Below are 61748 nucleotides of genomic sequence, written 5' to 3'. Positions count from 1 at the left end.
AAGTTATGCAAAAAACAAAAGTCATGCGATGACGTCATTATGGCGTCGCAGCTCGTCAAAATTTGTGTCGTCACTATGGTGCCACCATGATGGTACCATGACGTCCCATTATGACGTAATCACGTGTCGTTGCCGATTGGTCAAAGGTAGGCCGATACCGGAGGCAGTGCAAAACCACGTTAGGTGCAGAAGCCTTGCAAGCCTTCTGCACCTTAAAGGGACACTAAAGAGCAAAACGATTTTTCTCATATTAGTAAAGTACTCTTTCACGATACCAAAAACACCACGCTTGCTGCGAGAAGACGCTTAGTAAGCGAGAAAACACTCAAAAACAAAATGTGGGTGGCGACGCCACCTTCAAGCTTCCGCACCATTCGCCGTGACGTCACATATTTTGACGGCGCCTACTAGGGCCTACGTAGTTCCTAATCGGTAAAAATGAAGTACACTCTGAAGGGGCCATAGACTTAACATACCAAGTTTGGGGTAATTTTGTTGAGCCAACGGCGCCAAAATACGATAAATACACTTTGAAATCGGTGAGGTCAAGCGGGAAGATTTCGGCGCGAAATTGAAAAATGAAACTTCGAACTTGATTTTCTCCTCTATTAATAAACCTATGATGGCGAAATTAACGACATCAGAGTTCTCAGAGCACAATTTATCGATATAAACCAATTCATTGTTTCTCTTTAGTGTCCCTTTAAGGCCTGACCCCACGCGTTGCAGCGCGTCAGTGCGTGTCGTCTAAAGGCCTGAACACACGTACGCGTTGCAGCGTGTCAGCCCTATGAAGAGAGAGGGCGCGCAGGTTTGCGTAGCCGCGCGCCCTCTCTCTCCATAGGGAGAGGGCGCGGCGCCGCATCTAGACGCCACGCGCTGACGCGCTGCAACGCGTACGTGGGGTCAGGCCTTAACGGACCGTGTGACTTTTACCGTGCTCTTCGCTTAAGCTATACTTAGAGTCGCTGTATCAAATTCGTCATGCTTTGTTCGAATTTCGTTACTGGGAACTAGGCGAGTTCACGAGAGTAAAAGCTGTTCACGAGAGAGCTTCTTTTCAACACCGATTATGCCGGCGTCGTAAACACAACAGCCTTTTTTTTTGTAGGGCAGCAGAGTCGTCCGTAGTGATTCGTATCTTGCAAGCCGTTAAAATGTTGACGTGATCTATGTCTCTGTGAGCAAATAACGCACGCTGACGTCGCCGACCGCACTTGTTTTGTCGCTCAAATAATGACGGATGACGTCATTCGCTGGTGAAAGGTGATGTGAGAAGGAGAACTTCGCTCTGTTGGAGTTATATTAGTTCACGCTTTGTGGAAATGTCGTCAAGCTGACGAGAACGAAAAGAATACAACTCCTCAGGTCAAACGAGTGGAATGTCATTGCTGACGGCTTACGTATAGGTTTCAGGGACGCAAGGTGTCGAGGTAGGATAAGAAAAAAAACAAAAACACGCAGAGTCCCTTATGCATTCGCCTATGAAGCTTGACTCGAAGGCGAAAGCCATTTTCTTTAGCAGAATGCAACGTTGGGCGAGTTGGTGCATATAGCTTAAAGAAATATTTGCGGCGATACTGAGACGAAGAAGAAAAAAACTGGGGGACGCTTAAGCTTCGCCTTTAAGAGTTGAACACGATAGCGATATCCGGCCCCATCCTCATCGTGCTCTGTTTCGCTTGTCATTATGTTCAGTCGCCCGGTCTCTCTCTCTCTCTCACACACACACACACACACACACACACACACACACACACACACACACACACACACACACACACACACACACACACACACACACACACACACACACACACACACACACACACACACACACACACACACACACACACACTCGACATACCTATAGTAAAGATGAAGGTTTCCGCCCTCTTCAACCGCACTTTTATGACAACAGTGTACCCACTACGTGGGTGTAAGAGAAGGCGTTCACTAATGTGCATGCCCTTTGTAATGGGTGGCATGCTTTAAACCGGCAGCAATTACGTGCGTGATACTTTTTCGAAGTTGCGATGCGCCCACTACGTGTTCGTGAGGGCATACGCGCAGTAATGTGTGTGCCTTTTGTAATGGGTGGCCGGCTTTATACCACCTTCTCGTTATGCAGTTCACATGGTGTGATGCCCGATGGCAATAAACGCTTGTACCCCGTTTTACTGCGCTATTACATCTCGTACTGTGACACCTGTACAGAGGACGCGTATGTTTGTGAAGCATTAAAGTTAATTTCAGTGCAGTTCCAAAGCAATGAAGTGATTCTGTGTGATCGAGTAGACCAATGTGGTTTTTATACCTATGTATTGCTTAATTTCTGAATAAAAAGGTTATTAAAAAAAAAAAGAAGTGGCTCTGTGGTAGAACGCCTGATTTCCACGCAGACGGCCTCGGTTCGATTCTCACTCGAACCTAAGAATTTGTGTACTATTTATTTTATACAAGATGATGATTTTTTCTCTGAGGGACTGGCGCCCTATCCTGTCTTCTCTCGTTTTTTTTTTCTACCTTGTCTCAGTTGCGTCACAAATATTTCGTTAAGCCATTTTATTTCTTTTTCTTCTCAGTCGATGCAGTGATCCTCCCACTCCACCCCCTTCCCGAAATCTTTCTGCACCTAACGTGGATTTTCACTGCCACCGGGATCGGCCCACCTTTGACCATGCGATGATTTAGTGTGATGACGTCATTGTGTGGCGTCAGAGTGATGTTACGTTGGCGTCATAATGACGTCACATGATGACGTCGTCAAGGCACAGTCTCTGATCACGTGACTTTTTGCATCGTTTGTGTTGACGCCGACGACGGTCACTTCTCGCGTTTCACGAGACCTTAAATGCTATCAACTTAATAAAATTCTTGAATTTTGTGTGCCATAAACCACGATTCAATTATGAGCCACGCCATAATGGGATAGTCCGGATGGTTTTTGACCACCTGGGTTTCCTTAGCGTGCACCTGTATCCAAGTAAACGGGTGTTATTTGCGTTTCACCTCCATCGAAATGCAGGTGCCGTGGACGTGACTCGAACCCACGACCTAAGCTTAGCGGCGCAAGAGATAATAATAAAGAGCGAGGATTAACTAAGCCAGATGTTGCTTTGAACAGCACTAAGTGCTGCTGAACCACGCCGCACTACTTGAGCCGAAGACCGCCACTTCTTCAAGTAGCGGTCTTCGGTTTGGTAAACACGTTTATCGTATCGGCATGAGCTTTCTTCCATTACCAAATACATTCCGGTTCCTTTAAAAAAGAGCATGCTGTTACAAAATATTTTTACAAACAACAGCGCATGCGGTAGACATTAAGCGGATAAAATAACTGCTTCACTGCTATAGTATTCAGCTAGTTGCCGCCACTTATACTGCGCAGCATCCGCAAAAGAAAATTTACGTTATATATGATAAGTTTAAAGCCGTATTAACACAAATAACGACGATGTTTCACCTTTCTAAAAAGTCTAATAGATTGGTGTTCCGTTCGCAGCGCTGACGACGCAGACTTAAAGCTCGGCGCTTAAATGTTTCCGCTATCATCAGCGGTGAGTCACTTTGAAGACGGTGCGCTTCAACGTGAATGTCGCGTCGGCGACTGCGAACTTCTTCAATTCTAACCACAACGTCATACACAATCAATCGAAACTTCAGAGCATTTTTTTGTACGCCTATTCGTTTTGACAGTTAGGATTCACTTTTTCGCGGTTTATTATCATAATTAATGCGAATCATTTTATACGGAAAGTAAACAGGTATTTCAAGAGCAGTTTTTCTTTGTTCACCTAAAAAAACTGCATTTCTAGGTCTAAAATTGAGAAAATAAAAAGCAAGTGACTTAGACTAGGAAACAAAAATTGTCCCACAAAGCTATAACCGAGGGTAATTGTAGAAGATAGACTAATTTTGGACCAAGGCATCATCAGAAAGCCTTTACTATGTGAGAGAATGAGAGGCCCTTGTAGGCATAGTACCAGCATCGCTAATTTTTGCTGGCATTCGCTAATGATGGCTAACTGGCGGCTACATTTGTGTTCACTGTAGAGACAAGCGTCGTTCACACTGGCGACTAGCAGCCGTCGCGCGACTAAGTTAGTCGCAAAGCGACTGGTCGCAAACGGTCGCAAATGGCCGTTTTGGTCGCAAAGCGACTGCTGTGGCTCAGCCGCTCGCTGCTAGATTTTTCAGTTGCGCGACTGCAGTCGCAAGGCTCTGAGCCCATCACATTCGCAGAAACAGGACGTCACATTATTTTACGGGGCAATGGCAATGCGAGCTATATACGAGCAGACGTGAATTCTATGTGGCGACATATATAGGTCGCACGCAGGTGTGAACATCGGTCGCTTTGAGTCGCTTTTTGACTTGCAGTCGCAAGTGGTCGCGCGACCGGTGCTAGTTGCACGTGTGAATGAGCCATCAGTGTCACTGCACGGCATGGACAGCTAATTCCTACACACGCACGAAAGTTTGCCGAAAGAAAGTTCACCTGAATTTTTTTTAGAGTGATGACATGGTGTATATTTGTTTGGCGAGCTCCTAAACTGTGCCGTTAGTCTACCGACCTTTATAATAATATCTGGGGTTTAATGGCCCAAAACTTAGCCTGCCGAACTCAACCAAGACGTTGAAGAGCAGCGATACAACCATAACGTATCTTATTTCGACGTGTACTGCAACGCGAAGCAAATTGAAAACTCGCCACGTTGGTCTAGTAGTTATGGTGCTCCACTGCGGACCGGAAGGTCGCGGGATCGAATCGCGGCCGCATTTCGATGCAGGCGAAATGATAGAGGCCCGTGTACTTAGATTCAGGTGCACATTAACAAACACCAGGTGGTCAAATTTCTGGAGCTCTCCACTACGGTGTTCCTCACAATCGTATTGTGGTTTTGGGACGTTAAACCCCAACAATTATTGTTACTGAAGCGAACTGAGTTCATTTCTATAGAATCATCTCTATGCGACGCGGCGAAGCTGCGCGGTCAAAAGTGTGGACACTATACCTATTTGTGTATTTATATTTATATATCACTTCGTGTATTTCAGAACGCTTGCCGATTTTTCTGGCCAGATTCTACTTCTGCGCGCCTTCATTCGAATTTTGGCACTTCCCTGTCACGTTTCGTCCCGGTGTTCCGCCGCACTTTGTGCGCGCCGGGCGTGATCAGATTCGATTTCGCCCTTGAAATTCGATTATGAATATCTCGAACTACGTTCAACTTTCGTGATTTTTAAAAAAAAATGGGTGTGCCATAAATTGGCACGCACTACAGCTTTCTAATATAAACACCTGCCCTCAAGTCAGTAATTAAAAAGTTAATTAACGAGTTTTGTTAATTAGTGGCCACAGTGCCATTTTAAGTGCGGCAAAGTTTTTCCGCCTCGACATAGAGTTCATGTGCGAAAACGGCAAGAGGCTTACTATCATAGGATTTCTATAAAAAATGTGTATTGTCTAAAAAAAAAGAACCTCTATAGTACTCGCTCGCTTTGTTGTACCGCTTTAGACTCGACCTTTCTAGGCTACCCACATAGGCTTCCGAAGCAACGTCGAGCGGCCCCACTGCTCTTATCGCAACTGGGGGCATTCACGGCCACAACACTGCCGCCCCCGCTTCCGCGCACGCGCAGACCTCTCGGATTGCATCTGTCGTGCGTCACAGTGTAACTATTGCTGACTAGCAGTGCTCGGGCCGAATGAGGAGCGCATGCGCACACGTGTTCTTGCCGCCGCCGCTGGCAAATCCGGCGACAAACCGCCTTCGCGGGCAGTGTCTGCCCCCAGTAACGCATAACTAAGGGTCCTGCCGTATGTACTAAATAAATAACTCAGCCGCGCGAGCGTCGCGCCCAAACTTGAGCTTGGGTTCCCTATACAATGTGCGAAAGACAGCGGCCGCACGCGACGAGAAGCTACAGCGAGCTTCAACTCAGCACGTCCACGTCATGCAAGCACTCGCTAAAACGCGCTTCCGGAGAAAAAAAGAACAAAGAGCAGCGCGGCTGCGCAGCAAACACCCTTTTAACGTTTCAACACGTACGCTGTGCTTTCTTTTTCTTTCTTTTTTTCTGCCACAGCGCAAATGTCCACTTCACTTGCACAGCTGCGCACACGTTCTGCGCGCCGGCAAACGCATGTGCGGCGTGTCATGGCCTCGCTCTCACTGTGTTTTTGCCGACTTTACAAAAATGCTACATCCAGTAGTTGTAGCTATATGTGGCAGTCTGTCTAAAGAGATTTTGCGACTGCCGAGACGGCATGAACAAGTTGCCTTGCTTTTTGACACCTCACAAGAGAGAGGGAAAAGGCAAAGAAAAGGAGAGGAGGTTGTTCACATTAAAAGTCATGTGCAGCGCTAAATAAGGCGTGGCCTAAGAAAGACGAAAACGCACTGCGCTGGCTAAAACATTATAGGACTTTCTGGGAAGCTAGAAACAGACAAAAGAAAACGGCAGTTCTTTGGGGCCAGTTGGTGATACATGTCGAAGGCCTGTCATCGTTTGACAACGGGTCTATTGTACTAGAAGTGAGGCTTACGAGGGTGGGCTATTTTTTTTTTTTCGTCTCTTTCTTCGTCCTCAGCGAGTGCTACTGTTTACGTCAGCGCAGTGCGTGTCGTTTTTCTTGGTCTTCGTGCTTAGAGCTGTGCGTGATTTTAAGCGGCCTTAACCGCCATGAGGAGGTGGTGTTGCGGAGACATCGTGTGGGGGCGGCACTTACACCATCGGTCACATATACCTGGCCACAACATCTACATGGACCATTTGTGCATACTTGTCATTTTGTACAGCTAAAGCGTTTGCGACTATAGTACTTATTGTGGACATGCCCTGGCTTGAACCAGATACGACGGGGCTGCCTGAAAACAGTGGGCCTTCATCCAACGAGACCACCGGACTATGATTCGTGGCTTTTTGGGCGCAACCTACAGTACTGTTGATGTGTATCGCGGAAAGCGGCCTCCTTTTTCATATTTAATTGTGTATGCCGCCCAGCAAACTTTCGAAGTTAAAAAAATAATTAGGGATAACCAACTAGACCAAGCCGCTACCCTCACAGGGAGGTTATGGAGGTTGCAGCTTGTTTGCTACACCACCTGTTTGTCTGTTTGACGTCACAGATTTCAATGCATTGGTTTGTATTTTGTTGGCTGTGATGGAAGCAATACACCCCAAACTTGGTGACTGAATTGTTTGGTTTCCTTGGTGTAAAATGTCTGTCATCTAGATTAATGGGGAAAAAAAATTACCGTCAAACTCTGTGACGTCATGGCTAGCTAGTGCAAGAATTTCAATGCGGAGTCGCCACCTGTCTTATCGCTGTTGCACTTTCACTGGCTTATCAAGCCCGACCTTACAATAAGGTGGTGTTATTACTTGGCATATTCGTTGTACAATTGTATTATAGCAACAAAGTTCAAATTATTATTAGTCTTCCTGTATCGTTAAGGTCCGCTTTTAAAGCTCTTAATTTTTTTTCCCCGCTAGGCTGTTGCGGGGCTTTTCCTGCGGTCATAAATGTCATCGCCGCATTTGTCTATATGCGCTGCATGCTCTGTTCAAAATTAATAATATTATTCTTTCAATAAAATAACTATTTTTTCATGGCTTACAAGCTCTTTTTCTCGTTGTTCCCGCGCGTCCTCCTCCACTAATCTGGCAGATTCGAGAAAACCGGAGTTTAAACCCTGAAATAAGGCGCGTTAACAAGAAAGTTTGTTGGTCCGAGACAATTCAAGGAAACAAAAATAAACAAATACACACTACGTCTGCAAATGTCATTTCGAGACATCTTTTCCCGTTCAGAGCGCGTCTGTCGAGTACTTTTCCTATCTAGCAACAAAATATTTTTTTTCTGTTTATCTATAGGATTTTAACTGATCCTTCTTTTTTTTATTTTAACTTTTACAATGTTGTTCTTCTCTTTCCAATTTCGTTAACAGCGGCTCGCTTTGTACTTTCTGAGACGCAGTTGCTATTTATTTATTTATTTATTTATTTATTTATTTATAAAATCGCTCCCATCGGGAATCATAAGCCGCAGTACATGTACACAGTTTACAATATAAAAGCACTGCTTAGACAACATAAATTACAAGGAAATCAGCAAAGGCATATCATTGTCAGGCATAAGTAATGAAGTAAAACATCAAAATAATGTTACAAAACAAAAAAAAAGCAACTGAAAAATTAGAGATAATCAGAAAGGAACGCATAAGAGACTGCAACAAATGTGACAACTGCGGAGAGGTAATAAAATAAGCTGAGAAATTAGCAATAAGGAAACGATCCATTAATAAAATGAGAAAAACAAAGTTGCTGCGGCAGCACTATAGCGATAGCCGCTGTGTCTGTTCATTGCTGTCATGCAACGCGGCGAGGGAAGCATATCGTTTGTACGCGGAACGTCAGGCCGCACTGCTATCACGGCGCGCAAGCAGGCATGTCACGTGGCATTTTTTTTTTTTCGATTCGCAGGCATCTGCAGTAAAACACTAATACTTCGTAGACAGAGAGTTAGAAACTGTCAAATCGGTCGTTTTGCAAACTGATGTACAACTTTCTAATAATAATTTTTTTTTTGCCTAGCTTCGTTGCTTTAGAAGTTAGTTATATAATGAGGGTTCTACGCCCAAAAACCGCGATATGATTGATACGAAATGACTGGTTCCCCAGACGTGAAAGAGAGACGTCCGTTCAATGGCAATACTAAAGGCGAACAGCTGCACCGGCCACGTGCACGCGCCCTCGATGCCGCCTCGGTTTTCTCGTCTTCGACAGAGTCTGGCACGCTCCAAGTTGCGCCGTTCCGCACTATTTTGCAACAATGATTATGAGGGACGCCGTAGTGGAGGGCTCCGGAAATTTGCATCACCTGGGGTTCGTTAACGTGCACCTAAACTTAAGTACACGGGCCTCTAGCATTTAGCCTCCGTCGAAATGAGGGCGGGATTCGATCCCGCGACCTTCGGGTCAGCAGTCGAGCACCGTATCCACTAGACCACCGTGGCGCGTTAGAAATTGGGTAATTAATCTTGCCGCAATTAGGCAGAACACAGAAGATACTGTGACTTACTCCACGTAATAGTCAGCAACGTGCACTGAGTCGCGTCGTTATAAAATGCGTCGGCATATTCTTAAACTCTGGCTGAAGTTAGCTGAGGCACCCCGTATATTTTCAGGCACTGTAGGGCATGATACTTCCAATTTCAAAATGTTTTTTCTATTGTATTAGTAATATTAGCTAAAAAGGCGCAGCAGTAACCAATATAGGAGAATAAATATATTTCTTTTTTTATATTCATTAAAGAAGCTCCCCGTTCATGATGAGCTAAATGGGGTAAAGAAATGTTCCTCCTTAAATGTATATGAGCAATATTTGTTAAATGCCGCTGAGACAACTGACATCCTGAGCACGACAAAAAGTCTGGAAATTTTCAAAATTATACTGCAATTCGCGGAGATCTCTCAAAGCAATTATCGGCGAACGAACTGGCGCGTCTGTCGAGCCCGATGACCGCCCTTAACCCGTCATGCTCTCTCTCGGGAAGCAAGTTCTCTCACCGCGTATGCCATGCCTACAAAGGGCAAAGACCGAGAAACTCATTTCCTCAGCCACGCTTCCCTTTTACCATGTAGTAGAGATTTCAATGCTGAGATGATGTGGCGACCGCCTAGACCAGAGGTCTCAAACACACGGCTCGCGGCTAGAGTTACTAACTCTACAATGAAGGAAGTCAGGAAGGGGGGGGGGGGTTTACACTAATATAGGGAGCCAGCAACAACAGTTGTTGCGGTATTTTCCATACAAATCCGTTGTTTCTTTAAAGGGACCCTGAAACGGTTTTTTGAAGTTTTGTCAGCGTTTAGGCAGGAGCATCCCCAAATCATTCGCACCAGAAATTAAGCGATGCACTGTGTACCAAGGCCGCTACGGAATTTATACCCTCCTCCTCACCACTGCCTTGCACCCTCAACTCACAGACACCCTGACATCGCCGGCGATCGCAGCGCTCTCATGAGCGCACTCGACGGTTTGAGCTTCGCGACGGGTTGCGCGTAATCTCGGAGGCCCAACAAAGACGAAGCTCGCGGAGTGGTATATATCTGCTCCGACAGGTGCCGCCACACTACCAGCAGATCTTATTTTATTCTCCTGTACGGCGACAATCTGCAACAGCATGCGGACAAACAAAAATAATTCGAGAACGATCACCGACAAGCGTAAACTCGGGCAATGTGGTTGTGTCTTCAGGGGTGAAGTTACAGCCACAAAAACGTGGATCGTGGCGTTGAACGGATAGCGAGAGCGCGACGCTCATTGCAGCGACGAGCTTGTGGTGCACGCTAGCAGCGCGCCACGCGCTGCCGCTCTGGATGTGTGTTTAGATTACGTGGCCGCGCCCCGTCGGGCGCCGCGGTAACCGGAGCCTGCCCGCTCGCAGGCATCCTTCTCCTCTGGCCCATCGGCGCTCCGGCATCCCTCTCTCAGGAGTGTACTGTACTCTCTCTCCGAGAGAAGAAAAAATAAAAGTCAGTTATCGTTTGGGATTCACGGCTTTCGGGTGAATCAATCCTCGCCTGCGCTAGCATCCCACAGTGGTGACCCAACATGAACACGCAAAGTGACACCGACGTGCCTGCCGTTTCTGTTGTCGACTTGAAGCTTCCCCCATTTTGGCCCACAGACCCCGAGGTATGGTTTATACAAGTTGAGGCTCAATTCTCCGCCCGACGCATCACAGCCGACCTCTCGCGCTACCACCACGTCATAAGCTGCTTGCCCCCAGGAACCGCCAGCGAGGTCCGCGATCTGCTGCTCGCCCCACCTGCGGAGAATGCTTACAAGACTCTAAAGGACACACTCATTCGGCGCCTCACCCCATCGGAACCCGAACGGATGCGGCAACTTCTGAGCGACACAGTCCTTGGCGACCGCACACCGACCCAGTTGCTGCGGCACATGCAGAGACTTGTGGGAAGTGGTACAAGCCTCGACGGTACAATTTTGCGCGAGATATTTCTTCAGCACCTCCCCAACAATGTTCTCGTGGCTCTTGCTACGGTGGACGAAAAGGACCTCGGCAAGATGGCTGCCATCGCTGACACAATCATGGCGGCGGCACCCCCGTCCCTGGCGACCGTGCAACTGGAGAACACCTCCGCCTCCTCCCCCAACCACTTGCTCGAGCTCCGCGAAGAAATCGCGCGCCTCACCGACACAGTGGCGGCCTTGCAGGCAAGCACCTCGCGCCCTTCGAAGGAACATATTTGACTCGGCTGGTGACAGCTCAGCAAGCAGATCATGAACTGAGCCACTTGCTCTGAACGAAAACCGCGCTAAAGTTGCAATGGCTGCCTTTACCTGACTCGAACGATCACTTGTCTTGTGACGTGTCAACTGCCAATCCTCGCCCTTTCGTTCCCTCGGGCCTCCGTCGTGACGTCTTCCAGTCACTGCACAAGCTGGCACACCCAGGTGTTAGAGCCACGCAAAAGCTGGTAACGGCGAGATACGTCTGGCCGGGTATAAACCGAGACGTCCGACAGTGGACGCGAGAGTGCATCACCTGCCAACGTTCCAAAGTTCAGCGCCACACCATGACGCCATTGGCAAGGTTCCCAGCACCAGACGCGCGATTTGATCACGTGCACTTGGACATTGTGGGACCCCTGCCACCTTGCAATGGCCAATCATATTTGCTCACTTGCGTGGACAGATTTACACGCTGGGTTGAAGCTGTGCCCATCGCAGACATCACTGCTGACACAATCGCTCATGCGTTCCTGTACAACTGGGTCGCTCGCTTTGGCGCACCGTCCACAGTTACAACTGACCGAGGAAGGCAATTTGAGTCTGCTCTTTTTGCTAGCATAACACGGCTGATAGGCACCTCTCGCATTAGAACGACTGCCTATCATCCTCAGAGCAACGGCATGGTGGAACGTTTTCACCGCCAACTGAAAGCAGCTCTCATGGCAACTCAGGGACACAGCTGGACAGAAGCGCTACCGCTCGTCCTTCTTGGCATCAGAACAGCAGTGAAATCCGATATTGGCTGCAGTTCCGCAGAGCTGGTCTACGGGACAACGCTTCGCCTGCCGGGCGAATTTTTCACACGTTGTGAAGATGAAAGACCTATTTCTGCCGGAGACTACGCCAGCCGCTTACGCGACATTATGAGCAAGCTTCGTGCCACGCCGCCTCGTCAACCGACGCCGCGACCGACCTATATGCACCCGGAACTGTGGTCATGCTCCCATGTGTTTGTGCGGCGCGACGCGGTGACGCGCCCTCTCCAGCCACCGTACGATGGGCCCTTCAAAGTGCTCACCCGCTCCAGCAAGCAATTTACGGTGGACATCCGCGGTCGACGCGAGGTGATATCTACAGACCGCGTGAAACCGGCCCATATTGAGAACTCAGAACAGGCGTTTCCGGGTGTCATGGCACCTCCCACCAGAGCAACATCAGAAACTGCTACTGCACCACGAACAACGCGCAGTGGGAGGCGCATCACGGTGCCCGTTCGCCTTGACCTTTAAAACTCACGTTCGGCAACTCACTGGGGAGGGAGTGATGTGGTGCACGCTAGCAGCGCGCCACGCGCTGCCGCTCTGGATGTGTGTTTAGATTACGTGGCCGCGCCCCGTCGGGCGCCGCGGTAACCGGAGCCTGCCCGCTCGCAGGCATCCTTCTCCTCTGGCCCATCGGCGCTCCGGCATCCCTCTCTCAGGAGTGTACTGTACTCTCTCTCCGAGAGAAGAGAAAATAAAAGTCAGTTATCGTTTGGGATTCACGGCTTTCGGGTGAATCAATCCTCGCCTGCGCTAGCATCCCACAAGCTGAAGAGATTCCGCTCGCCAGATGCCTCACGAACATTGCACGATGTCGCAGCTTTACAAGTCACCAATTGCTAGAAATTGCTAGATACGTGGTACACAACAAGACTGGAGCAATTAATTAAGTCCAAGAAAAGAAACCTCAAGATAAACACTCTCGCTCAGCTCACGTCAACACGGAGTACGTTGTAACACAGGCAGACGACGCTCGCTGCCCACAGGAGGTTCAGTGACGTGTACTGGACATATCCAATCAGATCAGCCGCCTGCGTGACGTCGCGCTTCCAATACGACGCGCACTGGAAGTGGGCGGTTTGAAAACGCGTTTGGCTGAGACGCTGTGATCGGTGGCGATTAGCAGCTTTAAAGCCTTGTAATAAATTACACAGTTTTTGCACAGAGCTTAAATCGGTCTGTAAATGATCCTTAGGACTTGTTCTACCCGCTGTTATGATCGCCCCCTTCTCCCCTTCTCTGCGGGGCGCCGGGACAGAGTAAAGGAGGCAGCCCCGTTTTGCACCGAGAAGAAAAGCGAGAGGACGCGCTCTGCAGCTTCGCACGAGGGGTTCAGCTCGGCTCGCTGTCACACCATTATCGCCGGAGTCGAAATGCGACCCCTCGCGCCTAAGTGTCCCAGGAAGAGCCACGGCGCTGAGTTCCCCGGAATGCGGGCAAGTGCGCTGCAGCGCCATGTATCTCCCGGTGACGTCTGTGCTCGGGTCCGCGCCAGCTGCCGAGACCCATGCTCTGGGGCGAGGGGGAAGCCTGGCCTGCGGCCGCCGTTCGACACCGCGGGTGGTCAGCGAGGAGCGAGACGATGGACTCGCCGCATCCCGTCTGACGGAGACCTGTCTTCCGCGAAGACAAGAACTTTACGCGTGCGTGTGTGTGCGCGCGTGGTGGGGGGCGGTGCCCGCGAGGTGACCAGCAAAGATTGTGGCCTGATTGGCAGGAAACTTTGTCCCCTATTTCCCTAGTTCGAACATCTGGGGACTGCGGGGTGGGGAAAAGGTGCCATCGAAGGCAGGAGAGAGAGATCGGGAACCAACGTTGAAACTGTACAGTTGAAAATAAATCTCTGGGACTCTTCATCGGCTTCATGTACGGTTCCTACAACAGCAGCGCCTTTCGAGGACGAGGTCTTCGACCGCCTGCCTGGACGCGACGGAGCCAGCGCAGTCGAGAGGGCCTCTAAAACCCCAACACTGGTGGCAGCGGTGGGATGGACCTGGTGACATGGCACTGCATTTGCGGGTGAGCGTTCGGTTTTTGCATTGAGATTTGCCAGGCTTCAGATTCTGGGTTAATAGTTTGAATTCCTGGGAATCGACAATTGTTGGGTGCAAAGTGCGTTTGTTTAAGCACCAGTGAGAGGGCAAAGCCAGCGCTTAAAAGCAGTGACCATGGACCTGAGGAAGTTGCGAAAGGGAGAATTGTTGCTGTTGTGCGAGGAGTTGGAACTGGAATATGAGGAAGCCATGAAAAAGTGTGACCTATTGAAAAGAATCGACGAAAGCGGTAATGGTGCGGAGAACATTCTGATTGCTTGGGAACTGGTTCAGAAAACTCTGAAAGAGGAGGAAATGAAGAGAGCATACGAAAAAGAGAAAGAGGAAACGGAGTTACGGAGGTTACAGCTCGAAATTGAGCTGCAGCGTTTAACAGTTCATGGAGGAGTAAGCCGCATTCCTGAAAAAGCAAGAGAGCATGAACGGGAAAAGTACGAGCATAAGAGAGAGGGAAATGAGAGTGAGGTACAGGTAGAATCGCCTCTTGAATCAAAAGAGCGACAGGACGCGAGTTGTGAGATCCTGTTAGAGAAAGTTGCGTGCCTCTACGAATGGGTTAATGTACAGAACGTACAGGACGAGGCCATCGGTGGCCTAGAGCCAGGGACGTATCAGAGAGGTGTTCCTTGCGGGGCCGAGGCTTGCTTCAGCAGCTCTGAAAGGGTTAATGAGGAGCTCGAGACATTCCTCGTGCCTGAGCACGTAAATGATCGCCCGACAACGCAGTGGAAAGGCAAAGCTATCCTAGAGCTTAACAAGGACTCTACGCTTCCAGAGTTGATCAGTACCGTCGAGGAGCGCCTAGTTTTAGATGTCACCAGTGACAGGGCAGATGAAGGGGCCCGACCGTACAACGAAGCGTCGATAGTCGAGAAGGTATTGCTGTTGGCTGGGGGTTCGCTTAGTTTTGAGGGGCTTTTGCGAGTGGACAGAGATTCATTAAGTGGTGAGCAAAAGAAAGACCCCGGACTGGCGTGTGTGCACATCCCAACCAAGGAAGAAGTCGTGAGACGTAACGTCACTGTGCGGGAAAAGGTCCCAAAGACAAACCCAGAGAGCGCTCCTTGAGGAGACGAGGCTGTTTCCAGCAGCGATAAAGAGGTCAGCGGCGAGGCGGAGGTGCCTCAGAAATTGAGCGACTCTCTGGTATTCCCAAAAGAAGCAAAGGTGAAGGCGGTCGAGCGCGATGGGTCCGCGGTTATCGATAGATTCGAGGGTACGATCGCGACACGCATAACAAAGAAGAATGGTTGTAGAAATCGCCGGAAAAGAAGGAGGCTGAAGCAGTCCGCACAGCAAACACTCGCGAAGGATTTCACACTGCAGCCAATACGACCACACAGTAGGACAGCGCGTAGCTCGAGAGAACGTCCATTGACGCGTATGGTCAGGCGCAAGCGGCGGAAGGGGCGCAGTGCCGAAAAACAAACCGCATCTCTGCGACAAAGGGCAACAGTAGTGGGGTGCCGCGCGGGGACAAGTACAAAGGAAGGGGGAAGACTCATTCTTTCCCCACGTTTGTGGGTTTCCTTTCACCGAACTGAAGGAAAGCGGCCGAACAGCCGTATGAAGCGTGGCCGCAAAGGGCGAGTAAGGGCGGGTGCCCTCTGTAGCCTCGGGCGAACTCGAAAGTCGGCAGGACTGAGACGCCATCGAGTGCGATTCAAATGAATTCACAAATTGGGAAACGGGGCATGGTCCAGCAGGGTGTTTTGCACGCGTGTGTAATGGAAGTTTCAAATGATTAGTTTGTTTGAGCTCGACTCCAGAAGTTTTATTTCGTATTTTGTAAGACGCGGTGCGAAGTTTTAGGAATAATAGCCGCATGGTACTGAAGTCTGACGAGAGTATTGTAGTCGCGCTAATCAGTAGGATTAGTTTCCGATTAAGGTTTCATAGCGCAAACCCTGTGTATTTTTTGTGGTGCCTTAATGTCTTAGTGAAATATGGTAGGCTGTCATTGACGTGTCAATGGGCAGTAAAAGAGAATTGAAAGGAAGGTTTTAGCGTAAAACCAAATTGTTTAGCGAAGTGCTTAAGTTTGGTGCCGATTAGTGCAGTTTTCGTTCCGCGCGCTTGGGAGTGTCCAGCATGTGAGGCTAGGTTCACAGTACCCAAACGAAATTTATGCCGTGTACTTTCAATGTGTGTGGTACTTAGGCACAGGGCCAGTGTGCGCTGTTCGTCGTAACGTTTCGTTGCCGACGCACGTTTAGACAAACCTTGTTTGGAACAATTGGGCGTGCCGCCAATCGTGTGTTTCAAGCAGTGCGGCGCTCCATGAATGAGAGTAGCCTAGGGTTAAAGCGCTCCGAGGAGCGTGGTGCGTTTTATATTAGAGGCGCTGGCATCGGTAGGTGAGCTTAACCAGAAGGGCTTGTTCGTAGGCAGGTTAAACCCCTTTGTTTTGTGTCGATGCTTGAAAATCAGGTGATCGCATAAGCCGAGAAATGAGACAAGTGTAGGTCCAGAGAGGCAGAGTTGCGTACGGATCACGTTACCGGGAGAGGACGTAAGCTTCCTCAGGAATCTGTAAACTGTCGTCCAGACCAAGAGAGTCTGATTCAGCGGAAGTGTAGTGATCAAAAAAAGAAAAAAAAAAAGGAACCCTGCTCCGATGGAGTCTTGTTCTCCAAGATTACAACTCTTTCCTCCGGCATAAGAAAGGGTTAAAGGAACAGAAATGCCGACGAACGTAGTAGCCGAGATTGAAATGTAATGTCGGAGCATACAATTATAACCTTTTGCTTGATGGGTGTCTTGTAATTGTTTACTGAATAGTTCCCAAGTGGAGTCCACCTATCATCCATGATAACGATTTCTGTCTTGCGTGAAACTTCAAGAGGGAAGATGGTCACTTGCTTTATCTTAAAATGCCTCTCATGTTCAAAATTTTAATTTGTCTTTTGAACACTGTTTCTTGAGCCTGGTAGGTTGAAAGCAGAATCCGAATGCTTGTGCGCGGTGTGGCGTTGTGGCGCCGGGATCGTTCTTTCTGCTGTTTCCCTTTGTGGGTGGTTCTTCTAGCTGCGTGTCTGCAGTCATCGTCGACTCCAAGCCACTCTTCATGGCCAGCAATTGGGATCCTGGCCATTCGAGAGTTTCCTGGCCCCGGAGGAGCTGTTATGATCGCCCCCTTCTCCCCTTCTCTGCGGGGCGCCGGGACAGAGTAAAGGAGGCAGCCCCGTTTTGCACCGAGAAGAAAAGCGAGAGGACGCGCTCTGCAGCTTCGCACGAGGGGTTCAGCTCGGCTCGCTGTCACACCATTATCGCCGGAGTCGAAATGCGACCCCTCGCGCCTAAGTGTCCCAGGAAGAGCCACGGCGCTGAGTTCCCCGGAATGCGGGCAAGTGCGCTGCAGCGCCATGTATCTCCCGGTGACGTCTGTGCTCGGGTCCGCGCCAGCTGCCGAGACCCATGCTCTGGGGCGAGGGGGAAGCCTGGCCTGCGGCCGCCGTTCGACACCGCGGGTGGTCAGCGAGGAGCGAGACGATGGACTCGCCGCATCCCGTCTGACGGAGGCCTGTCTTCCGCGAAGACAAGAACTTTACGCGTGCGTGTGTGTGCGCGCGTGGTGGGGGGCGGTGCCCGCGAGGTGACCAGCAAAGATTGTGGCCTGATTGGCAGGAAACTTTGTCCCCTATTTCCCTAGTTCGAACATCTGGGGACTGCGGGGTGGGGAAAAGGTGCCATCGAAGGCAGGAGAGAGAGATCGGGAACCAACGTTGAAACTGTACAGTTGAAAATAAATCTCTGGGACTCTTCATCGGCTTCATGTACGGTTCCTACAACAGCAGCGCCTTTCGAGGACGAGGTCTTCGACCGCCTGCCTGGACGCGACGGAGCCAGCGCAGTCGAGAGGGCCTCTAAAACCCCAGCACCGCTCAATGTGTTCGTACATAATCGTCAAAACCGTTTCAGGGCCCCTTTAATGTTGCAGCCTCTTGAAGTGGTACTTGAGCTACAGCTACGTGCAGTTCGGAACACTTCCTCTTCCTGGGGAATGTACACGTAAAAGTTGTCGCACTTCACGCGGAAGTTCAGCTAGAGTAGCTAAAGTCCCTCGCAGCCACCGCTAGCCACCGCAACGTTGCTTCGTGCCCGCGATTCGTGCGAACTTCGTGTTCCGTAGCGTGACGCGCGTTGTTGGGCGTGCGTTGGATCACATAAAAATTTTTAACTGGTCGGTCCGGAACAAATCCGGGACATATAGATGTCCCGACAGGGACGGCGCTGAAATCGGGACGCTGTATGAAAAGTCGGGACAGTCCCTCGAAATCTGGGACGGCTGGTAACCCTACCCGCGGCCCACACGTGACAGTTTTCGTCCCATATTTTCTTATATGACTTGGCGACTGTTTGTAACATTGCCAAATGCCGCTCGCATTATTTTCTCGCCTATCGTGATTAATAACGCTTTGTTCGGGTAAGCTACGCAGACTTGACTGGTCTTAAGCATATTTTTTTTCGTGAAGCACCCCACCTTGCGTAGGAACATAACCACGGAACAAAAACTCTATACTTCGGTCCAGGTTTTAGTCATTGCGAAGATTGGTATCGACGTGTTTCTCGAATTCTGACGTCAAATGTCCTTCACAAATGACCCATATATGAGATGGCCTCCTTTCAAATCGCAACGCTAATCGACATTTTGTCCTAACTCCCCCCCCCCCCCCCCCCGCATCCAACTTTTCACTGCCCCGTCCCTTTGCGGGACTAAATTTCGTGACTGCGGCCTGGTAGCTGATATGAATTTGAGACCCCTGGCCTAGACGAAAAGTTAAGAACGAAATCGACACTCCTCCGTTACAGGAATTTAACGACAGGCCCTGTCAGTAGACTTCGGTACTTTATCATTCATAATGGCGGCAAGTTTGCTGGACTACTTCGACTTTCCGTATTTTTTATTTATAATAATTAGTATCTTAATGGGTTTAATACCTCTTCAATTATTTTTGATCGTCTTAAAAGTGCTATACGTTAAGTGGTGTGGCTTTTGCTCACTTTTTTGAAGCTTAGGTTGATTATAAACCCTCAAAAATGTGCCGCGATTAAACAGATAACGCTCAACAACGATTTTCTTTCGAAATTTCCAGGTCAAGCACCAGTTACAGCAACAGTTGAAGAACACATGTAAAATTAATAACGCTGGTCGGGGTATTAAAAAAAAAGCGCAACCGCAATAGACAATGACGAGGAGACAACACGGAGAAGCGCGAAATTTCAACTTTCAGCAAAGTTCGCGCTTGTCCGTGTCGTCTCTCCGTCTTTGCCCATTGTTGCGCTTTTTTGTGCTATATTATGAACCATCTCGCCCAACAACAAGTTTTATTGAACTATACGGTCAGGGCACACTTGGAATCGCATACGTTTAGCGTATGCTGGCACGTTTGATTGAAACGCGTGCGCCGTCAGTGCATTAAAGAAAACAAAAACCTTTTCGATAAGTATTCCTGCGTCATAACGGGCCGAATAAAATACTTAGAAGTTTCTCAGACGTCACAGTAATGTGCCAATTGTGCAGGCTTCTGTGCGGATTTCGCGGAAAATGAATGTGGCCGACCTTTATTTTTTTTCTTCCACCAATAATAAATCACTTTTTTCCTCCACGAGGAGGTTATTGCACAATACGCCTTTTTTAGCTAAATAAACGAAGGTTACAGACAACCTGATAATGCATTGGCAGATACGCCACGTGTGAAACTCGCGGAGAACTCGTATCGATGCGCCATCCAATTGAGTCCACCTTATCTCGACGACGTCACAGTAAACGTGAACTTTGTTTAAAGGGACACTAAAGAGGAACAATGAATCGGTTTATATCGATAAATTGTGCTCTGAGAACCTTAATATCGTTAATCTCGCCATCATAGGTTCATTATTAGAGGAGAAAATCAAGTTCAAAGTTTCATTTTTAAATTTCGCGCCAAAATCTCCGCGCGTGACGTCACGAATTTCAAAGTGTATTTATTGTATTTTGGCGCCATTAGCTCAACAAAATTACCCCAAACTTGGTATGTTAAATCTAGGGCCCCCTCAGAGGACAACGTACTTCATTTTTACCGATTAGGAACCACGTAGTCCCTAGTAGGCGCCATCAAAACATGTGACGTCACGACGAATGGTGCGGAAACTTCAAGGTGGCGTCGCCACCCTCATTTTGTTTTTGCGCGTTTTCTCGCTTACTGAGCGTCTTCTCGCAGCAAGCGTGGTGTTTTTGGTATCGTGAAAGAGTACTTTACTAATACGAGAAAAATCGTTCTGCTCTTTAGTGTCCCTTTAATGCATTAGTGCCTAAAAAACACTCCTACTTCACCCGAAACGTTGTTTCGGGCAACGGATGCACGGATCTCCGCTGCATTGCTGTCCTGGCGGCGGAGGTCGTCACCGAGCATATGTTTTCAAATTGGTACTTTAGTCTGATTTAGTGCTCATCTTTGGTGTCCCTCAAGGGACACATGCAAGTTAAATTTAATTAAGCTGGACTAACGAATTGCATTTCATCAATAAAAACTACAAGAACATTATCAGGTCAACGATGATACAGAGTTTCGAAAGATTAATAATAATTGCTGCGCATTAGGTGTAACTTTTTTCTTTGATTCGTCTTTTGTGCGTTCACGCTTATTTACTTGAGCTATTTAAGGAGACCTATAAGGTGGACTATAGTTGGTGTTGATTCATCTTCAAAAGTGCGCTTAGTGAACACAGACACAAGCGAAAAAAAAATACAGGACATAATTTCGCTCGTTGCCTTATGACATCTATTTTTTTCGCTTTTGTCTGTGTTCACTAAGTGCAGTTTTGAATATGAAGCTATTTAAATGCTTTCACCTCTGTATTAAGCTTTTTATAATAACCCATGACCAATGGCACCATTGCAGTCTCTGTCTGTGGTACCCTTGAGTGTACATAATTTATTGTAACACATCATATGAACAAGTAATAAAGAAAAACTAAAAAAAGAACGTTCTGACAACAGCAAATACCAAGACAGTCGTCACAAGCGCCATCAATGAGAGCAGGCACGTGTATTCGAGATAAATGAAGCATACATTGTGACTTTTCGTAGACGCTTATTATTTTTTCACGTATAGCGTTGTAATCTTTTACTTTCGATTACAACCGGTGTAGCTGAACCTGCGCCTTGAGGCGGTTTTGCGTATTTAAATCTCTCGCAGATATGAAACGAACAGCCGTTTCATAATCCGCACCTGCGTCACGCCCTCTTTAATTCCTCGCAGCGTGTTTATGTCGCCCGCGGTGTTCTCTTTGAATGTACAATGTGAACTCCACTGAACAGTTATCTGTGGCATATGTGCAAAACGTTGGCAAAAAAAAAAAACAAAAAAAAACAAAGAAACTGAGGACAGTCGCCAATCCGAGAAACTGGTATACTTCAAAGAAAACGAAAATGCGTTTTCTCAGAATCTTCCTCGGAGGTATATATGTTTGTTTATTGACTCTTCTCAGCGATGATTCACCACTGAACTTTTGCGCCAGAATATTGAAACTCGGAAGAAAATAACCAGGAAAGACGTGTGACGAGCTGGAAACAATTAGACATAATGCTTTCAAATCCTATTATTATTACTTGCAGTTAGTAGTAGTAGTAGTAGTAGTAATAGTAGCAGTAGTAGTAGTAGTAGTAGTAGTAGTAGTAGTAGCAGTAATAGTAGTAGCAGTAATAGTAGTAGTAGTAGTAATAGTAGTATAGTAGTAGTAGTAGTAGTAATAGTAGTAGTAAAAGTTGTAGTAGTCGCAGTAGTAGTAGTAGTAGTTAGCAGTAGCAGTAGTAGTAGTAGCAGTCGCAGTAGTAGTATTGGAGCACTATTAGTCACTCACTTGCAGACACCCTGCAAACTATAAGCCTATATATGGCGCGTTATGCAGAGTATCATTGAACAGCGGCGACGTAACGTGGTATATATAAAACTTGCTATAGACAGCCCATGAGAGATCAATTTCTATTTCATATTTCTTTAATTTGGCTAAACACGTATAGGGCCGCCTCGACCTGCTCGTGTTCGCTGCTCTTCACAGCGAGCCGCCATGCAAAGGCCAACGCATGCGTTTTCCCAAGTGCTCCGCGGAGGCGTGCAGGCAGCTGTTGATCGTTGAATGCGGTGAACACACACGGCGCTGACGCCAAACGGAGGCTAAATTATTTGGGCGTCCGATATGCCCCTCCCCCGCAACTTCCGCATGCGCCTCCTGCTGACCAAAGTAGTGACACCCCCCTCTCTCTTTCTCTCTCTCTCTCTCTCCCTTTCTCAGTGTCTTGTTATCGCTTTTGTTACGCGCTGTGGTTGCCGAAGGTACACGCGGCTTCAGTGCGTAGGTATACAGGTGTTATACTGGCGCCATAGTTTTTTCATACAAGGACGCAACACATTGTCTCCGATTGCCTGCTTTGTTTCGGCACAAAGAGCAATCGCACTGGACGATATGTCGTCGTGTATACCGTAATCGATAACTCGTTTTCTTCGGTCAAATAAGTGCCGAATTTTATCGGAAGCAAATTATACCGGATGCAATATATCGGAAGCAAACATCAGATTTCAGAAACAGTTTCTAGACAAGCCTTTAAAAAGAAAAACGCTATTCGAACTAAACCAGCGAAAGAAAAAAAAAAGACTGTGGTGATGCAAAGTAGGACATACAAACTACCATACAGAACGACAATCGATACGGAATATACAATATCACATTAATTAATTATGAAAATAAAGTGCACAACTTGTGTGAATCCTCCAGTAATTAGTCGCACAAACACTACTTCCCATCTTGGCAAAATATTGGCTATATAGTGTTGGCCACTGTCAACTAAACTTGGGTAGTGTCGGCAAACTGCTTACTAATTTTCGCCACTCACCCCTATAACAACCAAATAAAATAATATATGTGTGCTAGCTTCTATGCCTCTCCGTGACCCCATTAAATGTTTCGCGCGCTACGACAGTTTTACGTTAAGAAAATTCGTCGCAAATGATTTTTCTAGAGAAGTAAACAGTATGCGGGAACTAATGCGCATAATAACCACTGCTATGAAGTAAAAGCTGCGTAGGCCGGACGGGGACAATGAGCCGAGAAAGATACAAAACACGGGAGGCTGAGAAACCTACGTTTCAGTTCTTTTGATTGGTTCGTGCTTTCCTTTTTTTTTTTTTTACAAAAACGAGTTCTCTCGACGAGGTTTGAGTAACAATAGTTTCAGCAGGCGCGTGTTCGCATTTATGCAAAAGGCAAGATCGGGCTTGTTGGTAATCCATCATATCACGTCTGAGTGCAAAAAATATTTTTGCGCGAGAGACAAAAAAAAAAGAAGACAGTAAACAAGAGCGCAGTCAGCGCGCGTGTCTTCTTTGTCACTCGTCTAAAAAAGAAAAAAAAAACATTCGCACGAAGACGCAACGTCACTACTATAGTGCAGCGCTTCGCGACGACTCGTAAGAATTATAAATATTTTGTTAAAATCGTCGTGGAAGACGCAGTTTCAGACATTGTGAAAGCCTGCTTGTTCCTGTCACTATTGCTTGCACAGATTCCCCGCGTTAATTTTCAAGCGAAGAGCGATGTTACTTTCTTTAAATTTATTGGAATGATGTCGTGAAACGACATGCGTAGGTATACGCGTAGCTTAACACAGCCCACAAACAAGGTGCGCATGTAATCGTATGTCCGCGGGTGTTGGAGCGGGAGAAGGTGTGGTGAGATCGGAAGCATTCGCGAACTTAAGATGGGAGGTACCTATAGATATTAAGATGGGAGATACCTATCACGTGACGTCATAGGTATCTCCTATCACGTCACGTGACGACGAATGTCACGTGACATTAACACACGTGCAAGCAATTGCACAACAGTCGCAGATATGGTAAAGGGTTCTTTTTTAGATTTTTAGACAATACATATTTTTATAGAATTCCTATGACATTGAGGCTCTTGTAGTTTTCGTACACGAACTCTACGTCGAGGAGGAAACAGCTTGCAGCATCTAAAATGACACCGAAGTGAATGATTAACAAACACTTGTTAATTAATATGATTAATCTTAACCTGAGGCCAGTTTATATATATGGGAAAGTAGTAGTCTGTGATAATGTGCAGCATACACATTTTTTTAGATATCACGACAGTTGCACGTAACTTGAGATATTCATAATCGAATTTTAATGTCGATATCGAGCCTGTCTGCTCCTGGCGTGCAGAAAACACAACCGCTTTGTCACTTCAAACCGGAACTTCCCGTGACATGGAAGTGACGAAATTTACATGAAGGCTCGTCGCGGAATTTGCTTGTTTGTTTGTTTGTTTGTTTTGTAGCGAAGCTTATTGGAACTCTGAAGTGGGTCGTCCTCTCCGGCCCCTTCTAGTGGGTTGCCCTCTTCGGACAGAGCGCAGCTCGCGCAGAGTCGGCCCCGCCTTGACTGTCGCTGTCGTTCATCTTCGCCGAGTGTCCCCCAATAAACATCTTTATAATTTGGTGGAGAGTGCTGTGCCCTTCAAACAGCTACGGTCAGCATTCAATGCCCTTGGAGCTTCGATCCCGTGCCGTGCCCTCTACCATGACTCAAGATGCCGCCCAGCAAACGCCTCCCCCTGCACCGACATCCTGTCCCGGTGGCCCCCGCATCCGCGACCCTCCTGTTTTCACCGGCGCGGATGGCACCGACGTCGAGGACTGGCTCGCGATTTACGAGCGTGTCAGCGTACCCAATAAATGGGACGAGGCAGGAAAACTGAGCAACTTGGTTTTCTACCTCGCGGGTGTCGCAAGCCTATGGTACAACAACCACGCATCCGATTTCGCTACGTGGTCCGCTTTCAAGACCGCCATCGTCGACGTGTTTGGCCGCCCTGCGGTTCGTAAGCTGCAAGCTGAACAGCGCTTACGGGAACGAGCCCAGCAGTCCGGCGAGTCTTTCACGAGTTACATTGAAGACGTCCTGGACTTGTGCAAGAAAGCCAACTCGACTATGTCTGAAGCTGAGAAGATCCGGAACATCATGAAAGGCATCGACGACGTTGCCTTCACCATGCTACTCGCCAAAAACCCTTGCACTGTGGCTGAGGTCATCACACTGTGCCAAAGCTACGAGGAGCTGCGCCGGCAGCGGCTGATGACGCGTCGACCTCCATCGCGCGACGCCGACCTCGCTGGCGTGTCGGCTATTTCGGACCACTCCGGCTTGCTCGCCGAAATCAAGTCCTTCGTGCGCGAGGAGATTGCACGCCAGTTCTCTCTACTGGCCTTCGCTCACCCGCAGCCTGTTGAACAGCCGTCGACCCCACTGCTGCCTCCCCTACGCCGGGCTATTGAGCATGAAATCGCGGAGGTCATGCCGGAATACCACCAACCTCCTCGGGCGACTGCGCCACTCAGTTACGCGCAAGTTGTAGCCAGGCCGCCTCCAGCGATCCCTGTGGTTCCCCCACTATCTTACGCCGGAGACGTCGCCAGGCCTCAGGCCTTCGAAGAGAGTGTGCCGGCTGCGTAAGCCGACGTCATCCATACGCCACGACTGCAGCCCACCATGCAGTCATACCAGCAGCCACCCCGTCCCTCGCGTTCTGCGACATGGATGGGACCTAGCCCGGCAAGCCGATGGCGCACTTCCGACAACCGCCCCATCTGCTTTGCGTGCGGTTGCGCCGGTCACGTCGCCCGCTATTGCAATCGCATGCAGCCGCCTCGAGTCGGATCGACCGTCACCAGCCAGTACAGCCGTCCATATTATGAGCCGCCGCCGCCTATGTCACCGACTTCACGCCCGTCTCCATCTACCCGCCGTTCGCCATCCCCAAGACGCCGCTCACTGTCACCGATGCGGCCTCGTCCGGTCGCCCGAGACCAGGAAAACTAGTCGTCGCAGTCCAAGAGGCAAGGGCTGCGACGCTATCGAACTGCCAAAGCCCTCAGCAAAGCCCATCGAACGTAGTAGACGTGTTTGTAGATGGCGTGCGCACATTGGCCCTTGTGGACACTGGAGCTGCCGTATCCGTTATGGACGCTAAATTTAGCCGACTACTACGAAAAGTGACGACGCCGCTTTCCGGGCTCTCCCTCCGTACAGCCAGCGCCCAAAGCATTCACCCGACAGCGGTGTGTACAGCCCGTGTCATCATTCAGGACGCTCTGTACGCCGTCGAATTCATCATAATTTCTTCATGCTCTCACGACGTCATCCTGGGTTGGGATTTTCTCGCTCGCCACGACGCCGTAATTCGTTGCGCACCAGCCGAAATAGAGCTATCACCATTCTCCAATTTGACGCCGGCGAACAGTCCATCGGCTGCGACCAAAGTACTCGTCAAAGACGACACCACAGTTTCTGCAAACTCGTCAACGGCTGTGTCCGTCTATTGCACCGGTCTCTCCGACACCGTTGCACTTCCTTCCCCCTCTGGCCGCGTTTTCACCAGGAAAGGTTTGCTGGTGCCATTTGCCACCGTGGAAGTCACTCAGGGCGACACCGATATTTTCGTTACGAACCCATCCCCGTACATTGTTAGGTTGGTGCGAGGGGAATGTCTCGGCCGAGCGGAAGCCCTCGAAGACGCACAAGTTATGGACGCACCGGGTGACACGCACTGTGCCAGCTCCCGTACGCTCAGTGCTGTTTCCAGATCTGACTCGTCACCCGCTGATGTATTTGCTTCCTCAATTGCTGACAACCTTACGTCGGTCCAGCGTTCCCAGCTTCTCTGCCTGTTGGAAGAATTTCGTTCTTCGTTCGATGTCGCGCAAACTTCTCTCGGCCGCACGTCTGCTGTCACGTATCACATCGACACTGGCGCCCAACCACCGCTGCGGCAACGTCCATATCGCGTATCTCCAGCAGAGCGTCGTGTAATTAACGAGCAAGTCGAAGACATGCTTCGTCGCGATGTTATTCGACCCTCAAACAGCCCGTGGGCGTCCCCTGTCGTTCTCGTTGCGAAGAAGGACGGCTCTGTGCGGTTCTGCGTGGACTACCGCCGACTCAATAAGATCACCCGTAAGGACGTTTATCCCCTCCCTCGAATAGACGACGCCATTGACAGTCTGCAAGGAGCAGAATTCTTTTCGTCGCTCGATTTGCGCTCAGGGTACTGGCAAGTCCCCATGGCTGATGACGCTCGACCGAAGACAGCGTTTGTCACACCCGACGGCTTGTACGAATTCAACGTCATGCCGTTTGGGCTGTGTAATGCGCCCGCGACCTTTGAGCGCATGATGGATTCCGTTCTGCGCAACTTGAAATGGCACACGTGCCTGTGCTACCTCGACGACGTCGTCGTTTTCGCCCCGGACTTCTCCACGCATCTTCAACGCCTCAGACTTGTTTTGACGCGTTTGAGCGACGCCGGGCTACAACTGAACCTAAAGAAGTGCCGATTTGCAGCACGGCAGCCGACAATACTAGGCTACGTCGTGTCCAAGGACGGAATTCTCCCCGATCCAGCCAAGCTTCGGGCCGTGACAGAGTATCCCAAACCTACGTCCGTCAAAGAACTGCGCAGTTTTGTAGGACTATGCTCCTACTTTCGACGCTTCATACGAAACTTCGCGACTATCATATCGCCGCTGACAAAGCTCCTTGGCAAGCAACGGGCCTCTCAATACGTGGTCGTCAGAGTGCGACGCCGCTTTCGCGAAGCTCCGTCGTTTGTTGACGTCTCCTCCGATACTACGCCACTACGACCCTACGGCCCCTACAGAGGTACACACGGACGCCAGCGGTGTTGGCCTCGGCGCTGTCCTTGCACAGCGCAAACCTGGGTTCCCGGAATATGTCGTGGCATATGCAAGTCGCACGCTTACTAAAGCCGAGACCAATTACACCGTCACGGAGAAAGAATGCCTGGCCATCATCTGGGCCCTTACGAAGTTCCGACCTTATTTGTATGGTCGCCCGTTTGATGTCGTCACCGACCATCATGCGCTGTGCTGGTTGTCGTCATTGAAAGATCCCTCAGGCCGTCTCGCCCGTTGGGCACTTCGCCTGCAAGACTACGACATCCGCGTACTGTACCGCAACGGACGCCAGCATGCTGACGCCGACGCCCTGTCGCGCTCTCCCTTGCCTGATGACAATGCCCACGGCTCAGTGTCTCCCCTTGCCGTTTCTTCCATCGACATTCAGACAATCGCTACCGAACAGCGCAAGGATCGCTGGTTTGCCTCACTGATGGACTTGCTGACTGATCCATCGGCAACACCATCCACTCGCGCGTTGCGTCGTCAAGCCCACCATTTCGCCGTTCGCGACGACCTCCTCCACCGACGCAATTACAGCGGCGACGGCCGCCAGTGGCTACTAGTAATACCCCGAAGTCTGCGTTCTGACATATGCGAATCGTTCCACGCTGATCCGCAGTGTGCGCATTCTGGGGTATCGAAAACTTACCACCGCATCCGCCAACGGTACTATTGGCGAGGGATGTACCGCTACGTGCAGAAGTTCGTTCGCTCCTGCATCTATTGTCAGCGCCGCAAAACTTCAACGCACCTGTCGCCGGCAGGTCTGCAACCTCTACCTTGCCCTGACCGGCCGTTTGGGCGTGTTGGCATCGATTTGTATGGACCACTTCCTCTGACGTCTGCTGGTAACCGCTGGGCCATCGTCGCTGTAGACCACCTCACGCGATACGCCGAAACTACCGCCCTGCCAGCGGCTACAGCGGGCGATGTGGCCTCCTTCCTGCTCCACCGATTCATGCTACGTCACGGTCCACCTCAGGAGCTACTCAGCGATCGAGGCCGTGTCTTCTTGTCGGAAGTCGTCGAAGCCATTCTAAAAGAGTGCAACGTTGTTCACCGCAAAACTACTGCTTACCATCCGCAGACGAATGGCCTCACCGAACGCTTGAACCGTACGCTCGGCGACATGCTCTCCATGTACGTAGCCGCCGATCACACCAACTGGGATGCCATTCTGCCCTTCGTCACCTACGCCTACAATACCGCCGCTCAGAGCACCACTGGTTTTTCTCCCTTTTTCTTATTGTATGGCAGGCACCCCTCGCACACAATCGACACAATCCTTCCATACAAGCCGGATCGGTCTGAGTGTGCGCCGATTTCTGCTACCGCCCGACTTGCTGAAGAATGTCGCGAACTAGCCAAGACCTTCACTACGCACGACCAAGAGCGGCAGAGGAGCATTAGCGGTGACAGAATCACTCCTGAGCCGACGTTCCTCCCTGGAGCGCTCGTATGGCTCTCGATCCCTACCACTGCACCTGGCCTCTCTCCAAAACTACTGCCGAAATACGAAGGCCCCTACCGTGTTGTTGAACGCACATCCCCTGTAAACTATCTGATCGAACCAATCGATCCATCCTCGGACATGCGCCGTCGAGGGCGCGACATTGTAAACGTGGAGCGCCTCAAGGCGTACCATGACCCGCTCATTGTGACAAGTTGTTAAGTCGCCAGGCGGCTCCCTTTTCGCCCCCGGAGTAATTGTAGCGAAGCTTATTGGAACTCTGAAGTGGGTCGTCCTCTCCGGCCCCTTCTAGTGGGTTGCCCTCTTCGGACAGAGCGCAGCTCGCGCAGAGTCGGCCCCGCCTTGACTGTCGCTGTCGTTCATCTTCGCCGAGTGTCCCCCAATAAACATCGTTATAGTTTGTTTGTTTGTTTGTTTGTTTGTTTGTTTACTTTGTGTGTGCGTGCGTGTGTGTGTCTGCAGACACCATACTGTGGCGCGATAGCGGGAAAAGCACTCGCTTATTATTATTATTATTATTATTATTATTATTATTATTATTATTATTATTATTATTATTATTATTATTATTATTATTATTATTATTATTATTATTATTATTTAATACAAAGAGAACCCGAAGACACAGAATAGGGAGGGAACAGGCTGACGACAACTGCCACCTAAAGGGCCACAACGCCTGCCTGCTCCTTCGGGAAGGGGGAAACAAAGGAAATGACGATAAGGGGGAAAGAAAGAGGAAAGAAAAAAAAACAAATAACACAGACGTAAACACAAATAAGTAGTAACATGTAAAAATGTCTGTAAATGCGAGGCCAAATGAGTATTAAGAAAGTTAGTAGGGCTCGATGGGCCTCGTCACGCCGAGCAGCACAAGAGATTATAAAAAAAAAAAACCCATCAAAACGGCACGCGCTGTGACACAGTTTGCGACGACGCATACCTTCAGTTGTTTGCTTTTCGGCAAAGCAAAGAAAGAAAAGAATCACAGTTTCTTAGCGCTGCACACGGAACACATCGTACATAGAGATATGTGTAAGCTTTTTCCTATATTGTGCATCGTACAATTACCTGTGCATGTTGTATCTCGTTTTTCTTGCTTCTTTTGTGAGTGTATATTATGTGGATCTGAAAAAAGATCAAAATAAGGTAGTTGTAAGTAAGCATTGTCCTGTCATTTTCTTTAGCCTGCGTCTATGAAATAATGCCGGAGGATTTAGCCTCCCCCAAATGCCCAGTTTACGTACGCGTATATATATTTCTATAGTGCAGTCCATAACACACGCAGTCTTGAGGGATACCAGAGACTTGGTTTGTATAACCCAGTGTTCTTTAAAGTGCACACTTAGCAAGGGACACGAGCATCTATCAATTTCACCCATAACTGAAATGCGGTCAACACGGCAAGGAATCGAAAGCACGAGCTCGAGCTTAAGAGCGCGGCTCCGTAAACAATTAAGCCGCCTCTGTGGGTGCTTTTTTTAAACTGGTCATTATCTGCCTACAGCTCCGCATTTCTACAATTGTCAAGGTTTGCATTTCTCTCTCAAATTCGACAATTCCACATTTACTTTATTTAGCAGCTGTCCTGTGATAACATTAAATTGAAAAAAAAAAAATGCGAGTTAGACTCTGAGCCACAATTTTTTCTGTTGACCGAAAGAGCGTCATATTTCTTTCCGGCTTGATTTCATTCTACTTGCGCTAAATTTAAGATATTTCGCAAAGCGCGCAGCTGTGTCGAACCGAGTGTCGACAGCGAACCATTTGTCCTAGCAGAGGTCACGTGATGGGGTAGGTGCACGCGCACGACGGTGTCGTAGAGCGGGAGAGCCATTGAACGACCACGCGATGCCTGAATCAACGCAAACCGCTGACGTCACACATAAGAGTCTTTTAGCAAGTTACGGAAATACGGTACGCAAATACGGTAAGGCAGTACGGTACGGCTCCTCCTTTCCCGGTCGTTGAGCGGCCAAAGCACAACCAGCGGGAAAGGAGGAACGCTACCGTACTGCCTTACCGTATTTGCGTACCGTATTTCCGTAACTTGCTAAAAGACTCTATAGACAGCTGCAGTTTGACTCATCGCACATATATTAAACATGAAAAACAACACAAAACAAAAAAGAAGCAAAACAACGCTAAGCTAATATATGGGTCGTTGATTTCTCACAAAGGCCTCGAGAAAAACATTAGTGGGGCGTAGGGTTTACAGCTAAAATATATTTGGAAACGAGAGATGGGGACTTGAGCGTACGGTAGAAAGAAAAAAGAAAGGGGGGGGGGGGATTGTACGAGGGAAGGCCGGGTACTTGCGTAATAATATGCAGCGGGTGTCAGTATGCATTATTCGCGTTCCCTACCGCCATCATCTCGCCAAATACCTCTTCAATCTCCACAGCTTCTGCTAGCTGCGCAGAATAGCTCACACTTCTCTACAAAGAAGTAAACAGAAGCAACGACAACAACAAAGCAAAGGTCCCCGAAATAAAGCTGTAGAGAAAACAGTTGTGGGAAGAAAAAAACTTTCCGTGACAGCGCCCCGGCTGTTGGCATCCGGCGGTTACCACGAAATTCTCGCGTGTCAGCTGCTTCCCGCGTAAAAGTGCGTCGAAAAGCGCGCGTCTCCACAAAGACCCATCAAGAGGCGAACGGAGCAGAGACCACACGCGACGCGAAGTATACTGTTCTTGTGTCGCAGCTGTGTGCCGAGAAAAAAACGCTGCGTCATTTTCTTTTTCATTCATATATATTTTTTCGTTTACGAGCGCATAGCCACGAAAGCATACCTAGCAACGCTGTATATGCGGCTACGTTTTCACGAATGGAAGCGAAACGTTGTGAAAGCCGTAACGGTCAGCCAATCATGCCGGGCCGGCTCGCAAAAGAATTCGTGACCCTCGACACTAATAACGGGCGAAACTTTATTGTCGCGCATACAATTTGCATAGTACAGGCGTGCGAAACCATAGCAAGTACTTGAAGGGCAGATTTGTTGACTTCCTATTAGTTATCGCGCGGAAGACTTTCACGATTGGGCCAGCATACTTCGAACCTTTGAATTTGGTCTGCAGTACATAACAATATAATTGCTGGGCTTTTACGAGCCGGAACCACGATATTATTATGAGGCAGGTCGTAGTGGAGGGCTCCGTAAATTAAGGAACCCCACCTGGGGTTCCTTAAAGTGCACCTAAATCTAAGTAGACCGGCCTCTATAGCATTTCGGTCGGTAGTACAAAGAACATTTGGCATTTGGAACGAAGCCATTTGGCAGCGTCTAAAAAAAGCCCCAGCACATCTGCCTCCTAGTTTGCTTGTTTTTATCAAGGTTGCTGATACGCACTTTATTCTCTGATTGACTAAAGTACCTCATTTCGAGACAGCCGTACCACTGTCATAAACGTTTGCCAGCTCGGTCACCGGCAGCTTCCTCTGAATCTGTCGGCTCTCGGCCCACCAAAGCGACGGCTCGCTTCTGAATTTAAAAAGGCGAACGAACCCTGAACTAAAGCCATAGGTAACTGCAGATGCGTCTCGGAACGGACGACTAAGTCATCGTACAAGCGAGCGGAATCCAAACGGAACAACGGGTTCATGCGGAAAGATGGAAGTTTCGACTGACCAACACTGAATAACGAAACGAAAGCTAAACCACGAGTCATTTCAACTCATTCTATGGCTAGAATCAGTATTGGCTGATGGTATTCTCTGACGAGCAATCCTAGATTAAGTGGTTTTCGAGAGCGCGGAGCCTCGAGACAGTTCGTATATAGCTTTCACTGAAACATTGCGGTGTAGTGCAGGCGTAGGAACGCAAGACGTCTGCCTCCTGTCAAGCACGATAACCTCACAAACTACAGTACGAAGTGTAACCGCGAGTTCAGCGCGGTCGTTCAGCCGCTGCCGAGCGTGAAGCTGAATGGGTTTTTGTTCTATTATTGCGCCACAAATAAGCATCTCCGCGTGAACGAATAAAGTTTGACTAAACATTAATTGTGAGACTCTGCCTTATAAGTATAGCAAAAATAAGTACGCTGTCGTTCACCCGCGTGTGCTAAGTGCAGATGTGAAGAGACCATCAAACATCTCTTGTGACACTATTTACACTTTGATAAGCGACGCCAGACTCCCAAGCACACCTTTATTACAGACGTGACAATGGGCCTTTTACTGCAGAAAAGATCTCGGGAGTCTGGCGTCAAAGCTCTAATCAGCCCACAAAGCCGCATGAGTCATTCCGCGGTACACGAGGGCGACATATTCGCAATGCCCACGAACTATAGGTGGCGCGCCGTGCTTTTCAAGATGGCGCCAGGAGGAGGGTCAACCCGTTTGTTAGCATAGCAACAGATAGGACGTGCGGACGTACGACCCGTGCTGCTTTCACCGGATGAAGTCATGAGCTGCGCTGAAATGGATATGAGACTAAAATGCTTTCCCAAACCATGGAAAGTGCGAACTACTCGCCACCTAATTATTTGCTGCGGCGTGAAAGGTTATATTTCAGCTCCGTTAGCGTGCATAACGATGCTTTGCGAAATCCTGTGCGTGCTACATAAAACTGCATGAACTAGAACTGACGTATGAGCTGAACGGCACTCCGAGGTAGTACGTGCTGAGCTTGCCTGACGGATTTGCAGCAGTAGTAGGCCGCCAGCGAGTAGCGCCATCGCTGCTGCACGGGACCGCACGTTTAACGTGGTGATGGTTTGCAAACATCATACGCCGTCGTCATTACTTGCGCAGTCGGGAACGCGGAGTTACGTCTTCAACGGAACACAAGCATTTCACATCCCATTCAGTAGCGCTTGTGTCACCGCCATGCTGAGACTCTAGCCGTGTGCATGCAATTCACTCGCATGTTGCAGGTTCGATCAGCACGATCGAAACATGAATATCGAAAAGAATGCACACGTATGCTTTCGCAACGGCGAAGAAGTTAGCCGAGAGGCGTGCATTGCGGCCGTGACTGCACGTTCTATCGTTATAACCATTTCGCTTCGCTGGTCGAGCTCGAGCGTGTTGGCGGCATGCGGCGCTCCATAATATCCACAATAATTGATACATGCAATGCACAAGAGGAACTATGCTTTTATTTTGATCTCGCTCTAGGACATTATACATTAAATACAATCAAAGTGACTTACGAGCGTGAAAGAACATTAACGCACGAGGGGACGTGAAGTGCAACTCGCTCCTCGTGAGTTAGCAGCTGATCGTTCATCGTCGCTGTCACTCTCGGTGCTTGCACAGTCTTCAACGTCCAGTGAAAAATCCTAGTCCTCAAGATGGTTTCTTTCAACATCACTGCTGAAAGCAATCTGAAGAATTTCCTCCGCCGAACGACTTCGACCACTCCGCGTCACCACGTTTACAATTAGAGAGGCGTCTGGGCGCGAAGGACACTCTGCTCTCAGACCGGTCAACAAGCAAATCGCTTGCAGTGTGCTGCCACCTACCAACAAACGTACAAAAACAAGCGGCGCAGCGCTGGCCACGCGCTGGCTATGAAATATGAAACCAACACACTGGCGAAGGACGGCGTGGAAAGCGTTCGCTCCACGAAAGGCGTCGAGCAGACGCGTTCAAGCAGACGCGTTCTCGAATGATCGAAACGTCGCTCGCACGATTCGTAACAGCGCTTTGCTGACAAAGGATAGAGGTATCGCCAGCTTGAGATCGCTCAGTTATACAAAAGCACATCGCGTGCCCGCGGGACCTCCCGCGGGCAGTGTTATGGGATTCATGCACTACAAGAAACACTGACCAATGCTATATGCAAGTAAAACAGGGTGAGCTTCAACTGATTATGTCAGACGATAACATTTAACTAACCTACGTGGCTACAGAAAGCCTCGCGAAGCTGATAGTATGTGTACGCTGTGAGCTATAGTATTGAAAGTGCGAGTTGCCACGTATTTTCACGAAAACTTCGCGTCTCGCAAGAACGAATCAGATTTCCTGTGTCACGGAGGGCCCGGTTTGTTCACTGATGCAGGGAACATGCAAAGTTGTAGTGTTCTTTTCTTGCCAACGCGTTAACACTGAGGCTAGCACAGCTGAACAAGGGAGCGACTGCGTAGTGCTGCCATTTTGTCGTCTACTAACCCTCCTCGAGAGGACGCTCCTGAATTCCGCTTGGCGGCGCGACAGTCTATGGGCATTGCGAATACTTAAGTGCGCGTCCGCAGGTATACTCCGCACCATGCTTGTGAACTATTTACCCTCTCGACTTCTCTCTCCCTTTCTATCTCTCTCTCGTGCTCCTCCATACTCCTCTTGAAGTTCAGGGTAGCAAACCGCACAAGGCCTAGCTAACCTTTCTGCCTTTATTATTATCTCTCCTTCTTTCATGCTCATTGGTGTCGTAAGTGAAGTTCTCGGGTGTCGCGTTATTGAGATTGTGAGATGTGATAACTGACGAAGTCATGCAAGCGCAACGCCAGAAGCACATGTTATGTTAACCCCAAAGTGGCGCGAAAAATATAATGCAAAGCTTATTGCCGTAATTTGAAACTGAAGTGCACTGCAGGCAGAAGCGTCATACGTGCGTTTGCGTTCGCGCTTTATCATAACCACCACCCGCTCCAATCTTGACACGGCTGCCCCCTGCTGGAAGACACAGTAACTAGTTAGCTTTCTACGCGCCGCACGCGCTCCGTATATTAAGTCTTCGCAATAGATGACCCAAATGGCGACCTTATGCACGGCCTGCGAACGGTGAAGGCGCTTGCCTTGAAATCCCGAAGACACACGTTTCGTCCAAACTGACCGACTTGCTTAATTATTTATTTGCAATTGGTTTCTTAGCATCACCTCTCAGGGCTGTCGCGGCTGTCACGGCTGTCGCCCTGCATGCAAATGCAAAGCCACATGAACTTTCAGTATGCCCGCTATCAAATGCAGAAACGAAATGGAATGAACCAAGGCGGGCTTCCCCTCATAAAGACACTCGTTGTGGAGAAGCTAGCTCTGGCGGACGCTATTAAGAGTAGTGTCGGCTACGTACGCAGGGGCATTAAGCACATACCGTCGGTAGCATGCCCATGCATTTCGTGCCTCCTTCAGCCCGCTGGACGACAAAGTGTTTACAGAAGATCATATACATAGACCGTGGTCTCAACATCGACCTGCACTGCGGTCAGACGAGCACTGTTGCGCTTTACACTACTGAGCTCTGTTACCACTCGTGTTTGCACAATCAACGCTGCTGTGTGTGTGCGTGCATGTGTGGGCGCGCGCGCGCGCGCGCGCGCGTGTGTGTGTGTGTGTGTGTGTGTGTGTGTGTGTGTGTGTGTGTGTGTGTGTGTGTGTGTGTGTGTGTGTGTGTGTGTGTGTGTGTGTGTGTGTGTTATACTTGTAAGTTTTCTTTTGTTCTTGTTTTATTTCTGCCAGTTTCTTCCTCTCCCAGAATAGGGTATCAAACCAAACGGAAGGCGGTTAACCTACATATGCTGCTAAACACTTGACAATTTCCAACATGCCCGCTTTTCCATTCCTCTAAAATCCTTGGCCTTATTGCTACGCGGTAATCCACAGCATAGGTCGGAACCCAACGAAACGACACGTGCAAGAGACCGCATAAAACATCGTGAGTAGTCCTGTTTCTCTACGACGTTGCGTTTTCTGCGCTCACGGTGAATTTCGCTTATCGTAAGCATTCGATATATTACAAAGGGCGATCAAAGCCTTCGTCGCGCCGTTGTTTCGTACGATTCTATTATGTATCATGAACGGCAGTGACTCATAAAATATGGCATACTGTTTCGATAAACACTCGGGTTGGTATTTTGTGGCCACGCTTTACGTCAGCGCCCATCGCTCACGACCGGCTCATTCCGTTGATAACGTGGCCGGAGAGTCGCTTTGATCGGTGGCCAAGCGCGAAAAGCACGAAAACGCATTAGCATCGAAAAAGACATCGCTGAAAAATGGCAACATGAAACCAGCTTCTGAATGACTTGCCAAGTAAAAAAAAAAAGAAGTAAGGAAGCTGTACTGTCCGCAAAGTCGCTGGCAATCTACAAGAGTTAGTATAAAAGACAGCGCTTGGTCCGTATTTGTTCTGTTTTGTGTTTCGCGTTGTTTCTCGTTTGCTATGAACGTGTACCAACCGGCCCGAATAAGCACCCTATAGTGCCGTTATTTAGACACCTAAGGCCAACATCTACGCAATAAAAACTGGGCGATAGATAGGAAAAGCTTTTTTCAGTATGGTGTTTCTAAAAAGAGTGGTGTTTCTGTGAGCACTGCGACTTAATTGCCACAGCCGTTCAGTACATGTGAGACCTTTCTGCTGCTAAACGCGGGATCCCTGACTGCACTCCCGGCAGTCTGAATTTTTTTTGTGTTCTCAATACACTGTACAGACTGATGATTGTACATGCAGGCTCCGCCTACGAAAGAAATTTTATAAGCAGAACGCTGCTGAATAAACAATGGCGTGCTCTAAACGCGCGCGCTTATCTGTGCGTGCGCGTGGGCGCGCACGTAACCTTAGTGCATATGAAGAATATTATCGTGTTTGGTAAGGCATTGCATTTATGCTAAAGAGCTCTTTCTCAGCGCTCCCGAACTCGCAAAAAAAGCAAAAAAGAAGACGCCTGGCCCTATTGGAAAAGATTACACAATGCATCTGTATGACTTTCAAAGTCGCAATTACAATATCCGCCACACAGAAGTCCCGTGTAAATCGCCATTACATCACTTCATCTCCACCCAGCACGTGTCGCTATTCCCTCTGCTCCCTTTTGAAGAACTGTTGCTCCTTTTGTAACCGGCGAAAACAATCAATATCGCAGCAAGGTTGAATTCACCAAAATAAAGGGAGGAGGAGGAATAAACTTTATTATGAACCAGCAATTTAGGTTCGTTGGCCTAGGCCTCCCACGTGGGGACGTCGAGGTCTTGCCTCTTCGCAGCCTCGCGGGCTTGCTGGATGGCCCATAGCTGATCGTCGAGGTGGGAGCTGCGCAGGGCAGCGCACCATCTCGACGAGAGGGTCTCGGTAGTACCATTCTGATACTGGACGGGACATTCCCACAGCATGTGAGGGAGCGATGCTACGTGTGTCTTGCATATCTTGCAAATGTTCGTAGTATATATGTCGGGGTAAATCTTGTGATATCGAGAAAGTGACGGGTAGGAGTTTGTTTGTAGCAGGCGTAAGGTAGTGGCCTGAGCTCGGCATAACGTGTGGTTAGGTGGAGGGAAGATTCTTCGGGAAAGGTAAAATGACTTCGTAAGGTCGTTATAACTGGTGAGACGATCGCGGTCGACGCCCTCACCTATGCGGCCTCCGGCACGGTTGACTAGACCTCGTGCAGCGGAGTGGGCTACCTCGTTGAGGTTGGTGAGATGCGGGTGGACATCGCCTGCATGCGCAGGGAACCAGACGAGAGTAACTTGGTTTTCGTGTGTACGAGTCGTTTGGTGTAGAATGCGCAGTGCTTGAGGGGAGACTCTTCCTTTGGCATAGTTGCTGATGGCTGTGCGAGAGTCGCTTACAATTGTATGACAGTTCGGATTAAGCATAGCTAATGCTATGGCGACCTCCTCGGCAGTTTCGGCATTTGGAGAGATGACGCTGGCTGCATGACGTAGCGTTCCGCCAGTGGTAGTTATCGCCACGAAGCGATGTCCGCCCTGGTATTCAGCCGCGTCCACGAAACTGACGCCGTTTGTTTCTCCATAAGCTTTTATAAGTGACGTTGCCCGTGCTTGCGCCGTTCCTTATTAAATTCGGGATGCATGTTCTTGGGAATTGGGTCGATGTGTAAACAGGCTCGGAGGCTCCCTGGGATTGATTGCTTATCCCCGTGCTGTCGATGATAGTTGATGCCGAGTTTATCCAATATGTGCCTGCCAGTTTCAGTAAGTGTGAGCCTCTCTAGGTGTGAACGGCGTTGGGCCTCAATCAGTTCGTCGAGAGTATTGTGCACACCTAATTGAAGTAAAAGGTCTGTGCTTGTGTTGGTCGGCAGTCCTAGGGCAAGTTTGTGGGCACTGCGGATGATTATATTGAGTTTTTCTTTTTCTGCCTTATACCAATTGTGGAAAGCGGCGACATACGTGATGTGGCAGATGACGAAGGAGTGAACGAGGCGAATGAGACTATCCTCCTTCATGCCCTGTCTCCTGTTTGTCACGCGTTTAAGCAGACGCGATGTATTGGCCGTTTGGCGAAGGATCTTGGTGACTGCCGTGGCGTTCGCACCGTTTGACTCGATAGTCATGCCTAGGATCCTGATAGTTGAGACCACTGGTATGGTGCCTCCATCCTGCGTATGAAGATGGATCGCTTCGTAAGTGCGTTTGGAGGTGGAAGTACGAGGGGGGCGACCACGGAGTGTGGGGCGATACAGTAGAAGTTCCGATTTGTTTGGGGAACATCTGAGACCTGTATTTTGTAGATAATTCTCTACTGTATCGATAGCCTCTTGTAACGCTGCTTCAATTTGGCCGTCGCTGCCCTTGGTCGCCCAGATGGTTATATCGTCCGCATAGATTGTATGTTCAATGTCGTCCTGTTCCTGGAGCTTCTGCGCCAGGCCGATCATGACCAGATTAAAAAGCATCGGTGATATGACAGATCCTTGTGGGGTGCCCAAGCATCCAAGAGTGTGCTCGTCGGATTTGATGTCCCCGGCCACAAGGTACGCTCGTCGATCTGAGAGAAAGTCCCGGACATAATTGTAGGTGCGTTCTCCGAGGTTAAGTTGTGAAATGCGCTCTAGTATCGTGGAGTGAGCAACATTGTCAAAAGCGCGCTCAAGGTCTAATCCCAAGATGGCTTTCGTATGGCGGGATTTCCCATCGAGGATTCGGTGCTTGAGTTGGAGCATGGCATCCTGTGTTGACAGGTGTGCCCTAAAACCGATGATGGAGTGCGGGTAGGCTGCCGTATCCTCGAGGTGAGAGTTCACTCGGTTAAGGAGCGCGTGCTCCATGACCTTGCCTACGGATGAGGTTAAGGAGATTGGCCGAAGGTTTTCGAGACTAGACGCCTTGCCTGACTTCGGAATAAGAATTATTTTGGCAGTTTTCCATTGTAGGGGGATGGACCCCTGGCGCCAACAATCATTGATGTAATCGGTGAGCAGTTCTACAGATGGGTCGTCAAGGTTCCTCAGGGTTTTGTTGGTGACGCCATCCGGACCGGGGGCCGATCGGCTGTTCAGCTTGTGAAGGACGGTGTAGATCTCGGCTACAGTAAAATCCTCGTCTAGGGCGGCATTGGGGGAGCCCGCGTACGGTGCGTGAGTCAGCGAAGGGCCTGTAGGGATGTACTTTTGGCAGAGTGTTCTGATTACGTGGTCCTTGCCGTGTGTTTTTGTTTCTTGAAATATTAGTTTGGTTAGGCGGTCTTGTTGATGAGTTCTGGTTGTGGTGCTGTCGAGAAGGTGTTTGAGAATTTTCCACGAACGCGAGGTATGGAGTTGGCCGTCCAAGGAGCTGCAGAGTTCTGCCCATTGCTGGTGACTGAGAACCCGGCAATGTTCCTCGATACGCTTATTGATTTCAGATATCTTCTTTCTGAGTCGTTTGTTCAATCTCTGTCCCTTCCAACGATTGAGGATAGAAACTTTCGCCTCAATGAGATGGGCGAGTCGACTATCCATTCTTTCAGTCGGGACGTTGGTTTGGATTCTACGTGTAGCTTTTTGGACATCTTCCTGCAGACTTCGCGACCATGATTCGATATTGGAGATAGATGAGTTGGTCGGCTCTGTAATGCGGCGTTTGCGGAAAGCGTCCCAATCCACCCAGGTGAACTCCCGCAGTGTCGTTGGCGAAGCTGTGAGTTGTGGGATTGTGATTTCTATAATCGAGTGATCACTGCCTAGGTCCGAGTGGGTGTTGCGCCATTGAGCATTCACCGTGTTTTTCGTGAAAGTGAGGTCGGGTGTCGTATCTCGGGCTGTGGATGTGCCGAGGCGTGTTGGGAAAGACGGGTCGGTGATGAGCGTTAGGTCGAGATCATGAGAATCTTGCCATAGGTTGCGGCCCTTTATGGAACTGTGTTTATAACCCCAGCCCGTGTGCGGGGCATTGAAGTCACCGCCAATTACGAGGGGGTTGCGACCGGCGAGGTTAAGAGCTTTCTTGAATAGTGATAGGAAACGGTGCTGATGCTGTGGAGGGGCACTGTAGACATTCAGGATGAAAATGCTAGTTGCACGCCGTTTATTCGGGATCAGTTCGACGAGCAGATGTTCTGTGCGACGGTCGTGCAAGTCGTGCTCGATTACTGAGATTTTGTTTCTAACGAGTGTAGACACTCCATGCTGAGAGGTTTCCGCGGTGAGAGACTGGTAGCCAGGAAGGTTGACTCGGAGTGTTGTGTGTTTCTTGGAGCATGAGAACATCTGGTGTCCGAGGTAGTGTGTGAATGTGTTGTCGTAGTACGGGTTGTTTGTTGAGATAGCCTCGGCAGTTCCACTGCCATATAACCATATCCGTATTAGCAAGAGCCATGATGGTGGGTGGATGAGACCGCCAGTGGCTGGGCGGGGGAGTGTTGATTGACTCCACTCGTGTCCATGTCTACTGAGGGGGTGACGGTACTGACTGCTGCGACAACGCTTTGGAAATTGCTTTCTAGGGCGGTGACCCTTTGAGTGAGTGCGAGCATTACAGTCTGGAGATTTTCTACGGCGCCTTGTAGCGACGTAAGCATGTCTTTGATTTCCGAACGTGCCTGCCCTGTGAAGCTACCGTCCTGCTGTCGGAGGGCCCTCTTCTTGGGAGCTGGTGTCAGGGACTCTTCCGTCAAGAGAGAGCTGGAGGTTTCTGGGGGTTCAAAGGTGGCCTGGGGCCTGTCTTGTTTGAGGCTTTGGACCTCCTGTGTGAGTTTATTTATAAGGTCTCGCAAGGCTGCGTTCTCTTTTCTAAGTTCGTTAATAACTGCATTATCTGCTGGTGGTGTAGGTGTGGGGGTTGCTATCGGACCCTCTCGCGAGACGCCTTGCACAGCCTCTGCGAAGCTCACCTTGTCGGTAGTCGGCTGGCCTCCTGGTGTCGATCGGGATCTTGACCTGGATCGGCCAGCTCCAGGGCGGGAGCGGGAGCGAGATCTGGAGGGCTTCTTGGGTTCCCCTGGAAGGGGGGTCGTTCGGCTGGGTAGAACTCTCTTGCGCCATACGTCGTTCCCAAAGTCGTTTCCGGATGACATACGGGGTCTTGTACTTGGCGGTACACGTTTTGTCTGCGGTGAGGTGGGAGCCACCGCACAGAGTACACTTGGGAGAGCATTGGTGTTCACGGTCTGGATTCCGAACTCCACAGCCTCTGCAGATTTTGTTGTCCGGGTGAGGGCATACGTCCATGCGATGCCCGAGGCGACCACATTGGTAGCATATATCGATTTGCTTCCTGTAGAGGGAGCACGGAATGAGCGTCGCGCCGTAGCGGACAAGGCGTGGTACTCGTGGACCGTCGAATGCGATGATTACTGCTGTGGTAGAGGCAATGCGCTTGGCAGCCAGGGCCAGAGGGTTACGGTCGTTAACTATGTTGGCATCTATCATTTGGGCATTTTCGGTGAGGGGTATACCGCGGATGACCCCTTTTGTCGTGTTGTCCGGGGCAGCTTCGTAGGCGTTGATCTCGTGAATGGCACCGTTCACTTGTATAGACTTCATTCGAACATACCGTTCGGCATTGAATTGACGTGGCGTACTGACTACGACGATATTCTGTTGCACGTTAGGACAGATCGTGTCGTGTTGTCGTTCTTCGGGGGTGAGTTGGGTAGCTTGGAAAATGGATGCAGTCACGGTGAGGCTGCCGACCTTGTTGATGTTGAGCCCGCCTTTCGGTCTGACGATAATCCTGATTTCGTCCTTGGGTAACTGGGGCATGCGGCCTGCCTTGAGGACCTGCGACTTGATGTTCTTCTTAGGTTTAGAGCTGGAAGGAGAGTTTTGTGACGAGGGGGCGTCGCCGTGAGGTGGGTCCTTGCCACGTTGCACTTCGGAGCGACGAGAGCGGGCTGTCTGCCATCCCATTTCGGCGGTAAATTCATCTTGGGATATGGTTTCTCCAACCACGTGAATTTCCATCTTCCGTTCGCTGGGGTGCACGGCACGTATTCTGTTGAAGAGCTCGCGCGTAGACACGCCGCGCAGCCGGCGCTCAGCCGGCGCGCCTGTTGGCCGAGCAGTTGGCGCGCACGCCTAGGCTTAGCGTGGCGTCGGCGTGGCTATGACACGAAATCGTTCGTAGCACTGGCAAAAGAGGCAGCACACCTGTAGAATAGACGTCCTCGGATTCCTCGTAACTTCACAGATCGGTTGGCATGAATTTTAGGGCGGAGTTCATGAGAAATCGCTGCGAAATCCGTTGGAAAAACCAGAGCCGATGTGGGCACGCCCGCACAGCTCGGCGATCGCAGCGCCGTCCAATAAGAATAGAAAAAAGAAACTTTTCCATTCGTAAAAAGAAGTACGAAATATAAACGTACATACAGGATGCGTACGTTTCGACAAAACAGCCATGATTTCATCGTCAAGATTACTTTGAAACTTAATTATGTTGCAGTGCCATTCAGTTGGAGGGATCGAGCACTCAGCATAAAGAATCTTGCAACATCTGACAAAAATACCACCTAATATTTGCCCTATTTAGCCCAGATAAGTTGAAATTAGGAAGAGTACGGGAAAGCATGTGTCTTGAAGCACACGTTGAATGAGCTGTAAAGACACGGAAAAAAAAACATATGAGGGCAACATTCATTCTCTGCTTATCTTAGCCTGCATTCCTAATTTACTTCTATATACATCATAGTGGTTCACAGGAACAGGCACCGCGCCAACGCGATAGCAAAGGTAACCGGCTTGTATAAAGCACTTCGAATAAACGCTAATTTCGGTGCATGAGAAGTGTCATTTCTCTTTGACGTGAAGACATTGCTTAGCCATTCTCAAATGACGAACAGCAGCTACGCACCTTCACTCACATTGGCGATTGAATTACAAAGGCATGCAAATAAACCGCATGCAGAAAATTATTTTTTTTGCGTACGACAGCATTCTAATTAAAGTGCGTGTCCCCTCTATTTACTTTATCTCGAAAGATGGCTCATTAGAGCTTTTGCTGGACCAAAAAACAAAGCCATAAATTATTCAAATCACCCCGTGATGCATACGGGCCCAGATTCAGATGTCATGGAAGCCCACTCATAGACATTTATTCTCCGCGAAAACCAGGCCCCTAAAAGCAGCTTCACACACTAGAATTGAACAACGTTTGAACATGAATAAGAACAAAACATGAATAGAACAATTCCGATCCAGATCTCAGAAACGAGTGCATATATCAGCTCTTTTCCGCTAGTTTAATGTAGCTCCAGTGGTGGTTCTGGAGAAGATTATAGTGCAAAAGCCCAATGCAAACATTGTCAATGATACCGGCATTGTGAAGGCAGCTCTTATATTTATCAAATGGGCGCTTATATGAGGAACTAATAATATGAAGGGTTAATGTACAACGACGCTGGTATCGCGTAAGTTACATGCACTGCACATTTACACTGCTACAGCGTATATATCGAAGAAATTGACCAGTATGAAACAATGCTGGGCTCCGAAATGGCCGAGCCCTCTATGAGTGTTAGCTAATGGACCCAGGTCGTTGCTTAGTAGCGTAATGATGTATGTATTCTAAACGGCAAACTGTTTAGCTTGCACGAACTTGAGAAATCTAGGACTCCAACAACCTGCTTTCCTCTAGGTTCATCAGCTCACCAACAGGTCCGTAATTTTTTCAGGGCATTATTGCGATAGCAATTATATGGACACTCTCATCGGGTTTTTAGAGTCTAAATGGATAACTCCCGCTAATCGTACGTTCTAGGTGCTAGCAGAAGCGTGCGGTTGCTAGTACACGAGCGCGGCTGAAGCAGAGATGAAACAAAGCGCACATCCGCGTCGCAAGAAGGGTGCATGCGATAACATCACCCGCATGCGAGGCCTAGCTGCTATTGACTGCTCCTCAAGCAGAGAGGAAACGCCACGCCCGTCGTTCGTAAGAAGCGTGAAGGAGCGCCAGGGCAGGGGGTGGGGGCTGCATTGCTCTAGCAGCAACTGGGATCTTTGATCGTAAGGGCGTTATCGCGAGAGCTCACGCGCACGCTGTCTCAGCAGTAGTGATGCAGAACTATCGGTAAATTGACTATCGATAGTGTAAACAAACTATCGATAGTACTGCTATCGATAAACTATCGATAGTCGAATTGGTAGTACCATTGGTAATATTAGTAGCAATATTACTGCCACGCGTGTTTATTGCTTTGTTTCGATGTATTGGGGTTTCACTCACAGACTGTTAGCTGCGTTTGACGCAGACCGCGCCGCAATGTTTGAGAAGTTTCGCGATTGTTTGACATTTTAAGGTTATGCGCCGGACGCGAATACTCAAGTTTATTCGAGAGCTTACGCGAGCAATAGCGATAACACTGGAAGGTTTGATGACTGATGTACAAAAGACGAAGCTTTTCACACCGATTGTCAGATTACTCGACGGCCGGCGACTGTTCTCGCCGCAATCAGTGCGCAGCGTGTATCGCCTGTATTCTGAGTTTTGATTTTCTAGGCACAAGTACGACCAAAAAAAGAGCTTCGTATTTCCCAGTCTTGCTGCAGCATTTTTCACCGTCACAACCATGTGACAACTATCCATAGTGGTGCGAATAACGATGCTGTTGCTGGCTGGCCAAATTGCCAAACATTGCGATAGCCTACTATCAGCTTCGCTTAATTTATGAGAAATTTTTATGGAGAGAAATTATTTTCGCAGTGAAATGGCGGCATATGTCCATCAATAAATTAATATTTGAAAGTAACCAGTTACATCTCACAATACACGAACTTAGTTCTTGATAATTTTTTTTATTTTGCAATCATCAAATACAATATAAAACTGAAGCCGCGCAGTTCCACCCCATGTAACGGCTTCCTTTCCGCTACAGCTTAATAGTTTGACTTTATGACCATGTGTCAGCAAAGCACTGTGGTGAAGAACGCAAGCATGTCAACTTTCTTGCCCTTCAGCCTGCTCCTCCGGCTCCACTATGTACCACGCACACGGGGAACCAAATTTATTCTGCAGTGGGATCGCGCTGTTGATTATAAACTATTGATAGTACTTACTATCGATAGCACTATCGATAGTATCTTTTACCATCGATAGTTCGATAGTGACTCAGCTATCGATAGTATCGATAGTACCATCGATAGTTCTGCATCACTACTCAGCAGACATCAGGAAACGGCTCGTATAAGTGCATTTTTTGAACCACTTGCTTCGCGTTGAGACGACAGACAGCATGAAAACCGCTTCACTCCCTGAAGTGGCCACATTCGCTTAAACCAGTGTATTGCAGAGTTACGCGAGAATGGATCTAACATAGTTAGCTCCTGGCTTTATTTCCGTACAGCGTTACAATTTTGTAGCTGTCGCATTCATTGCTTCGCCCTAGCGGCGAAATTGTCATTTTTTTATTTGTCATTGCACTAAAATAACAAATCGCGTTAGCAGCGAATTTCGTTTTCACAGAATCCACATTTAGCGCATGAGAGATGAAGAGATTCAAATTTGAATATGCTAGACATGATAAACTGGTTGAACGTTCGGAAGACACATTTCGGCAGTGTTCTATCCCACAAAATGTAAGGCATTAAGTGAACGTTTAAAAGGCCGGAGTTGCGGTATCCGTCGCGTGAAGCAGTTATGCAGCCACTATCTTAGCGAAAAAAGCCTTCGCCAGGAAGATTGTCCTAGGCGACGAACGAGCTTCAATCTTAGAAAAACCGACTTACAGCTATGGTCCTATACGATCAGCTTACTTGCGCCCATCTACGAACGTTTGCAAATCAATATTCCAGCTTACCTTGTGTTCGCCGATTTCCATGTTAGCGATCGCTAAGCAGAAACCTTATGCTTCAACAACAACGGAAGCAGGCACTTCTATAGCTTAATCAGATACGGCATAACTTTTTACCCAGCCACGCAGTAACGAAAGCCTTATGTGCCACCTGGTAGGAGGAGGACAACCAGGCGTACCTCACAGCGAGAGCAGCGGTGAACGCTTCACTACTGCGCTACAGTGCAGAGGCAGACACACGAGAACGCACATGACCACCGCCGCTGGACGGGAAGTAAAAATAAAGTGAACGCTCTCGCGAAGAAAAAGGTCCTGGGAAGCGACGCTCGGACACCGGCGTCGGTCCACATAAATCATTTCCTTAGCAGCTGCCTCTCGGAGGGACCCTGTGAGCGAAGAGTGGGAAAGAGGAGAGGGATGTAGCGGCTTTGGTTTCGACAACACAATGTGGCGCCCATACTGATAGAAGAGAAGGGATATGCGGAGAGCACAGTTGCGAGTGCAGGATGCGGATAACAAAGATAAGAAGAGGAAGGTGAAAGGAGCAGCCCGGGCATAGAGCTGTTATCTGACAGCCGGAGACGCGACCCTGGCGGAGGTTCGTCATTTGTTGTTCCAGCTCACTGATCTGCTCGCCAGGGCCGGTCGGGAATGGAGCCCCCGACGGGGGGCATGAGGCGAAAAAGAGAAAAAATAGTCCCGGCAGTGGAAACAACGCTCAGCTATATAACAACTGTTGGAGCACGATCGCGCGTATATGTTCTGCGCAGCGTACTGTGGCCACCTGTGAAACAGTCAGTTCCATGTTCTTCTTGTGCAACTATGTCTCAAACTTTCTCTCCCTTTTCTTAAGGCCTGTGTGCGGGTTAGTTCTGTATTTCAACGCGCATTTAATTAGCAATGTCTGTTATCATTCTACGGATTTAGAACGCTGTGAGTTCGAAAAGTTAGCTTGTTATCCCTGGTTATGTTTTATGATTATCAGGAGAGGCCTGCAAGCAAGAGTTTTGTCCGCCATGCAAAAGTAGTTCACTAGTGAGTTATAAACAATGAAGGTTCTGCTGGCGGTGTTGCAGCCCACAGTGTTAGCCTCCAGTGTCTTCGTCTTCACATACATCGTGGTGTTCTGGCACCATTATTTGTTCACTATGAATCACAACCACCTACCCCACCAACATGCCATAACGCGGGTTAGTCTGGCAGCATAGCCAAAATTTCTGCGTCGAAGCATGTCATACGTTGTTAACATGATGTGTCAACACAACTCTAGCCTGCACACGTCACATTTTAGGCGTGTAGTGCAGCTAGGCTGCTCTCGCACGCGTCCCTCTGGGCACGCTGTGCCATCTGGCGCGCCACCCCGGTTCTGACTATAGTATACACATGATACCGGTCCTGTTCCCCGCAACATCAGATAGATCTAAAGATGCTGACGCCAAAAATTCGATGTGGTATGCCATTGAAGATAATTTGGATAAAGTGACACGGTTTCTTAGGCAGTTGCTTAGATGAATCGAAGGCGAAAGCCATCTTTTTCTTCTCAGTCAGATGCACTGGTGTCTCCCCCATGTCGCCCCCACAAGAAAAGAAGATTTTTGCATCTGCTGACAAGACCTTGCTCCTATACTTCCCGCCCAGTCAGTCCACCACTGAGATAGAGACGATGTCGTGTGATGCCGTGTGATGACGTCATTATCACATTATGACGTCGCACATTTTGTAAATCCTTGACGCCAAGATGACGTCGCATGGCGACGTATTGACGACGATGTGACACTGATGTCATGTGACGTTAGGCATCCTGATTCAACATATACATTGACTTGAGGATGACGTGAACATTGACGAACTCTTATTACGCAGTCATTTTTACCATTTCTGAATCTCGGGTAGTATTGTCAGATCCACCGAGGCGTGAGTTTGGCATAAAATACTGGAAAGGTTTCAATTTTTATTATGTGCTCAATGTTCGCTGTTGGCTTTTGCATCTTGTACTGCAGAAGGCTTTTATTCTACCACCATTAGCGTGAACATAGAGATTATAGAAAACGTCATCATATTACATTTGTCTTGCACCACTGGTACTATGCATTTGTGACTGAGACAGATTCACTTTCGGCAAGCCTGGTTGTGAGGCAACGTGGTGAAGACACTTGTCTTTGAAGCGTGCAACATGGGTTAAAAGCCAAGCAACGAAAATAAATCGATTTTGTTATATTTTTTAAGGTGATGGTCATATCAAATCACAAAGGGACACACAAAAACACGAACAATATACTTGTTGTGTCGGCATATAAATGCTTACACGCTTAAAAACCCCGCGAACGCGAGGGTTGAGCGTCCATTTCTTTGTGGCGTTCGCGTCAGCAAAGAAAGCATGGCTGATTCCTCCGTTATAGCAATCGGTATAACACGAAAGTAAAACTTGTCCTTACAAAGTAGTTGAATGGTTACTGTACACTGATATAAGAGACTTTGCACAATGTTTATTGATATTTGGCAGCTATAGAACCGTTTCACGAGGATGCACTCCCCCCCCCCCCCCCCTTGACGATTGGTGATACATATCTATCCCGACCACTAACCTCCATTATCAATGATTGAAAAAACCATTGTGCTAGCTGTAGTAGTTCGCGGTGAGAGCGTAATCAAATAATAGGAACAATATACGGGGTTTAACACCCCAAAACCACCATATCATCATGAGACGCCGTAATAGAGGCTCCGGAAATTTCAAGCACCTGGGTTCTTAAGGTGCACCTAAATATAAGTACACAGGCCTCAAAGATTTTCGCCTCCATTGAAAAAGCTCCCGCCGGGGCCTGAATACAATCCCGCGACCTTCGGGTCAGCAGTGGAGCGTCATAACCACTAGACCACCATGGAGGGACCGTAATAAAATAAAGCGGTGTGACAGCTGTGACAGCCAGGAGAGCATCCCTGATTGGACGCAGAACTTGGGCTAAGGTTACCATTCCGCGCCATGTTAAAGAGTTATTGAACACCACGGCTGGATTAGAGGGGAACGCAACGCATTTCTTGTCACCCCTGAAGCCCGGCCGCAATTTTTCTCGGCGCGAGCGTAAGCTGGAAAGGTTGCGTTGCAGCCAAGCGAGGCAGGCGCGCGTCACACAGCTATTTTTGGTGTGGATGGATGCTATGAGGGAAACCGATGCTTGGGCGAAGGTCGCCACCTCGAGGCGTGTTACCATGTTTACAATATTGCACTTTTCCTATTGGAAACGCGTCGAATAAGACGAACAGGCAGCAACGATGCTTTGCAGGAGCTAATCGCGGTGGCCGCGGTCAAGATGCATTATTTCCCTTCACGGCTTCCAGAGGGTGACACCACCCCACCGACCAAGAGCACTGTGAGATATAAAATACGCGTTTGTAAAGCTTCTAGAGTGTGGGACCGTGGCGCAGTGGATAGCGTGCCCGGCATCTGTTGTCGCGGACTGACACTTTCGTGTTAAAAAAAGAAGAGCGCGAATCTCACGTGACCAGGACCTGGTCGAGGGCGAGGAAGACCAAAAGTCGATCTTACACGAGGACGAGGCTAGAGAAGCTCGAAATGCCGCTTTTCCTAACCGCCGCCAGGAGGAAGCGGTTATGGATGAAGCTGCGGCAGCCGCCATACGATGCCAACATGCGGCCTTAATGCGACGCAGGCGTTCTGGCAATGCAGAATTGGCGGAGAGAGGCCGCTGCCGCAACAGTAGATCAGCACAAAGTTCAACAGCAGATCAACAGACAGTCGAGCATGGCTTTCGTCATAGCATTCTAAGTTCAAAGCATCATACGCAAATGTTTTCATTGAAATAAGTCAAAAACTTCACGCCACTGTTTTCTAGCATCTGAGACAAGCAAGCATTTAAATATGAAAAGCAGTTTATTCATGTTGTTTATCACTGAGGTGGCAGTCGTAACGGACACGAAGTGCGAGTAAACAACGTCCTTCCTAGTTCTTTGTGTTTACGTAGCCCCAAAGTGTGAAAATATGTGAGAAAATTATCTGCATTCTCACCTGAGGGATGATGGATGTTCTTGGGGATGACATATGTTTGAAATGGCAACTTCAGTTTGACTCCATTGGCAGTACTAATCCAGAATGCAGACATTCTGATACAAAAGCACCAGGAAGCTTATCGCTCTCATAGTACAGCACTAGATGCTCGCATTCATACCGTCTAAGCATACGCGGCCTACTAATGGTTTGCGGTAGTAGAATACCTGCACTCTGAATGTCTATTTCCGTTAAAGACATGCTCGTAGCGCCTTCTGTTGCAGTAAACAATTTCGAAACACAGACTTATGCACAGTCTACCAACAACGGAGTACATTGTACCCTGAATCATTTCTTTTTTTAAACACAGCCGTTTTCAGAAGATGGCACCCATGATCCTTCGTTTCGTGGATAGAGAATATTGAACTTTCTATGGTGTTTTCGCATTTTCCGGTACAGTCGAGCGCAGCTCTGTCATGGTACAGTACGAATTATTCTAAACCATTTACATGTTTTTTATAAACACATCCTTTTTTTTTTTCAAAGTGTCATTGGGTAGGCTTATTGTTCCCCCAAATTAGAGAATAATGCTCCTAATCGTCCACACATTTTTAACAAGTGCCTCATAGTGCAGTACATCGTACTCTAAACCAGTTTCTTTTTTTTTCTAATTGGTATTACAACCTGAAGAATTAGGAAAGTACATTGTAAAGAAAGTTTCCAGCTATCCTACAATACACTCTACATTACTTCTTGTTTAGAAACACCCATTTTCCTTCAGTTAACATAACTTATCACAGTTTACATTAGAAGAATGTGGAATCCTAATATTGAACGAAATATCTCAAAGATGTACGCATTAGGTTCACGATAAATCGAAATGCGCGAGAGACTGACTACCAAATCTCACAAATTAGGTTCTCACTAATGTAAAGCCTGTATTGCCACTTACAAATCCTTGCCGGTTAACTCCAATGTATATTGTCACAGTAATAAAAAGAGAGCAAGTGGCAGTATGGCCAACGACAGAACAGTTCCGATCGAGCAGGACGTGTTCGTCTTTTGTTTCAACCACCAGCGCGCACAACAAAAGGGGCAACTAGCCGCGCAGCAGCTAGATACCCACTGAATTCCCATGACGATATCTAATTAGAGCGAATTCTGTGTATTGCAATGCTCTAGAGAGATGCGCTGAGAAGTTGTGGGTAAAATGCGCTCCTGTTCAAGTTACTAAATTAATTATTCTCCGTTTTACACATTGCTGTATAGAACTAACTAGAACGCGGCCATATTTTCAAAAAAAAATTTACTGCGAATTTCACCCAAGTGGCGTCACCTGATAATTCCTTCCAAGTGGGATGCACTGCCAAGTCACCGAACACACTTTTTTAACTGCAGCATAAAACTAACATAAGTAATTATTGTAATAATGGTAAGTAGATGACCGCGCATCTGAATTTCGTATTTCATTTTGACGGCTCTAATTAGTAACAGAAACTCAAAAACTACAATTGAACTGCCTGTCATGTGCAATATTTAAATATTTATAATGGTTTCATATTTCAGAGCCAGCGCACAGACGTGGGATCTTAAAACGTGGCTCTTCGAAATTATTTGCGTGCTCTTTGTTGTTTGAATTATGTAGCATTATAAAATATTTTAATTTCACTCCACATTCCTGTAAAGTTTACTTCCTGAAATTTTTCTCATGAGGGTGATTCGTTCTGTGCTTGTTTACGTCGCCTAAGTGGGCGAGAGCCTACTTCTCAAAAGAAAACAGCGATGAAAATTTAGGTAAAGAATCGCAGTGACCATCCATTTGTCAATTCCACAAAAGAAGCATTCGTTCATAGCCTACTACCTTTTGCAATAAACGCAGGTCATCAGGGCCGCCAAAATGATTGCGCAATCACAGTTCTCATGTCAACAGAACGCCGAAATGAAGCAGCGAGATCAAGGCGCTTCGTCTGATGGTCGTCGTTCAACGCAGGACAAAGCCAACGCACGAGAGAGATGCTCGAGCTTAATGTGAGAGCACTATGTGATGAAGCCAACGCGGTGAGTGCAGAGAAGGAACGAGCAGTATAAAGAAGGAATCGAGACAGATGTGTCGCACGCTCGAATGCAACACACGCTCGCCGAACACGAACGCACGTGTAAGCTCTTTCTAGAGAACAAAAACGGAGCAGTAGGAAGAGAAATGAGGGCCTCACAGGACAACGTAGAAGCCTGTGGGTGGCCTACAACTACGCAGACTGAAAAATGTTGCTTTGCATTTCGAGGAGGAAAGGGCACAGTGAAAAGGAGCGCAGGAGAAAAACAACAAGGCATTTAGTGGGAAAGACGAATGCGTTTCGAGATGTGACTCTAGAGCGGCACTCTGGAACGAGATTGCGCACTACGCAGGCCTCGCAATAAAACGCAAAAGCCATTTTCCGTTCTCTCGACTCATTCCGTTTCTTTCTTCGAATGCAGAAAGGAGCGCTTTCTTTATGCATCAGTATGGGGCCAGCGCGTTTCGTCGCGAAGAAGCGGTGCGCCTTCTTGCGGTGTTTTCTTTTCATCGAGAAAGCTCCTTTGCGAGCCCTACTTTCTTTTATTTTCCGTATTTTGCTGATCTTTTCGATATTCTTATGCCCGATATTTGCGCTTACCTTGGTCCTTCTGAACGCATAGTTCTAATGCGAGCTCTGCTAGAGGCCCGTGTACTGTGCCATGTGCGTGCACGATAAGGACACCAAGGCAGTCGAAATTATCTGAAGCCCTTCACTACTCCGTCTTTCAAACCTGAGTTGCTTTGATGCAATTATACTAACGCATCAGGCGTAAGATGGTTCTCGTCAATCAGCCACATATGCTTGCGCATTGTAAGTTTGGCAGCCACAGCTTCAATTTTCAGAGTTCCGTGATTGCAACACTTTTTGTGTTGTTGAAGAGCATTATCAACATTCATTAGCTTTGCCGCGAAACCTGCGCCACAGATTAAGAGCATGAAACTTTTAAATGGTGCCATCATACTCATAAAGATGACTATGAACAATTCTAGAATGTTCGACTATGTACAATTATACGTGCTAACATGGCATTGCACATTTAGTGATTTGCCACTGATTGTAGCTTTATCTTGATCTGTGACATCACTGGTGCGTTAGGTGGTTAAGGTTGTTCAAGTAGAATTTACGTCACCGCTTACTTGAGCGTGGACTTTTGTGAGAACCTAGTTGCGCTATTTCTAGAATCTGAGAGCGGGTGTGTCACTTGATTAGAGATTGTGTTTAGCTTAATGGCGTCCTGCTGGATTTTGAACGTCGTACTCAGCTCTATGCAAGCGTCAGGTAATATCTGGGTGCTCTACGTGAACTCCCGTCTCACTATTTGAAACGTAGTATTTTATGCACTGCCTTGGAGATTATACCACAAAAGCGGTTAGGAACTGGTATATTAGACAAGAACAATTTGCATCTAAAGAAAGTGCGCACGGAAATTCAGTGAAACTCGTCAGATGATCAGGCGCAAGCGAAACTGATAATTCACTACAAAAAGTAAAAAAGAACAATGTAATTGAGGAATGCGCCATGTGAAATGAAAAAAAAGAACAATGTAATTTAAAAATACCCATGTGTGCAAGTGCTGCTTTGTTTTAGCCTTCTCGCCCAGTGAAATGAAGCTCAGATCATCGAAAAATACCCCGAACTACTTCGTTCTTATTGTCTGCTTGGTTTCTATAAGAAGAAAACTACATGGTGGAACGGCCTCGCATTTCTACTCGTCTTCAGATGAGCTTCTGGAGAGCAATACACCCTGAGCAAAAGAGAACGCTTCTCCGAGCTTAGCACAATGGCGGGCATTCGTGATAAACCTTATCCTATCTACTCCCATCTTCCAGTGAAATGTTCTAGTTCAATTTCGAACAGGTGGAGTCGTTTCATTCGAAGCTGTTATGTTCCTAAAAATGCAGTTTCGCAAACAGTAGAGCACTAGCGTTTACTTTTCCTCGTGCATTTATAGGCAAGGATCGCCTATTTTTTTATTGTTTTCTCTTCTAGTCGCAAGGAGAGCCGTAACAAGTGACTGATTTCTTTAATATTTTGATCCACAAGAAAACAACGCAAAAAATTAAACCGACATCTTTTTTTTTATTTTTGTAGCATAGCCCATAAAAAGAGTTCTACGGCACAGCCCAATTTTTTCGCAACACTGCAACGAATTCAATAAATGTGAAAAAGAGGTTATTAGCACCCCTTCTTATAGGTCGACGTAAGTAGCGGGAGAATATGTGCAAATAAATTGCTGACTCTTAGACATGAATAGATACATATAAAGTATACAATTTCGGCCTGTTGTACCTCTCCAACCAAAATACTTCCTTGATGAATTAGAAATATCACTATAGTTTTCATTTTGAACGAACGTTATGAGGACAACCGGTTAATCATGTGATGTGTTTGTTTCACAGGCGCTAGTATTAAGCCACCGAGAAACCCTCAAAGTTGTAAGCATGGCTTTTCAACTAGAGGCCGGACTAAAGGAATATTTATTTCATTTACCCTATTACTTTTGTTGTGAATCGTAATAGTTCACTAACCTATTGTCGACCTAGATGCCAGAAAATTTTAGTAACTGCATCATTCCCTATGCCCATGTCGTGTTTTGGTAAGTTATCATTTCGAAGACGGAGAAAGAAAAGAACAAGAACATAAATGCAGGCAGGTTCACCAGTTTGACTGCTCTGTATGCGTACGTGCAGGGTAATATGCACGTGCATGCACATATGGGAGGAAAAGAACGACATAACGTGTATTGTCGTGGTTAGTTTTGGCAAAATAACGGCAATTATTTTATTTGAAAAACAGAAACGGGATCAAAAGCTTACAAATTTAGTACCCTAATACAGAAATTATCATGTCACGTCTGCGAACCTAAATTCGCAGAATTACTGCTAAAAAATGAAGTATGTCAGATATGTTCTGCCTGCAGTGGACAAAAGTATCGTAAATGGATGCAAAAATATTTACAAAATAACGAAAGAGGACCGAACATCAAGCCTTTCTTTAAATATCCATCAATTACGACAGCGCTCAAACTTGGCATCGCTATCGAGCAGGGTGTTCAGACAGCAAAGAAAGCACTACAGGTGAATACCAACCCGCATGATCTGTTTTGTTTTCGTTCCGTTTTTCCCTCAAAAGCTGCGCTAATTCCAAAAAAGAAACCTGCATATTCTGACAACTAAGTAAGAAGACCCATCATTTAAAGAAAACGGGGATGTGCGTCTAAGCGAGTTTTACGAAAGAGGCTTGTCTAAATATATCAAGCTATTTTTTTCCTTTTTATCACAAGTTGCATTTCTGTTCCATTCTCTAAATGACTAGGACTGCGTTAATTATCTTTGGCCCAAACACATTCAGGAGGATATAAAGTACGTGCCTAGGACGTAGAAATTTCTGGAACGCTCAAATACGACACTTCGCAAAAGCCGTCTATTTTGAGCTCTTGAGACCACATTAGACGGGTGTCATTTCCACGACCTCGGCACTCCTAGACAAACAAAAATCAAAATTCAAGCGAGAGGTACAATAGAGATCGGACTGCACGCTCTCGGTCTTAAGCAAAGCCTTCGCTCCGCCACATCCCTGCGTAGTCCCGTCAGCAGCACATCTGGGACATACGTCGACATCTATCAATCCTGTTTAACTCCATCCCACCAGAACGCCAGCACCCTCCAACCCTCTTTGGTGGTGCTTAGGCGCCAAGCGAGCGAGCGCTGGGAGAAGACGACCCTCTTTTTCTGGGCCATCACCTCACGCACGCGACGCAGTGCCCCGAGCACGTGCGCACCAGCGTGCTCTTTTTTTTTTTAATTAACGCCACGTGGGTGCTTAATGGCGGGCGGCTATTGCGTGCCTCGTAGTCCACAGCAGGATGCATGATGGGGCACGGACAAGAGGGCAGGCATGTTGGCACGAAAAGCGCCGAGGGGGCTCCATTGCCGTGCGCTAAGCGAGGTAGCGTGGGAAAGCACTCAGCGGCACGCCGAGGGGTGCCTGAGACACGTGGCTGGAAGAAGTCACGCGCACGAGAGCACAGAGCACTGAGAAGTTGTCCGATAAAAGTGAAACGGGGGCAATGTAGTTCAGGCGAGTGAAAGAAGGAGGCGACGGATAATTGGAACAGAAACTGTGAAGTACGGGTGCGCGCAAGCGGTGAGATAAAATTAGTTGATTTTAGGCCACTGCTAGTTAGTTTTGTGAGAAGGATGTTTGAAGAGGGAATGGAGAGTGAATTCGTGAAACCATGCCTTCTCTTGTTTTTCTTTAGGAAACACGGTATTTTGTATTCAGTGGAAGATTTTTTTGTACGTCGAACAAATGGTGTGCAAGGTGCTGGAGGATTGACAATGTGCTACGGCACCGTGTTTGAGATGTGTGCGCTTGGAAGTGTTCGCTGATTGCACGCGAGTAACATAGACGCCAGTCCACGCAAGATTTCAGAGGTTAATATGTACAGTAATTTATCTTAAAGAGGCGATAATTACCTGTAGCAAGGGGTATGCGCTTACCACTCAAGAGAAGTTTTTTAATAAGATTGTCTTCAGCTCTGAACCAAAGGGTACTTACGCACGTTTGCATGTTTGAAAATTAAAGGGAAGCTGACAATATGTGGCGACAAAAAGACGAATTGAAATTGATGTTATAGGACGAGTAATATCTTTACAAGAATGCACGACAATGATGTCATCTGTTTATTTGGTTTTAGGGGGCGAAGCACCTGAGGGTCTCGCCTTATAGGAGGGTCATGTCGTCGTCAGGTCGGCGTGTCATGTCGTAGTCATGGCCCATTGTAAACGCGTATGCGCCGGAAAACTGGAGCAAATCCCACTACTCGCTACCAGTCCATACTATGAATATTATGAGGTAAAGCTTCGTCGTTACTGCTTAACACATTATGTTTGGTTTAGCAGCGGTGTCAGAATTCCCGACGAAATTTATCAAGGCGCTCAAGTTTCTTATCTAAAATCAGAGATACAGACGTGCATCTCTACGGTAAGGTCATCTATTTGGAACACCACTTCTTGAAACACATCTGCAAAGTGATGGTGCGTTAGTGAACCGGTGGCAAGTAAAGCAGCAGAGAGTGAATATTTTGCTGTTGGAAACATCGGCGCACACTACATGCTTCGCCCCTCCCCAGGTTTCACGTTAGAGGAGCTGAAACACCCTTCCCGATATGCTCGCCCCTCCCCAGTTTTTCGTAACGTGGACGATTAGTCCATTTTATTTCGTACTGAAATCATAACTGCACTACATAATGTTGCTTTTGTATGTAACAAAAAGGTGTCACGTAAACGTGTGAGCAATTTGCTGAAAAATTAAGGTAACCAACAAATAAAGGACAGCCTGCAAAATAAACGATGCAAGTAACAAATTTTCTGCTTACGTTACTATTCAGTGGCAGCACCTCACCTCAATGCGCGAAACATACGAGCCTAGTATTCCAATTTAGGTGAAGAGTATTGGCCGGATGAAGTAAAAATGGCACAAAAGAAACAGAGCCACAAAACTAACAACTTGACGAGCGATATCTGCTCACATTGCTCAAAGTGTTCGTTTCATACCAACGAAAGGTTCCACTTACAGTGGAACAATCCTTCGTGCAGAATGAAACGCCCCACTACCACCTGCACTTCCTTTGTGAAAACTAGTCGGTTATTTATTCATCTTTTATTTCTAAGTAAACACGGGCCATAGAAAGATCATGCTGATGATGACGACGACGAACGACGCAGCGAAAGGAACAGGTCTCACTCCGTAGCCGCAACCATTGTACGGTCATGAAAATACAAACCATGGCTCTCTTCGAGAAGAGTAATGCTCATAAACATAGCCGAGAATTGGAAGAAAGACAGATGTCATAGCCCGTTATAAAGAACAATATAAAAGAAATTCCGGTGGAGTGCTGAGAGTCGCTTCTAATATAATGGCCCGCAGACAGATGACTGACCGTTTCTTATAGCCTGCCCACTGTCATCACGGCGCTCCCCGCTCTAGCGGGAGATTGCGTGGCACCGTAGACCGAATATCCGGGACGAGCCATTCTTTTTTTCTTCTTTCGGAATCACCGTAGCTGCGGAACCGGAGAAGTGCCGCAATATGTAGGGAGAAGCAGCTTTCTTGAAGTCTAGAGTACCTCCATACGGCCTCGTATTTTCTTACCTACCGTGCGCAAAGATAAATGTTCTTCATTTTATTTTTTTTTCGCTGGCTCTGTACTTTAATATATGCCCTCACGCGGTACCCGTAGTTAAAAAAAAAAAAAAACAGAAGTTTCACGCGGTTTGTCAGAGCTGCTTGTTTTCCTCCCATTCTTCTTTGTTTTTTTGCAGGAACATTTTTTTAGGAGAGGGTGATCCACAGTAGGAGATGGACATTCGGCACTGACCCCTCATATCCTGACTTGAGAGGCTCTCATAAGCCGCTTTTACCATCCGGCATTCTTGCTGCCTCATCCATGCCGTGCAGGCAACTGCTGCAGCCGCACTCGTGACAGCTAAGGCATTTGAGAATGTCTATGACTTTCAGCACGGCGGCGCTGACCATGCCCTTTCCTCACTTGTACGAACGCGTCCTTGCATTTTTAAAGGTTTTCTTGTTGTTTTTTGAGTCTTAACATCACCTCTCGTGAATTCTGACGTCCACTTATGCCTGAAACCACGGAGAAACGTTCCATTTCAGTCGATCTTGCACGACAAAATAAATGTCCAGTTGACATGGAAGCAGCGAGAGGAAGTTGTAGGGAGGCAAACGGAACGAGTAGTGCAGAACATGGTCCGTATAGAAGAAAGTATCGCGCATTAAAAGGAAGAAAACATGTTTTGCCTTACTGCGCTCCCGCGCAAAACTAGCAAGATACTCGTATATACCATGGCCTCTCGTCCCTGTTTCTTTTTTTTTTTGTTCTGTTGATGTGTTCTAGTTTTACCTTTAGCAGCGTCCAACTGTATTGTGGCATCTCAGGTCCAGATCACGTGTCGAGTGTCTACTGAGTTGAAAACCTCGTGGGAGCGCCAACATCGGCTTTACGCCCCCCAGGCAATTTCGTCATCTGGGCATGGTTCAATGACGCAACCGCTAAAGCTGTTCTTGTTCCTTTGCTACGAAAGCGCCGGATGTGCCGACACTGCGCCGATGCGCAACATTGGAAGCTCTCCTGCATGTCTTAACAAGCTATGCTTACTGTTCAACGTACTCTCTGCGCTCGCAAATAGCAATCAGTATATAACTCTCGCAACACTCTTTCGTGTGAGCGTTTATAGAACAACGAAACGACGGTATTTCCACGTGGGAACGACACAAATGGCGTGGCCTTCTTATGCACGTCCACAGTGAAGACATTCGCTCTTTGCGTCGCAAACGTTAGCGTACTATTACACTCTGAGCCTTCCGCTTACAGATACTCCTGAGGCAGTTTCAATTTGTGAGAACAAAGGAATACTCTGGAGATAACACCTCCTGGGAAATACAGACTGCGGGTACTGAATACGCAGCGAATCTATTGCCACGCCCACTTCTTGTTCTTTTTGATGTATTCGGGTTAGACCAGCAAGGACGGTTAGCAAAGCTCGACGCTGACCGCGCCGCAGTGTTCGAGAAGCTTCGCGATTGTAGTATATCTCTTTGCTAAGATTACGCGCAGGACGCGAATAGTCTAGACTATTTCAGAGCTTGCGCGACCACCAGTGATAAGACTGGAAAGTTCGATGCGTGATGTATAAAAGACGGCGCGTCCCAGCCATGAGCAGTTTATCGACGGCCGACGCTCTGATCACCGCTATCAATGTACAGCGTGTATTGCTGTAGTTTGTGTTTTCATTTCCCGGCCACAAGTTCGGTTAAATAAAGAGTTTCATCTTGAACACGCCGACTGCTGTCTTCGTCGACGTCACGACCCCATGACACCATTAAGCAAGGAAGTAAAAGGAAAGGAATAACACAAGCTCAACTAAATGACTCCCCTGAAGTGATTACGGAGCCAAGAGCTCTTTCTCAGTTGTGCACAGGAACGTTTCCGAGCATGCATGTTGTACCAGATATATCAAATGTACTTCTCGTTACAAACGAGAGAAGACTATTGTTTGTTATGGCTTGAAGCGATTGTATGTCACTGTTGTCAAGATCAGGGTTGAATATAGCCCACCCGTAGTAGTTGACACAACAAAGCTCCGTGTGTCTGCTAAAGCCTTTTCACGAGCCTGAGCGATGCCACAATAAGGCATACAAGTACGACTAACTAATGTTAGGGAGAACTTGAATGCTGCCAAGATATTTGTGTTGCCTCGCAGGCACGTAGCCAGAAATTTTTTTCGGGGGGGGGGGGGGGCCCGAGGCCTAATTGTTCGAAAGAAACTCTTTCCATGGCAAAAAGAAGAAAAAGTTGCCCGGAAATATAGAAGGTTGGACGAATTTCGGGGGGGCCCGGGCCCCCCGCCCCCC

The 61748-nt window shown here is 48.0% G+C and overlaps 2 protein-coding genes across 2 annotated transcripts; both read left to right on the top strand.

Moving 5' to 3' along the window:
• The first annotated feature begins 10627 nt into the window (after positions 1 to 10627).
• LOC119378049 (uncharacterized) lies at positions 10628 to 11290 on the top strand. Its single transcript, XM_037647295.1, has one exon. The coding sequence runs from the start codon at positions 10628 to 10630 to the stop codon at positions 11288 to 11290; it is 663 nt and encodes a 220-aa protein (XP_037503223.1).
• A 326-nt stretch (positions 11291 to 11616) lies between these two features.
• On the top strand, positions 11617 to 12561 carry LOC119378048 (uncharacterized protein K02A2.6-like). The gene has a single exon (XM_037647294.1). It carries the CDS (start codon positions 11617 to 11619, stop codon positions 12559 to 12561), a length of 945 nt encoding a protein of 314 aa, XP_037503222.1.
• Positions 12562 to 61748: the final 49187 nt, after the last annotated feature.

This window comes from Rhipicephalus sanguineus, unplaced genomic scaffold (assembly GCF_013339695.2).
Source record: "Rhipicephalus sanguineus isolate Rsan-2018 unplaced genomic scaffold, BIME_Rsan_1.4 Seq662, whole genome shotgun sequence".
Classification (NCBI taxonomy): Eukaryota; Metazoa; Arthropoda; class Arachnida; order Ixodida; family Ixodidae; genus Rhipicephalus; species Rhipicephalus sanguineus.
This window is presented reverse-complemented; position numbering and strand designations above follow the sequence as displayed.

Bases quoted from the DNA above. Each gene is read 5' to 3' on its own strand.
- LOC119378049 (XM_037647295.1), top strand. From the start codon at position 10,628: ATGAACACGCAAAGTGACACCGACGTGCCTGCCGTTTCTGTTGTCGAC.
- LOC119378048 (XM_037647294.1), top strand. From the start codon at position 11,617: ATGACGCCATTGGCAAGGTTCCCAGCACCAGACGCGCGATTTGATCAC.